Source organism: Mercenaria mercenaria, chromosome 1 (assembly GCF_021730395.1).
Source record: "Mercenaria mercenaria strain notata chromosome 1, MADL_Memer_1, whole genome shotgun sequence".
In the NCBI taxonomy this organism is placed as follows: domain Eukaryota; kingdom Metazoa; phylum Mollusca; class Bivalvia; order Venerida; family Veneridae; genus Mercenaria; species Mercenaria mercenaria.
In genome coordinates this window covers 99,996,675-100,068,763 of record NC_069361.1, presented here as the reverse complement: position 1 = coordinate 100,068,763, position 72,089 = coordinate 99,996,675, and the positions used below count along the sequence as shown (strand labels likewise).

The following is a 72,089-nucleotide window of genomic DNA, read 5'->3' as shown; positions in this document are numbered from 1 at the left end:
ATGGCCCTAATATCGCCACCAGAGTTGATTGGCCTACTTACCTAGTTTTTTACCCCACATGAGCCAGTTTCGAATTTAACCTAGAGATCATCATGACAAACATTCTGACCAAGTTTCATAAAGACTGAGTCACAACTGTAGCCTCACAGTGTCTGAGTGTTCACAAATTTTTCCTTTGAATTGACCATGTGACCTAGTTTTTGACCCTAAATGACCCAGATTAAAACTTGACCTAGAGATCATCAAGACAAACATTCTGACCAAGTTTCATAAAGATTGAGACACAAATGGCCTATAGAGTGTTCACAAGCTTTTCCTTTGTTCAGGTCTACTGACGTACTTTTTGACCCCACATGATCCAGTTTCAAAATTGACCTACAGATCATCAAGGCTAACATTCTGACAAAGTTTCATAAATATTGGGTCACAACTGTGACCTCTAGAGTGTTCACAAGCTTTTCCTTTGATCTGGCCTACTGACCTAGATTTTGACCCCATATGATCTAGTTTCGAAGTTGACCTAGAGATCATCAAGACTAACATTCTGACAAAGTTTCATAATGATTGGGTTACAAATGTGGCCTCTAGAGTGTTCACAAGCTTTTCCTTTGATCTGGCCTACTGACCTAGTTTTTGACCCCACATGACCCAGTTTTGAATTGCCTAGAGGTCATCAAGGGAAACATTCTGACCAAGTTCAAAAGATCAGGTCAGAATGTGCTCTAGAGTGTCACAAGCTTTTCCTTTGATCTGGCCTACTGACCTAGTTTTTGACCCCACATGACCCAGTTTTTAATCTGACCTGGCATACTGACCTAATTTTTGACCCCACATGATCTAGTTTCGAACTTTTCCTAGAAATCATCAAGACAAACATTCTGACCTAGTTTCATAAAGATTGGGTCACAAATGTGGCCTTTAGAGTGTTCACAAGCTTTTCCTTTGATCTGGCCTACTGACCTAGTTTTTGACTCCACATGACCCAGTTTCGAACTTGACCTAGAGATCATCAAGACAAACATTCTGGTCTCTAGAGTGTTCACAAGGCAAAAGTTGCCGGACGACACACGCCGACGGACACCGGACAACGACGGTCACAATAGCTTACCTTTAGCACTTTGTGCTCTGGTGAGCTAAAAATATAAAGTAAAATTCCAAACATCGAAAACCTGGAACTACCTTGCTTTTCTTGGCCTGATCCTTGTGATGTAATGAAGTTAGGCTGAATGTGTTAAAACAAGAGCACCGCCCTGCGGGTGCTGACGGTCATCTGATTTCTTTGTATAATAGAAGAATTGTCTTACCCATGCTTTTCAAAGTCCAAAAAGGGCCATAATTCTTGCAAAAAGCAGGAAGGAGTTATGTTTCTTGATGTACAGAGTCAGCTTATGATGGTGAACAAGTGGTTGCAAGTTTTAGAGCAATGCTTGATAGTTTAGGAGGGAAAAATTTTCCCAAACATAAAACTTAACAAAGAAATCTGATGTTTTTTTAAGTTTCCCAAAAGGGCCAAATTCTTGCAAAAAGCATGTCAGAGTTATGTTTCTTTCTGTACATGGTCAGCTTATGTGGTGAACAAGTGTTGCAAATTTTAAAGCAATAGCTTTGATAGTTAGGAGAAAAGGACCTAAACATAAAATTAACCAAGAAATCTGATTTTCTAAGTCCAAAGGGGCAATAATTCTTGAAAAAAGCAGGATGGGGTTATGTTTCTTGATGTACATGGTCAGCTTATAATGGTGAACAAGTGTTGCAAGTTTTAAAGCAATAGCTTTGATAGTTTAGGAGAAAAGCTGACCTAAACATAAAACTTAACCAAGAAATCTGATTTTCTAAGTCCAAAAGGGGCAATAATTCTTGAAAAAAGCAGGATGGGGTTATGTTTCTTGATGTACAGGGTCAGCTAATGATGGTGAACAAGTGTTGCAAGTTTCAAAGCAATAGCTTTGATAGTTTAGAAGAAAAGCTGACCTAAACATAAAACTTAACCAAGAAATCTGATATTTTTTAAGTCCAAAAGGGGCCATAATTCTTGCAAAAATCAGGATGGAGTTATGTTTCTTGCTGTACAGGGTCAGCTATTGATGGTGTACAAGTGTTGCAAGTTTTAAAGCAAAACCTTTGATAGTTTATGAGAAAAGCTGACCTAAACATAAAACTTAACCAGGCAATGCCGACGTCAATGCCGATCAAGTGATGACAATAACTAATCATTTTTTTAAAAAACATCAGATGAGCTAACAAGAGGGCCATGATGGCCCTATATCGCTCACCTGTTATCATTGCACTTGAGGACAAGAAGGTCCTCAGAAAAAATATCTAAGTCCAAAGGACAGGAACAACAAAGGGAAGAAATTTAACCAAAAAGAAAAAAAAATTCTTACAAGGTATAGATATGTCAAAATACACCTAAAAATTGGAGGTACCATCCATGTTGTACCCCAGAAAAGTGGTCTCGGTTTTTCCCTACAGCCAATAATAAAAAAGTTACTAAAAATAAGCTATTTATAGTAACGTAAAAGGGGAGTAATTAAAAAAAAAAAATATTGTAAGTGAACAAAAGAAGGATCTGCCAAATAAATCTGTTGACATAAATGAAATTTCAGATCAGTATCTTCATTAGTTATGGAGATATACCCATTTTAATTTGAAACAAGAGCTCGTCGAATACGAAATGCCCCCCTTGATGCATTCAGTAATTGCACAAGGAACAGAAATTATATGCTCACTGTAAACAAAAGTTCTACCATTCTGGTTTAATCTGACCTTGACCTTTAACCTATTAACCTAACAAAAGATTACAGAGTGATCTTGGCGCCATCCACTGAGCCATGTTCCAAATTTCAAGACTACCTCAAGTTCAAAATCAAGGTCAAATTTCATTTTGGTACAAAACAATGTGTATGTGGTCCAAATTTGAAAGCTGTGGCTTGAGAAATGTGAAAGCAGGTCACTAGATCAATTTCAAGGTCAAAGTTCATTTCGGTAGACAGAAGTATGCAAGTGCTTCAAATTTGGAGGCTGTAGCTTGAGAAATGTGGAAGTAGGTAATAGGTAAAAATCAATGTCAAATTTCAATTTAGAACACAACAAGAGGGCCAAAATGGCCCTATATCGCTCACCTGTTATCATTGCACTTAAGGACAAGAAGGTCAAAAATCATAATCAAGATTAATCAAAAGAATTATGAGAAAATATATTTGAAATTTTTTTAAAGTTACTTCAAATAAAATTATTTTCAAATCAGGCCAGTAGTTTCATGCCTGTAGGATTACATCAGAGGAGGTTAGGAGCAAAATTTTGACTGATGAAGCCCAAAGGACAGGAACAACAAAGGGAAGAAATTAAAAATAAATCTAAGTCCTCAGAAAAAAATCCGACGTCAACGCCGATCAAGTGATGACAATAACTAATCATTTTTTTAAAAAACATCAGGTGAGCTAACAAGAGGGCTATGATTGCCCTATATCGCTCACCTGTTATCATTGCACTTGAGGACAAGAAGGTCCTCAGAAAAAATATCTAAGTCCAAAGGACAGGAACAACAAAGGGAAAAATTTAACCAAAATTAAAAAAAATTCTTACAAGGTACAGATATGTCAAAATACACCTAAAAATTGGAGGTACAATCCATGTTGTACCACAGAAAAGTGGTCTCGGTTTTTCCCTACGGCCAATAATAAAAGTTTCTTAAATAAGCTATTTATAGTAACATAAAAGGGAAGTAATTAAAACAAGAGTGCCAGAATGTCACAATATACGCCCTCCACAGCAAATTTCTTTACTCTAGCTGCTGTATTGCAAATGAATTTTAATTTTGTGGTTGTTTAGTAATCATTGTAAGTCTTTTGTTTTCCTAAGTCCACAAAAAAAAGTCCTTACCAGGTAGAGAGACCTTAAAATACACCTAAAATTTCAAAGTAACATCTATGTTGTACCACAGAAAAGTGGTCTTGGTTTTTCCCTATGTCAATTATAAAAAAGTTACAATATAAGTTATTTATAGTAACAACTAAGGGAAGTTAATCTAAAGAAAGGAACTGTGCATGACACTTCCTCTCATGATGATGTATAATTGTGCCAAGTTACATCAAAATCCCTCCATGCATGAAGAAGAAATGCTTCGGACAAAGTCATTCTTGTATCTGACCTTTGACCTCTAAGTGTGACCTTGACCTTAAACCTAGGGACCTGGTTCTTGCGCATGACACTTCGTCTCGTGGTGGTGAACATTTGTGCCAAGTTATATCAAAATCCCTCTATGCATGAAGAAGAAATGCTCCGGACAAGGTTTTCATTCTTGTATCCTTTGACCTCTAAGTGTGACCTTGACCTTAGACCTAGGGACCTGGTTCTTGCGCATGACACTCCGCCTCATGGTGGTGAACATTTGTGACAAGTTATATCAAAATCCCTCTATGCATGAAGAAAGAATGCTCCGGACAAAGTTTTCATTCTTGTATCCTTTGACCTCTAAGTGTGACCTTGACCTTAGACCTAGGGACCTGGTTCTTGCGCAAGACAGTCCGTCTCATGATGGTGAACAACTGTGCCAAGTTTCATCAAAATCCCTCCATGCATGTAGAAGATATGCTCCGGACAAAGTCTGTGGACGCCAAATTCCTCCCGCCCGCCCGTCCTCCCGCCAGGGGCGTTCCCATAATACGTCCCGTCTTTTCAAACAGCCGTATAAAAAATTATAGTAAGTGAACAAAAGGATCTGCCAAATAAAAACAAGAGCACTGCAATCGACGCAAATGTAGAGCAAATTACACACAAAACAGAGTCATATGACCTTTGACCCCTAAGTGTGACCTTGACCTTGAAGTGAGCCATCCGAAAGAGGTGAACATTTGTGTCAGGTTTCTTTGAAATTCTTCAAGGGGTTCAAGAGTTACAGAGCGGAAGGGAAATTGCTAACCAACAGACATACAGACAGACGGACACCGAGGCGATAACATAATATGTCCCTTCGGGCGAATAAAAAGGAATCGAGATCTTTTAGTGATACAAGTTGTGTGCAAGTTTGGTTAAAATCAAATCATAAATGAAGCTGCTATTGTGCAGACAAGGTCAAAATAGCTAATTCTGGTCCTATAAGGGGCCATAACTCTGGAACCTATAAAGGAATCTGGCCAGTTGAAGAAAGAAACCAAGATCTTTTGGTGATACAAGTTGTGTGCAAGTTTGGTTAAAATCAAATCAAAAATGAAGCTGCTATTGTGCAGACAAGGTCAAAATAGCTAATTTTGGCCCTTTCAGGGGCCATAACTCTGGAACCCATTAAGGGATCTGGCCAGTTCAAGAAAGGAACCGAATTCTTATGGTGACACAAGTTTTGTGTAAGTTTGATTAAATTCAAATCATAAATGAAGCTGCTATTGTGCAGACAAAGTCAAAATAGCTAATTCTGGCCCTTTCAGGGGTCATAACTCTGGAACACTTAAGCGGTTCTGGCCAGTTCAAGAAAGGAACCAAGACCTTATGGTGACATAAGTTTTGTGCAAGTTTGATTATGTTCAAATCATAAATGAAGCTGCTATTGTGCAGACAAGGTCAAAATAGCTAATTCTGGTCCTATAAGGGGCCATAACTCTGGAACCTATAAAGGAATCTGGCCAGTTGAAGAAAGAAACCAAGATCTTTTGGTGATACAAGTTGTGTGCAAGTTTGGTTAAAATCAAATCATAAATGAAGCTGCTATTGTGCAGACAAGGTCAAAATAGCTAATTCTGGTCCTATAAGGGGCCATAACTCTGGAACCTATAAAGGAATCTGGCCAGTTGAAGAAAGAAACCAAGATCTTTTGGTGATACAAGTTGTGTGCAAGTTTGGTTAAAATCAAATAAAAAATGAAGCTGCTATTGTGCAGACAAGGTCAAAATAGCTAATTTTGGCCCTTTCAGGGGCCATAACTCTGGAACCCATTAAGGGATCTGGCCAGTTCAAGAAAGGAGTGACACAAGTTTTGTGTAAGTTTGATTAAATTCAAATCATAAATGAAGCTGCTATTGTGCAGACAAGGTCAAAATAGCTAATTCTGGCCCTTTCAGGGGCCATAACTCTGGAACCCATAAGCGGATCCTGCCAGTTGAAGAAAGGAACCGAGATCTTATGGTGATACAAGTTGTGTGCAAGTTTGGTTAAAACTAGAAAATGCTTTTGTAAAAAAGCGCATGTCTCCCCCAATGCAAAGTCCTATAGGCAAGAAGTCAATAGGGGTCAGGAGCGAAAGTCAAAGAGACACTGACGGTTGGCTGCAATAGGGATCATCTACTTGGCATGTCCAGTCATCCCGCTAAATTTCAACACTCTTGGCCTAGTGGTTCTCAAGTCACTGTTCAGACTCCTGTGACCTTGAACTTTGATCAAGTGACCTCAAAATAAATAGAGGTCATCTACTCTGCATGTCCAATCATCCTATTAAGTTTCAACATTGTAGGTCAAGTGGTTCTCAAGTTATTTCCAAAAAATGATTTTACATGAAGAGGCCACTGTGACCTTGACCTTTAATAGACTGACCCCAAAATCAATAGGGATCATCTAGTCTGCATGTTCAATCATCCTATGAAGTTTCAACATTCTGGGTCAAGTGGTTCTCAAGTTATTGATCGGAACTGGTTATCAATGTTCAGGCCCCTGTGACCTTGACCTTTAACGGAGTGACCCCAAATACAATAGGGGTCATTTACTCTGCATGAACAATCATCCTATGAAGTTTCAACATTCTGGGTCGAGAGGTTCTCAAGTTATTGATTGGAAATGGTTTTCCATGTTCAGGCACCTGTGGCCTTGACCTTTAACAGAGTGACCCTAAAATTGTTAGTGGTCATCTACTCTGCATGACCAATCATCCTATGAAGTTTCATCATTCTGGGTCAAGTGGTTCTCAAGTTACTGACCGGAAATGGTTTTCAATGTTCGGGCCCCTGTGACCTTGACCTTTCACAGAGTGACCCCAAAATCGTTAGGGGTCATCTACTCTGCATGACCAATCATCCTATTAAGTTTCAACATTCTGGGTCAAGTGGTTCTCAAGTTATTGACCGGAAATGGTTTTCAATGTTCAGGCCCCTGACCTTGACCTTTAATGGAGTGACCCCAAAATCGATAGGGGTCATCTACTTTGCATGTACAATCATCCTATGAAGTTTCAACATTCTGGGTCAAGTGGTTCTCTAGTTATTGATCGGAAATGGTTTTCCATGTTCAGGCCCCTGTGACCTTGACCTTTGACGGAGTGACCCCAAAATCAATAGGGGTCATCTACTCTTCATGACCAATCATCCTATGAAGTTTCAACATTCGGGGTCAAGTGGTTCTCTAGTTATTGATCGGAAATGGTTTTCAATGTTCAGGCCCCTGTGACCTTGATCTTTGACGGAGTGACCCCAAAATCAATAGGGGTCATCTACTCCAGCAGCCCTACAACCCTATGAAGTTTGAAGGTTCTAAGTCAAATGGTTCTCCAGTTATTGCTCGGAAATGAAGTGTGACATACGGACGGAGGGACGGACGGAAGGACGGATGGACAGGGCAAAAACAATATGTCTCCTGCCCCCTTGACCTTTGACGGAGTGACCCCAAAATCAAAAGGGGTCATCTACTCTTCATGAACAATCATCCTATGAAGTTTCAACATTCTGGGTCAAGTGGTTCTCTAGTTATTGATCGGAAATGGTGTTCAATGTTCAGGCCCCTGTGACCTTGACCTTTGACAGAGTGACCCCAAAATCAATAGGGGTCATCTACTCTTCATGACCAATCATCTTATGAGTTTCAACATTCTGGGTCAAGGGGTTTTCTCGTTATTGATCGGAAATGGTTTTCAATGTTCAGGCCCCTGTGCCTTTGCCCTTTTTGACGGAGTGCCCCCAAAAAAATGGGGGTCGTCTCTCCGCACCCCTCGCCCCCTATGAATTTTTAAGGTTCAAAGTCAAATGGTCTCCATTATTGCTCGGAAATAAATTGTACGTACGGCGGACGGACGGAAGGACGGGGACGGGAAAAAAAATATGTCTCCTGGAGGAGACATTAAAAAATAATAAAACCCCTCTACGTGCAGCAAAAAATTGTTGACGGGGACCCGCCAGACGAGGGACGAAGGGTGATCACAACAGCTCACCTTGTCACTATGTGAGCTAAAAATGGAAGCTTCTGACCTCATATACCTAATCTTAGGACATCTGATGCTTTTTATGATAACTCAACTGTTATAAAAACGAATATAAAAATTTATTTCTTCAAATTCGTTTTGGGGGCAAAATTGCCCAAAAAAAAATCATGGGGAATGGGGTTCCCGCCCCGGGTAGATTTTCTCGTATATATATAATTTAAATTAATGTATACGCACACTCCATTCACGGCCCCTATCCCCTTCCCGATTTTTTTTTCCCCAATCTTTCCCCCAAAAGAAACATTTCATTCAAGGGTATAATACAGCGACATCGTACTTGCGACCCCCCTCTATTTGCGATTTTTGTTTTAAACGCCAGTAAAAAATCCCCCCCGAACGTTTTCAGTAAAAAATTTAAATTCCATTAAAAACGACTTCTTTTTTAAACACTAGCGACCCATTAGTAGCCCGAGGGGTAAAATATTCGACAAAAGTACTATTAAGCGACCGGTAAAAAAATCTACCGGGCATTTCTATCTATGTAATTAGTGAGTACTTTTTTTGCCGGACGATAAAATTAACCTTTGTATCTCGAACTGACAAAAAATTAGCCATAAATTTCCCGGGTGGAAAAGTTTTTCATATATTAAAACAATTTTGAAACCTACATTTTTTTTCATAAAAAACAGTTCATAACAGTTAAAAAAATTTTCCTTTTATCTGACTGAAATTCTTTAAGACCATTTCATTAAGAGACCACTTTTTACGTCCCGGGGGTGGTTCTTAATAAAATGTCGGCTTTTCACGCGCTTTACAGGGTTTTTTGATCTTTAGAACATCCCCTTTTCCAGAAAAAAGGGCCCAAAAGAGTCAGAAAATTTTGCTTTTTTCTGATTCCATCTTTTTTGACAGTCGAGCCAGCATTTTCGTGATAACAACTGATTCTTAAATTTTTAAAAATTTGGTATTTCACAAAATCATATTTTTTTTTCTTTTGTGTGAATAGCATTTTGCTTTTTTTCAAGCACTCGTTGTTCATTATTTTAAAAAACAAAACCCCCTCCCTAAATTTTTGTATAATTGTGCGCAACACCAGAAAAGGGAAGTCGCGCACCTTTTTTATTTGTATTCCCTGGGGAAGGGATTGGGGTTTTCCACCTGTTGATTAATCCCAAAAACAAGGGGCCCTAAAGGGCCCTGTGTCGCTCCCCTGCCCTACTGCCAAAAATCATAAAGATATTTCATTAAGATATGGTCAAAAGTGGCCTCTAAATGTTACAAATTTCCCTTTTGATTTGCCCTGGGACCTAGTTTTTGATCCCCTGACCCGGTTCGAATTGACCTAAAGATCATCAGATCAACATTCTGACAAGTTCATGAAGATCAGCAAAAATGTGGCCTTAAAGTTCAACAAGTTTTCCTTTGATTTGACCCGGTGACCTGTTTCTAAACCCACCACCCCTTTTTTAAACTTGACTATAGTCATCAAGACTAACTTCTGACCAAGTTTCTTAAATATGGTCAAAATGTGCCTCAATGAAACTGTTTTCCCTTGATTTGACCGGGTGCCCTATTTTTGACCCTACAGACCCAATTCAAACGGGACTTTGAGATCAACCTGTTAAATTTTCGACCATTTTATGAAATACAGTCAAAATGTGGCCTTACGTGTTAACAAGTTTTTTTTCCTTTGTTTTGGGCCTGGTGACCTTTTTTGCCCCAGTCCCAAAATTTTTCGAGCCGTCCAAGATTTTTTTTGAGGAAATTCGACCAATTTTTCATAAATTGGGGCCCAAAAATTGTGACTCTAAGTGTTAACAAGCTTTTCCTTTGATTTGCCTGGTACCTATTTTTAAAACCCCAGATGCCCCAAATGAATTTGTCCAAGATTTTAGTGAGGGTAACATTTTTGCCAATTTTTTAAAGTTTGGGTCAAATTGTGCCCTCTGGGTTTTAAAAACTTTGCCTTTGTTTGACCGTACCATTTTTGGGCCCGAGCCCGAATACGAACTCATTCAAGTTTTTTTTATGGTAACATTCGCCAAGTTCTTTAAAGATTTGGCCAAAATTGTGACCTTGTATGTTAAAAAAGCTTTCCTTTTGATTTGCCCCTGGTGACTAGTTTTTGACCCCAATGATTAAATATCGAACTGCCCAAAGATTTTTGAGTGTAAATTTTGACCAATTTTTCAATAAGATTGGGCCCAAAAATTGCCTCTAGAGTTTTTAACATCAAATTTTTGACGAGGACGGACGACGGACACAGGGCGACACAAAAGTCCCCTTTTTTAAAAAAGATTTCAAAATAGTTTATGGGAAAAGTATTTTAAAGATTCTTAACTTTAAATTTTATGGTCTATAAAAGAAAACAAATTTTGATAAGCTGTTTTTTTCTATTTTTAGCTCTAGCAGGCAGTGGGGGTTAGTGGCCCCTTGAACAAATTTGTGAAGGACCTTATAATACCTACAGACCAATTTTTGAAAAAGATACATAAAAAAGTAATGGGCTTTTAAAGGTATATCTATTTCTAGTTCAAAAAGTGCCAAGGCCCCCTATAACTCATAAGTAAAAGTAACCATAAATGCTGGCAGCCTGTTTTTGCGAATCTTGACGATTTGAATAATTTTTGGTACGATCAACAAGGAATTTTATTTTTGAAATTATTTGAAATCAGTATTTTTGGGTACTAACATAAAGATGTTTTTTTCATTTTGTGACGGCCCGCCTTTTATTATGGGGTAACCCCCTTTGTTTTTCCTAAACCCCGTTCAAACCATAAAATCTCAGCACAAAACCCCACAAAACTGACAAGTTACCAAGGTTCATAGCACATGATATTGTGAATATCAAGGGAAAATTTTTTTAATTGTGATTTTTTTCAAACTAAAAAAAACCCTTTTCAAAAAATTTAGGAAAAAACATCCTTAAAATTTAAATTTACAAAAAGGCATAAATAAAGATTATATACGCCTATTTGTTTTTAAATTAAAAATATCTTAATCAGTTTACTACTTGCCATTTAGGGCAAAATATTGCTAATAACGGGAACCCCTTGAAACTTGTGTATATTGTTTAAGATTGGTTACTGGGGTTTAATTTTTTTTTCAATCAAAAAAAAATGGATTTAAATATTTTTAATTTAAAAAGGGGAGTCCCTGGCTTTCATATGATGAAATGTAGCAGGACAGATTCTGGCACTTTTTAATGGGTTTTAATATGGGTTTCCTTTTATCTTGGGGATCCGCAAAACATATAAAAAATTTTTGACAGGGGTTTCTGACAAAAAGATTTTCAAAGTTCCAAAAATTTGTATAGGGAAAAGGGGCCATGCCAAAATGGGAGACAATTTTTTTGACAAACGGAATAATTTAACAAAATTTCTAAAGGGGACAGGCAAATCATATTTCTTTAAATAAAGTTGAAATCCGCAAGTGGTTTCTGTGAAGAAATTCTTGGTTTTTCCCTTTTTGCTATAATAAAATTCTTTAAAAAACTTTAAAGGACGCCAGGAACTCCAAGTTTCATAAAGTTTTCCCCATCTTTCAAAGAGAAATTTTTTTTTTTCAAAAAAAGTAAAAATGGAAAAACCCCTGATCGGGAGTTTATCACAAAAGCTCATTCTAAGTCTTTATGCTTGGTGACTATAAACAAAATCATTTTCTTTTTAAAATGCAAAATCAATTTTCTTTCATTTATAAAAAAAATTATCTTTAAAACAAAAAAAATTAAAATTGCTGTTATTTAGTGAAAATCAGTCCCCACCACAATGAAACTAAAAAATCTATTCCCTTTTTATAATTTAAAATGTCCTTTCAAACAATGTGTTTGGAGTTTCCTATGTTTTTCAGAATTTCCCCGGCTAAGAAAAGTTAAAGGGAAACAGAAATTAAGCTGCTTTTTTACTCTCCACAGACCTTTATTAAAGAAACATTTAAAAGTCAAAAACACTTGCATTTGTGACGTCAGTAAATAGAGCTTCTGTAAAACGCACTTTGCTTTTCTCAGTCTCGACTCCGAATTAGAGCTTGCAATAAAAACTTTAACAAAAAATCTAAGTTAAAAAAGGGGGATATTTGTAAAAAATTTTAAAACAAGTTATGGGGTTTTTCTCCCGGTGTGTAAGTATTTTAAGTTTAGGTCAAAAGCTTTGATAGAAGAGGATATTTACTTAAAAAAGCTTTAAACCAAAAAAATTTAAAATAAAAGGGCATACCCGTCAAAATTCAAATCAGGTTATGGGGGTTGTTTCTCCCTTTTTTGACTTTGATAGTAAATATTTTAATTTTAAATCAATAGCTAAGCTGCTTTGATAGTACAAATATTTGACTTTATCAAAAACTTTTCCAACGGCACGGCAGGGGGAGTGCAATTCCCCAATTTTTTTTTCGAAAAGGGGGCAAAACCCCTTTCCCAATTAAACATTTCCCCCTTGTTCAAGTTTCCATGGTTTGGGTCGCATAATTATATTCCACCCCATACACCTGAAAGGGCAAACAACGTTTTTTTTATGGTTTCTTTTTTGCATTTGTTTTTTTTTCTCTTTTAATTCCATGAACTACTGGAGTAAAGCAAAGCACAGAGGAAAAAGTGTATGGGTTCAACAGTTTCAAAAGAACAAATTTTCATTAAAAAATTTAAAAGTCTATTGGCCAAAGCCTTTCTGCAAAGAAAATACTATATGCTTTAACACTTTTTTAGGGTTTTTTCTTACAATATTTTAAATGCTGAATTCTCTGTACATCAAACTTTCTCTTCATAAACTGAAAAACTGTATTTCACACAATTTTTAGTGTGCAAATTTACCCCCCTCTTGACAAAATTTTTTCTTTTAAAAAAACACTTCACTTAATTGCACCAAAATGAAAATCAAACTTTTCAACTGGTCATCCTTTTTATTCCTATACCAAAATAAGTTCCAGTTTTGGCTAAATTTCTTCCATCAAAATTTTTTTCCCAAACAATTTCTTTGAAAATTCCCCTGAGATTCACCATTTTGGGTCACTAATGCTGCCCATAAGTCAATGCTATCCTTTCACTTTTTTTTACACATGAAATCCTGTTGTTGCCCTTCTTTGACAACATTTCTGGAGCAAAAAAATTAAATTTTTTTAATGGGGTAACAAATTATCATTAAAAATTTCCTTGTAAAAAAAACAATCAATATTTTTTGAGTGCAAATTAAAAACATTTTCATGAAACAAAAATTTCTTTTTTTCTTACTGGTAAAATAAATTTTCTAAATTTTTAAAAAATTACACATTTCAATTATGTTTTACCTTTTTGCATTTCAAATGCAAAGTTTTATATTTTAAGCTATAAAAAAGGGCCAAGGACCTACCAAGTCTCTTTCTACCCCCACACCTTAAAAATGCAACTGACCTGTCATTGTTTGGGCGACTAGTGTATAAAAAACTTTGCAAATCTTCCATTTCCCCAACACCACTCAACCCCTTTTATGAACTGCCACCCCCTTTTTGCTAAGTTCTGTGTAATGAATGTGGATGTTGTATCCTGAAAGGGGAAAAAAAAGACAAAATTATATTAAATGAAAGTTAAAATCCATAGAATGGAAAAATTTCAAAATTTTTAAAAGATAAATTTGAAAAATTAAAGACAATGGGAGAGGACGAAATTCGTATATTAATAAAAAAGCTGCTTTTACGTAAAGCGCTGTCTTCCACACCTTATCATCTAAATATAAGTCAGTCTTTATAACGTTTTCTCACTACAAAAAACCTTTGAAGAGTAATAAGGCTGATTTTGGGTTTCAAGGGCCAAAATTCTGAAAGGCTTTGGGGCGATTGCTGTTAATGAACTTGGCCAAGGAGTTATGGTAAAAAACATTTGGTTCAAGTTTGGTGAAGATCGGATGAGAACTGTTCAATTTAGAGCGCGGACAAGAGTAACAAGAGCACCGCCTTGCGGGTGCTGACGCTCATCTGATTTTTTTTTGTGTAATAGAAATATTGTCCTACCCATGATTTTCTAAGTCTAAAAAGGGCCATCATTCTTGCAAAAAGCAGGATAGAGTTATGTTTCTTGATGTACAGTGTCCACTTATGATGGTGAAAAACTGTTGCAAGTTTTAAAGCAATAGCTTTGATAGTTTATGAGAAAAGTTGACTTAAACATAATACTCAACCAAGAAAATGATTTTCTAAGTCCAAAAGGGGCAATAATTATTGCAAAAAGCAGGATGGAGTTATGTTGCTTGCTGTACAGGGTCTGCTTATGATGGTGAACAAGTATTCCAAGTTTCAAAGCAATAGCTTTGATAGTTTAGGAGAAAAGTTGACCTAAACATAAAACTTAACCAAGAAATCTGATATTTTCTAAGTACAAAAGGGGCCATAAATCTTGCAAAAAGCAAGATGGAGTTATGTTTCTTGCTATACAGGGTCAGCTTATGATGGTGAACAAGTATTTTAAGTTTCAAAGCAATAGCTTTGATAGTCTAGGAGAAAAGCTGACCTAAACATAAAACTTAACCAGGCAACGCCGACGCCGACGCCGACAACCGCTCAAGTGATGACAATAACTCATCATTTTTTTTCAAAAAATCAGATGAGCTAAAAATGACGATTTTCGGTAATTCAAGGGCCATAATTCCGAAGTGCCTGGGCCGATTTTTATAGGTTATTAGCTTTGTATCGGGAAATATGCACAAGTTCTCAGCGGAAATATTGCGCGACTTTAGGAGCGCAATATTCTTCCGCTGAAGAACGAGTACATATTTCCCGATGCAAAGATAGTAACCTTTTTATTACATACACATCTACATGTATAAATATAATGTAAATATCATAATTTTGTTCACTAGCCTGAATAGGATTGACAATACTGAACTAAATAGAAAAAAATAGTGCAAGAACAAACACTGAATTACGTCACGCACCCGATATGAAATTCAGGCGTCAGTGTATGGAAAAATATTGACGTTTCCGGTACCAGTGTAACTTAAAGGGGAATAGAAACGTGTATGTAATAAGGCTAGTTATCAAACTTGGCCGAGGACTTCTGGTCAAACACATTTTGTTCAAGTTTGGTGAAGATCAGATGAGAAATGTTTGACTTAGAGCGCGGACAAGAGTAACAAGAGCTGTCCGTAAGACAGCGCGCTTGACTTTTCTCAGTGCTTGACTCTGAATTACAGGTTTGCCAGTTAAAACTTGTTAAAACTTTAACCAAAATTTTCAATGTTAAAAAGGGACATGACTCTGTCAAAATACACATCAGGGGATTGTTCCTGAGTAAATAATTATTTTAAGTTTCATTTTAAGTTTCAAGTCAAAAACTTTAACAAAAAAAATCTAAGTTAAAAAGGGCATGACTCTGTCAAAATTCAAATCAGAGTTATGGGGATTGTTTCCCCTGGTGTAGACTTTAATAGTAAATAACTATTTTAAGTTTCAAGTCAAAAGCTTTTAAATTAATAGTAACAGAGATATCTGACTTTATCAAAAACTTTAACCAAAAAATTACAAGTTAAAAAGGGGTCTAATTCTGTCCATATTCAAATCAGAGTTATGGGGATTGTTTCTCCTGGTGTAGACTTTGATGGTAAATAAGTATTTTAAGTTTCAAGTCAAAAGCTTTGATAGTAACAGAGATATTTGACTTTATCAAAAACTTTAACCAAAAATTCTAAATTAACAGGAGTGCCAGAATGTCACAATATACGCCCGTCACAGCAAATTTCTTTACTCTAGCACCTGTATTTGCAGATGGAATTTTAATTTTGTGGTTGTTTAGTAATCATTGTAATTCTTTTGTTTTTCTAAGTCCACAAAAAAACTCCTTACCAGGTAGAGATACCTTAAAATACACCTAAAATTAGAAAGTAACATCTATGTTGTACCACAGAAAAGTGGTCTTGGTTTTTCCCTACCGTCAATTATAAACAAGAGGACCATGATGGTCCTGAATCGCTCACCTATCTGCACATGACCCAGTGTTCAACTGAGTATGACATCGTTATTTCTATTATTTGACATAGTGACCTAGTTTTTGAGCACATGTGACCTAGATATCATCAAGATAAAAAATTCTGACCAATTTTCATGGAGATCCATTGAAAAACATGGCCTCTAGAGAGGTCACAAGGTTTTTCATTTATTTGACCTAATGACCTAGTTTTTGAAGGCACGTGACCCACTTTTAAACTTGACCTAGATATCATCAAGGTGAACATTCTCACCAATTTTCATGAAGATCTCGTGAAAAATATGGCCTCTAGAGAGGTCACAAGGTTTTTCTATTTTTCGACCTACTGACCTAGTTTTTGACCGCACATGACCCAGTTACAAACCTGACCTAGATATCATCAAGCTGAACATTCTCACCAATTTTCATGAAGATCCATTGAGAAATATGGCCTCTAGAGAGGTCACAAGGTTTTTTTCTATTTTTAGACCTACTGACCTAGTTTTTGACCCCACGTGACCCAGTTTTGAATCTGACTTAGATATCATCAAGATGAACATTCTGACCAATATACATGAAGATCTCATGAAAAATATGGCCTCTAGAGAGGTCACAAGGTTTTTCTATTTTTAGATCTACTGACCTAGTTTTTAACTCCACGTGACCCAGTTTCGAACTTGACCTAGATATCTTCAAGGTAAACATTCTGACCAATTTTCATGAAGATCCATTGAAAAATATCGCCTCTAGAGAGGTCACAAGGTTTTCCTATTTTTAGACCTACTGACCTAGTTTTTGACCGCACATGACCCAGTTTCGAACTCGACCTAGATATCATCAAGGTAAACATTCTGACCAATTTTCATGAAGATCCATTGAGAAATATGGCCTCTAGAGAGGTCACAAGGTTTTTCTATTTTTAGATCTACTGACCTAGTTTTTGACCCAACATGACCCAGTTTCGAACTTGACCTAGATATCATCAAGGTGAACATTCTGACCAATATTCATGAAGATCTCATGAAAAATATGGCCTCTAGAGAGGTCACAAGGTTTTTCTATTTTTAGATCTACTGACCTAGTTTTTAACCCCACGTGACCCAGTTTCAAACTTGACCTAGATATCATCAAGATGAACATTCTGACCAATTTTCATGAAGATGCATTGAGAAATATGGCCTCTAGAGAGGTCACAAGGTTTTTCTATTTTTAGACCTAATGACCTAGTTTTTGACCCTACGTGACCCAGTTTCGAACTCGACCTAGATATCATCAAGATAAACATTCTGACCAATATTCATGAAGATCTCATGAAAAATATGGCCTCTAGAGAGGTCACAAGGTTTTTCTATTTTTAGACCTACTGACCTAGTTTTTGACCCCTTGAGACCCAGTTTCGAACTTGACCTAGAAATCATCAAGGTGAACATTCTGACCAATTTTCATGAAGATCTTGTGAAATATATGGCCTCTAGAGAGGTCACAAGGTTTTTCTATTTTTAGACCTACTGACCTAGTTTTTGATGGCACGTGACCCAGTTTCGAACTTGACCTAGATATCATCAAGATGAACATTCTGACCAACTTTCATAAAGATCCCATGAAAAATGTGACCTCTAGAGTGGTCACAAGCAAAAGTTTACGGACGCACGACGGACGACGGACACCGCGCGATCACAAAAGCTCACCTTGTCACTTTGTGACAGGTGAGCTAAAAAGTTACAATATAAGTTATTTATAGTAACAACTAAGGGAAGTTAATCTTTTAAAAAAAAAAAAAAAAAAATCCCCCAAAAAATTGTAAGTCCACACAAAAATCCTAACCAGGTACAGATTGGTCAAAATACACCTCTAAATTGGATGTAACATGCATGTTGTACTACAGAAAAGTGGTCTCCATTTTTCCCTACGTCTAGTAATGAAAAAGTTACAATATAAGCTATTTATAGTAACAACAAAGGGAAGTAATTCTAAAGATGGGAACTGTGCACAACACTTCGTCTCATGATGGTGTATAATTGTACCAAGTTACATCAAAATCCCTCTATGCATTAAGAAGAAATGCTTCGGACAGTCATTCTTGTATCTGACCTTTGGCCGCTAAGTGTGACCTTGACCTTAGACCTAGGGACCTGGATCTTGCGCATGACACTCCGTCTTGTGGTGGTGAACATTTGTGCCAAGTTATATCAAAATCCCTCTATGCATGAAGAAGAAATGCTCCGGACAAAGTTTTCATTCTTGTATCCTTTGACCTCTAAGTGTGACCTTGACCTTAGACATAGGGACCTGGTTCTTGCGCATGACACTCCGTCTTGTGGTGGTGAACATTTGTGCCAAGTTATATCAAAATCCCTCTATGCATGAAGAAGAAATGCTCCGGACAAAGTTTTCATTCTTGTATCCTTTGACCTCTAAGTGTGACCTTGACCTTAGACCTAGGGACCTGGTTCTTGCGCATGACACTCCGTCTCATGATGATGAACAATTGTGCTAACTTTCATCAAGATCCCTCCATGCATGAAGAAGATATGCTCCGGACAAAGTCATTCTTGAATTTGACCTTTGACCTCTAAGTGTGACCTTGACCTTAGACCTAGGGACCTGGTTCTTGCGCATGACACTCCGTCTCATGATGGTGAACATCTGTGCCAAGTTTCATCAAAATCCCTCTATGCATGTAGAAGATATGCTCCGGACAAGGTCTGTGGACGCCGCCCCCCCGCCCGCCCATCCACCCATCCGCCCGCCAGGGGCGTTCCCATAATACGTCCCGTTTTTCAAACGGGCGTATAAAAAGGGGCATAATTCTGTCAAAATTCAAATCAGAGTTATGGGGATGGTTTCTCCTGGTGTAGACTTTGATAGTAAATAACTATTTTAAGTTTCAAGTCAAAAGCTTTGATAGTAACAGAGATATTTGACTTTATCAAAAACTTTAACCAAAAATTCTAAGTTAAAAAGGGATATAATTCTGTCAAAATTCAAATCAGAGTTATGGGGATTGTTTCTCCTGGTGTAGACTTTGATGGTAAATAAGTATTTTAAGTTTCAAGTCAAAAGCTTTGATAGTAACAGGGATATTTGACTTTATCAAAAACTTTAACCAAAAATTCTAAGTTAAAAAGGGGCATAATTCTGTCAAAATTCAAATCAGAGTTATGGGGATTGTTTCTCCTGGTGTAGACTTTGATAGTAAATAACTATTTTAAGTTTCAAGTCAAAAGCTTTGATAGTAACAGAGATATTTGACTTTATCAAAAACTTTAACCAAAAATTCTAAGTTAAAAAGGGGCATAATTCTGTCAAACTTCAAACCAGAGTTATGGGGATTGTTTCTCCTGGTGTAGACTTTGGTAGTAAATAACTATTTTAAGTTTCAAGCCAAAAGCTTTGATAGTAACAGAGATATTTGACTTTATCAAAAACTTTAACCATGCAATAGCTCTACTTTTTCTTCGAAAAGGCAAGTTGAAAAGGCAAGTTAAAAAGGCCGATTTTCGGTAATTCAAGGGCCATAATTCCGAAGTGCCTGGGCCGATTTGGCTAGTTATCGAACTTGGCCGAGGACTTATGGGCAAACACATTTTCTTCAAGTTTGGTGAAGATCGGATGAGAAATGTTCAAATGTGCAGACAAGATTTGTGACAGACAGACACACACACACATAGACAGGAGTAAATCAATATGTCTCCCACACCAGTGTGGTGGGAGACATAATTATCCAAATGTGGTGTTGTAATATAAAGTTCATCAGGGTTTGACAAGTTTTATATGGATTCTTTAATCTGTTTGGCAATTATATGAAGGCTGTTGGACCCTGGTCAGGAGTAACTATCTCACTTATTTATATTTATATTCGCCCTATAAATTCTTTTCCATTGAAAATTATGACGTTCATTTCCTATGAACAGCAAACGGAAAGGCACCGAAGTTATGTCGATGCTGCTTAGTGATAACAGGTCAATGTTTTGACGACGTCCGCCTATAGTCTGGGAGAACATTCCTTAGATGACGTCATAGTTGTTCCGTTTGGTGAACAAAATGGCCGGGAAGTTGATTTTAATGTTAAATGCAACAAAATGTGTGCAATTCATGGTTTAATCAGGTTTACAAATAGAAAGGAAATGTAATGTAAATATAAGAAATGAAAACTTTTTTTTTTTGGTGTTCATGCGAAATAAACGACAGCTAGCCTGATTCATGGATTTGCTGATCCTATTCTGTTCTTCATTTTACATGAACACCGAAATAAAATATTTCATTTCTTAATTACAACACCTAGGCTGCCTTTATAACCCACTTCTAAGAGATGAAATTACCAACCTGCCACCTGATGAGATCCTCTACCTCCTTCTCCTGGAAGGTTAGAGACAATGTCCTTCTATCCTTGGTTACTACCTTGATACTGTCTGTACCTATCTCCAGGTCAAATGATTGCCATGTTAACCTGTTACAATAAATGATAACTGTAGATAGAAATAAGGAAACATAATTATATCTCCAAAGTACTGCAACTAGAAAAAGTTTTATTCTACCTTTTAACATATACCTCCACTGTGCTTTGACAGGAAAAATGTGTTGTACCTTTCTTGAAAATTTTTAGGGGATAAATATTTTCTTCAAGACTTCTCCTTATCAATGATATAATCAAAATGCAGTAAGAATTTTAAAAGCAGTTCCTATAATTCACATTTAGAAGAAAGCTATCTTTATTAATAGGGGATGAAAGCCCCGAGACAGTAACGTCCGTATATAGTTATTCGTCTTTGTTGTCTGCATATACTGAGGCAATTTTTTCGATGTTTTCCGGTTCCGGCAGACTGGTTGTCTGCATGAACATTTGAGCACCCCAAATAAGTCACAGAAATTCATAAACCGCGCCAACATGATTCTTTCACTTCTTTTCGTAATAAAAACTGTACATGCAACTGAAAATACACTTTTAAAACATTAAGGATGTGTGGAGGCCATCAAGTGTCTGCATGGAGTGCAAACATACAAAAAAATTCAAAGCCAGTGCGAGAATGTGGTGAATGACTTCACCGTCACGGCTTCTCATAAATTTTGCAAAGTATGATATTCGCTGTAAGAGGTATGATGACACTAAATGTAAACTTCACTGTTTGGAGCGAAGTTTCACTTTCTTTTGAGTGTTGAATATTTCTTTGTAAGTGGATATATAAAAGATGAATCCCCATGCTAGGCAGTGCCTTAATTATTATGTATACTCAGTGAAACACCGCTTGTTCGAGGTCGCAAGGGGAATAGCAAAATGCTCAAGTTATCCATGGTTTCGAGCGACCCAAACATTGATCAACATATGAAGAAAATTGAAGATTGTTTCACCAGTTGTCATCGGGACCATTTGCAGAGGAAACGGTGATGTGTAATAATAACACACTTGTGATATTTTCAAAAAACGTATTACAAACGTTATCTATGATAGACGTTGGCACATGTGAAGAAACAACTAAGACTTCATTATTTACCAACAAGAGCATATAGAAATTAGATTTTCATTCATTCATCAACAATTAATCTCATTATCAGATCAAATACACCGACAAACAAACATTTAAGAGTTTAGAGTTTTAGAGTTTATTTTATTTATTCCATAAGACTATTAGCCCATCATGGCATAACAAGCATATATATATAGATATGACCAACAGTGAAAACATATATATTTAATTACGTACACTTCTATGTGGAGGTGTGACAAATGATTTTTACAACCTTTTCATTGAACATAAATGATTTAAATTATGTTACAATGTTTCTGTTAATTACATGAAATTACATTTGTATAGAATATAGTGATATTGTAGACACATTCTTATGAAGAGAAAAGAATGTCAAAAGATCTAAGGAATTATACATCTATAAATTCTGCATTTCTTGTTGAAAATTGTGACTGAAAGTTATGCAGTTGCGTTACATTTACATTGTCAAACAGTAAACACATTAATATAAATGTAGGTGGGCCGGTGGTCTAGTGGTAACACGCTTGACTGTCAATCCAGAGGTCCGGGGTTCAAATCCCAGCCAAGACACTGGAAATTTCTGAGATGCTCTTGAGTGTCTCCCACGTAACTAGAGGCCTGTACTGGTTCTTCCCAGGAAAGACGGCTTCGCGTTTATCAGTGCTATACAGCGGGCACGTTAAAGAACCAGACTGTCTATTCGAAAAGAGCTAGGCTAAGTTAGCCGGACACGTCTGTATCTGAAAAGTTCTCTCTGTCTGTTCTGGGGGCTTTATCTCACTCTGTCCCTCTGGTCAGATCACTCTGTGTCTGTACTAGTAGAGGATGATTTCGCGCCCTGTGTGGCTGCAGTTGCTATATGTAAAGCGCCTTTGAACGTGTTTATCATGAAAAGGGCGCTATATAAATCTGGTATAATAATAATAATAATATAATAAATAGACAAATAAAAACAACACTGACTGTGGCTAAGCAACCGATCTTACCGAAATGAAATGTTAAGAAAGGCTAAGAATGTCCACAGATTTATCAATCTTAAGATAGTCGGGGAATAGAGCAATTCTCACAGCGTGCGAATATTTTTAAACTAACCGATACATTCTGACCGCCGAAGAGTGAACAATTTTGACACCTCTGCTCGAGTTTGCCAGAAGAAACAAAGAGTAAATTAATACACAGGGACCAGGCGTCATGCTCGAGCGATCGAGTTATCGATGCTCGACCTAGCCATGGTAATTTCTCATAGAAAATCGGCCGGGACCACATGAATTGCTCAAGCGAGCCCGGGTGCTCCAGTCATCGATGCTCGAGCAAGCGGTGTTTCACTGTATAAACAAACCTTACTTCAATTAAATTTAAGACTTAACAAACGTTTGTTTGTTTGTTTGTTTTAAGTTTAACACTGTTCTTCAACAGTATATCAGTTATGTGATGGCAAGCAGTTAACCTAAGCAGTGTTCCTGGATTCTGTACCAGTAAAAACTTGTTCTCCGCAAGTAACATCCAAATTTCCCCACATGAATCAGAGGTGGAGGATGAATGACTTCAGGCACAATGTCTTTTATCAAATAGTCACAGAGAACATACGCCTCACCCTGGGACTGAACTCATGACGACAGGATCCATAGATCTGTGCTCTCCCTATTGAGCTGAGCATGCAGGTGACTTAACAAATGGTATGCAATCATAACTAGAAATTGCTTTTGTAAAAAAGCACATGTCTCCCCCAATGCAAAGTCCTATAGGCAAGAAGTCAATAGGGGTCAGGAGCGAAAGTCAAAGAGACACTGACGGTTGGCTGCAATAGGGATCATCTACTTGGCATGTCCAGTCATCCCGCTAAATTTCAACACTATTGGCCTAGTGGTTCTCAAGTCACTGTTCAGGCTCCTGTGACCTTGACCTTTGATCAAGTGACCCCAAAATAAATAGGGGTCATCTACTCTGCATGTCCAATCATCCTATTAAGTTTCAACATTCTAGGTCAAGTGGTTCTCAATTTATTTTCCAGAAATGATTTTACATGACCAGGCCCCTGTGACCTTGACCTTTAATAGACTGACCCCAAAATCAATAGGGGTCATCTACTCTGCATATTCAATCATCCTATGAAGTTTCAACATTCTGGGTCAAGTGGTTCTCAAGTTATTGATCGGAAATTGTTTTCCATGTTCAGGCTCCTGTGACCTTGACCTTTAACAGAGTGACCCCCAAATCGATAGGTGTCATCTACTCTGCATGTTCAATCATCCTATGAAGTTTCAACATTCTGGATCAAGAGGTTCTGAAGTTATTGATCGGAAATGGTTATCAATGTTCAGGCCCCTGTAACCTTGACCTTTAACGGAGTGACCCCAAAACAATAGGGGTCATTTATTCTGCATGAACAATCATCCTATGAAGTTTCAACATTCTGGGTCGAGTGGTTCTGAAGTTACTGACCGGAAATGGTTTTCAATGTTCAGGCCCCTGTGACCTTGACCTTTAACGGAGTGACTCCAAAATCAATAGGGGTCATCTACTTTGCATGTACAATCATCCTATGAAGTTTCAACATTCTGGGTCAAGTGTTCTCAAGTTATTGATCGGAAATGGTTTTCAATGTTCAGGCCCCTGTGACCTTGACCTTTGACAGAGTGACCCCAAAAACAATAGGGGTCATCTACTCTACATGACCAATCATCCTATGAAGTTTCAACATTCTGGGTCAAGTGGTTCTCTAGTTATTGATCGGAAATGGTTTTCAATGTTCAGGCCCCTGTGACCTTGACCTTTGACGGAGTGACCCCAAAAACAATAGGGGTCATCTACTCTTCATGAACAATCATCCTATGAAGTTTCAACATTCTGGGTCAAGTGGTTCTCTAGTTATTGATCGGAAATGGTTTTCAATATTCAGGCCCCTGTGACCTTGACCTTTGACGGAGTGACCCCAAAAACAATAGGGGTCATCTACTCTTCATGACCAATTATCCTATGAATTTTCAACATTCTGGGTCAAGTGGTTCTCTAGTTATTGATCAGAAATGGTTTTCAATGTTCAGGCCCCTGTGACCTTGACCTTTGACGGAGTGACCCCAAAATCAATAGGGGTCATCTACTCTTCATGACCAATCATCCTATGAAGTTTCAACATTCTGGGTCAAGTGGTTCTCTAGTTATTGATCGGAAATGGTTTTCAATGTTCAGACCCCTGTGACCTTGACCTTTGATGGAGTGACCCCAAAATCAATAGGGGTCATCTACTCTTCAAGACCAGTCATCCAATTAAGTTTCAACATTCTGGGTCAAGTGGTTCTCTAGTTATTGATTGGAAATGGTTTTCAATGTTCAGGCCCCTGTGACCTTGACCTTTGACAGAGTGACCCCAAAAACAATAGGGGAAGTCTACTCCAGCAGCCCTACAACCTATGAAGTTTGAAGGTTCTAGGTCGAATGGTTCTCCAGTTATTGCTCGGAAATGAAGTGTGACGAACAGACGGACGGACGGAATGGGCAAAAACAATATGTCTCCCCCAGAGGTGGGGAGACATAATTAATCTACAGTAATAGTTGCGCCTTACCTAAGACCTTCATACCCATTTGATGTGATGATAATTTTCACATTTGACTGCAGTGGACTGTTAAGACAACTCCAGTGGGCCATTATCTGTGGATCTGCTATATTTGTTGCCAGTCTGTCTATAGTGGTCATTGTTCTATAATCATAATCATTTACTGTGTATATTTCAACATAAATAAATGTAAAGAGGAAAAAAGACAAGTATTATTTTCAAGTGTTCTTGATTGATTGATTGATTGATTTGATTGATTCATTTCGGCAAAGGAAAACATATAATGGTTTACAAACATTCTTATAATGTTAAAATTCTAACATATTGAAATATTAAATAAATAAATAAATAAAAATGGATAAATAAATAAATATTAAATAATACAAAATTAAACCATGATATGCATCCAATACCAAGGATAACACAAAAAAGCGCCAGCGCTTGTTTCCATTGTGGTCCTTTGGCACTGGTGGCATGACATAGAGAGGCACTATTTAAATTTAACACATATTACAAACATTATTAATATATCACAGAATAATTCTAAATAGAAATATCACAGGTGACTGACATCATTCTTAACTTTACAATACTTCTCATTAAATGACAACTGCAGTTTAGATTAAATTTACTATTTTCTTACACATATCTCTCGGTTCCCTACAGTTGAAATATAAAGCTTAGCAACATCTTGCAATTAAAGGCACTCGCTACAGTTTTTCCGGACTGGTCGATATTTACCCCAACACCGTGCCAATTTGTAATCGATGTAGCTCACTGCAGATTTGGTGCGGTCTTCTGCGCATGCCCGGAAATGATTATCTTATGTCGCGTACGGCAAAAATTCGCAAATTATTGTATGATCGCATGCATTTAATGTACAAAATGTATAACATACTGACTAAAGGTTAGGGTAAGTATCACCATGGTTACAAAATATATACATTTAAAGTACTTTTAGTTCAAATTGCTTCAATCCGACATATACTGGAGTCTGTTATGTATACCAGCGCTCAAACTCTGCATTGAGTCACAGCTGTTTCTAATCCCATACCTTAGTAAATTATAGGTTTTGTTAAAAAAAAGGGCGGAAACTTTCATCCTTCTATGCCATCAAAATGCTTCAGAAACACCTTAAAATCCACTTGTTAAGAAATCTGCCGTTTGATAATTTTATATATATATTTCTAAGTCATTTGCCCAAACACTGAAAGAGTATTCCGTACCAACCTGCATTGTATAAATGCCCGCCACACCCCACCTCGTTGTAATTTGATTTAAGCGAAATCTAATATGGTGACCTATCAATTTTCTTTTTGTTTTAGATTAAGTAGACATAACCAAAGGTATGTGCAGAGTTTGATTAAATTCTATTATGTGAAACTCGATAAAATAGCAGAAGTACCAACTTAAAACTGACAAAAATATGCAAAAATAGCCCTAGGGTCTGTTGAACAAGTATTCCTTTCTTTACAAAATCATGTTCTTTTGATTTCTCTGAGCATGTTTCAAATAGATATATTGTTTCCCGTTATAATAAATTTATGCTGATTATTGTACTTTACTGAAATATATTTTAGGATTACAGAAATTTTGAAAAATGTTTAAAATAGCACCATATCTAGGGGCAAATTAAATTGAAACAAAGCTGGTGACCTAGTATTTTTATTTCATTTTTCAATACATCATAACATGGTCTTTTAATACAAAACATTTCATCAAAATCTATTATTGAGAAAAAAAATACGAAACTGTAGCAAGCGTCTTTAAAACGGTTTGTCTAGCTGGGTGGGAATGTTTGTAAAAGTACTGTACCTTGCTCTTAAAACTTCATGTCTTGCCTGTTTTATTATTTGTTCTAGAAGTGTTTCACTGAAAGACAAAGAACAGTAAAATCAGACAACAGTCACCTCCGATCAGCGGTCACCTCCGTTCAGCAGTCATTTTATGACTCCCCTGACAGATTTTCCCCTATTTCATCACTTTATTCAGTGGTCACCTCCCATAGATGGTCAGCGGCCACTGGAATTGCCTCCAGACCACCATACTTGACCCCTTTCAGCGGCCTTGATTCTACTAAAATCAATTTTTTAGGTGAAAATCGCCTAAGATATCCGATTTTTGAGAAACATGTGATTGCTAAGTTTCGCGTGACTTCACCACAATTTTTGACCAATGAAAAGTTTGTTGACGCCTACAAAAACATGCACACTTCACGGTCGTTTAAGAAGTCACGTTGAAGAAGTTAATTACTAACTGATGTTGAATGATCAATTAATTACGTATGTTCTGGTGTGATAATCGGCTTCATTGATTAAACATGTTTAATGATTTTTAATGAAGGCCGTACATCGTTATGTTTTTTTCAAACAAAAGATCAAAACTACCTCGTGCTTCACACATAGTATTATAAAGTATGCAAACTGAAACTTTTGTTATTATTATTGAGTTAATTAAAGGCTTGTATAAAATATCAATTTTCATTGTTTATTATCAACTGGGTCGAAAAAGACAAAATGGACATGAGCTTCTCCATTCAAACTGATAACCAAAGGAGTGATCATCTTTTTGTTATGATCAAATGGCCAGTAATTATCGGCAATTAGCGTGTCAAGTTGTGTCAATTTTGTTGTTCACAGTTTGATAAAAGTTATTAAACAAGCCCTTTAATCATCTGGATGTTTTCATCAGGTATACTTCAAACTCTGCTTTATATCCAAATTCAAAACAATGATTTATGACATTTCTTACTTTTCTGCCATTTCTTTGAGATCTGATCGAGACATTCCAGATGGACCAGCCAGTCGACGTCTCTTGCTCATACCAAAGGTTGCTGTAACAGGATGTGGAGAATCAAGATGCAATGTTTTGTGATGTACCTCTCGTAACAGCTGATGTAAGGAATGCTCTAATACATGATTATGCTCCACTTTATTAGGCTGGGCAGGTGACTGAAAAAAAAACAAAACCTTAATTAATTAAGATAATAAAGCTGCATGCATGCTTGTTTGAATCTTTATATTTGAGCTTAATTACAAGTCTAGAAGGTAGATTTTTTTAAAAAGATTTTTTTTAAAAATACCAACAAACATTTCAATAGAAAATTTACAACTCACCTTTTTGTCACCTTTCCCTGTCGAATGGCACAAAACTATAGACAACTGAACACTGGGGAATATCTGAAATAAAGACCTATAGTTCGTTCATACTGAACTTACATGAGTAAATCTCATTTCACATACCAAATAAAATTTATTACGAAATTACTGAAATTACGCACAGTTACAAACTATAAAGGAAGATATATTTGTACTTACATTTGTAATGATCTGGTTACCAACTACTACATGGGGCACACTACTCTTCAACTGAACAGCCTCTCTTGCAAGCTAGAAAATAAATACATACATTCAAAATTAAACTAGATGCCAATGGGCAACATGTCAAGCCCACCATCTGACCCCTTTGACCTTGACCTTTGAGATAGGAACCTCGGGTTTGCACTTGACACTCCATCTCATTGAGTTTAACATTCAAGCCAAATATAAACAAGATTCCTCAATGCATGTCGAAGTTATGGGCCGGATAAGATCTTACATGACCTTTGACCTCCAGACTGTGACCTTGACCTTTGAGATAGAAACCTGAGGTTTGCGCAAGACACTCTGTCTCACTGATGTTAACATTCATGCCAAATATAAATAAGATTGCTCCATGCATGTCAAAGTTAGGGTCCGGACAAGCTCATTTGGACGGAAGGACGCACGCACAGACACCAAACAGCCATTTTGACAAATGTGTCTTCACTTCCGCAAGCGGGCTCAACAACAATACCTGATACAGAATTTTGTATGAATTAACTGTATTGCTGCATTACTTGCTTTTTTCAACAGTCTATATTTCAGTGTTCAACCACATACTGATTTTGAACTAGATGTGTGTCCATAGAGCACTGGTATCCCCCACTTCCTGTCCCTGCATGGTTATATGTTACTTCCTGAAAATGCACACCTATGTAAACTTTCGTAAAAACGTGTGTGAAGAATGAATCATCAGGGTGGGGTATGGAAACTACAAATCATAGAAAAACATTATAAAAGAAACTGAAAGACTATTTGTTTCATATTTATTTTTGTTTGTTTCTTTTTATTAATAGTGTTGATTGTCAAGGGCAATAACATAACTTGGGACTTACTTTTCGAAATCCCAAACAAAACCCCAAGTGCACAACTTCATATACTGAATAACTATTCTTTAACATTTGATGGCTCAAGATCACATACTTTTTGAGATATGAAAAACATAAAATGGGTCAGGCAGATGAACATACCAACAAGAGAATACCTAAGTGCACATAAATTTGCACATCTCCCCAACTGCTTCTTTTAAATACTGCATTTTGAAATGGAAGCTATGACACCAAGGCGATAACATAATACGTCCCTTTGGGCGTATAAAAAGGAATTGAGATCTTGCGGTGATACAAGTTGTGTGCAAGTTTGGTTAAAATAAAATCATAAATGAAGATGCTATTGTGCAGACAAGGTCAAAATAGCTAATTCTGGCCCTTTCTGGGGCCATAACTCTGGAACCAGGGGCCATAACTCTGGAACCCATAATGGAATCTGGCCAGTTCAAGACAGGAACCAAGATCTTATGGAGATACAAGTTATGAGCAAGTTTGGTTAAAATAAAATCATAAAATAAGTTGCTATTGTGCAGACAAGGTCAAAATAGCTAATTTTGGCCCTTTCTGGGGCCATAATAGACTGGCTCCCGTCCCTATGTTTGTTCTTATTTACATATATAGGCCTATATAAGTTTATTCATTAAGAGGGAAGTAACTCCTGTAGGTTGTTTCTACATTGACATTTTTTTTTGCCCCTGGCTCCGAACATAGGGACTGGTGAAAGTTGGCTTACAGTGTCTCACAAATTTGTGAGACAAATTCCCATTAATTTCTTTTAGTGATAGTCAGCTGCTATCACTGTGACATGTTATCTAAGGGTTTCATGTGCTAACCATCATTTAATGAGCCACAGCTAATTTACCGATTTATGGCCTGCCCTCAGTTTGTAATGGCTTATCAGACAACAGGAATGTGCTTTCATACAAAAGAGATACATATTTATCGGAGGATTTTTTTTATCTATTTTCAAGAATCTATTTTCAAGAATAGATCATTATAAACTACACTTGTAATGGAGAAATGGGTTTAAATTATGAACAAATAAGACCAAACCAAGAGCCTGTTGTAAAAGGATATTTAAAAGGAAATGATGTTTTATTTTGGCAGTGGCAAAAGCTTAACTATTTGCATTTGATCTGTTTCCGTAATGACAGCACACAATGTACCATTATTGTTGTGTCACCTCCTGTGGCTCTTATGGAAAGCCAAGAAGTGACTTAAAAAACAGTGTATTTACTGGATATACAGAAGGAAAAGTGAAATACAATATAACAGTTACATGAAGGCAAAGCCGATATAATTTTTATTAGTCCACAGTCATTGCTTGGTGAACACAGATCTTTGCTAATTAATATGTCAAAGAACAGGGCCCTGAAAGCAATCAGCACACTTCATAAAGAAGTAGTAAGTACAAGACTTGAATGAAATTATTTATATCATTTAGTCATGATTTTTTCAAGGCAAAGTTTAGCTAAATTGAATAAATACTAGGAAAAGGATAGTCAGAAAGAAACATCAAGGAACATTTTAATTGTACTCTCTAGTAACTAGTACAATATGAAATGACAGCAGTAAATTAAAACAATTTAATGATTTAAGCAAATGGGTCTTACTTGTAAACAGAGTATAATCATAATAGTTATCTTGTTAAATACTTTTACAACAAGAGCTGTCCGTAAGACAGCCAGTGCTCCACTAGACTATTCGAATCGTTGTCACAGAAGCAGGAATATTAATCTTATGTTGAAATAACAATAAAGTTTCAACCAAAACTTTAACCAGAAGTTTTCTAAGACCAAAAGTGGGCATAATTTGTCCAAAATACAAGTCAGAGTTATGGGACTCGATGCAATCAACTAGTTTTATAACCCCGAAGACACATGTGAAAGTTTCAATTTAATATCTGCATTTGTTTTGCAGATGCAAAACTTTAACCAGTATTTTTCTAAGTCCAAAAGGGGGCATAATTTGCCAAAAACACATGTCAAAGTTATGGGACTTAACCCAGTGAGGTTGGTAATTGATCTAGAAAAAGAAAAAAGAAATTTCAAATCTATATGCCTTTAAGTAATATAGCTATATATTTCCACATGTATGTACTTGCATGCAAAACTTTAACCAGGATTTTCTAAGTCCAAAAGGGGGCATAATTTGGCCAAAATTCAAGTCAGAGTTATTAGACTTGATTTTATCAACTAGTTTTATAACCGCGAAGACATATGTGAAGTTTCATTTCAGTATAACTCTGCATTAGTTTTGGTGATAGTAACTTGCTTGCAAACCTTTAACCAGAATTTACTTTAACCAGAATTTTCTAAGGTCAAAAAAGGGCATAAGTTGCCAGAAATACATGTCAGAGTTATGGGACTTGACCTAGTGAGGTTGGTAATTGACCAAGAAAAAGAAAAAATAAGTTTCAAAGTTATGTGTTTTTAAATGATAGCCATATGTACTTGCACGCAAAAACTTTAACCAGGATTTTCTAAGTCCAAAAGGGAGCATAATTTGGCCAAATTTGCATGTCAGAATTATGGGACTTGATGTTATCACCTAGTTTCATAACCCCAAAGACAATCTTCGCTTTCTGGATATAACTTTAGTACAGTGGAGTCCGCTTATTTGCATACCCAATTTGTCAAAGCAAAATATGCGAATAACCGGGCTATTCGTTTATCCGAATATACGTATATGGCATCTGTTTCGGTATGCTTCGGTTGCTCTAGGAGCAATGGTTATTACTTTGAATCAATACGGCAACATTAATTAGAAAATGTGTCACTAATGGAGTGATTAATCATACCTGTGTATGTTTTAAACAATTAAAGCTGTAAACGACAATATTTTTTATTTACCACTGACTGGAATTTACCCGCGAATCGTACAGATATCAAAACGCCATGCCGGTAATTTTCCATTCCACGAGCACGTGCGACCTATCATAATGCCTAACTTACAACGCTGTTACTTTTGTTCATCGACACGTATACAAAAAACGCGCGTCACGCATTCATTTTTTTATTTTATCGCTTCAGATTTTCAACACCGATTGAGAAGTAATATAGTTTGAATTCTATAATGATTTAAAAAAGGTTTTAACAGAAATGTTGGCAAAATTCTATAAAAACGGTCGAATTTTCATAAAATTACTTGCAAAATTTCAAACAGCGCGATCCTAAATACTTATTACTTTCTAAAAGTAAATAGATGATACAAACTATGGGCATAAAATTCAGACTTTTGACCAGAAAGTACAAAAAACAGAATAGAAAAATCTTAAATAATGAAAAGGCAGCAGCAATTTAAAAATATGAAGTAAAACGATTTTTGCATAGATTTCTGTTACGCGACCTCGTGAACGTACATAGAAAATGCGGTTAAAAAACAAAAACAATAATGTTGTTGCGTATTTTTAATAAGTTTGGAATGAATCTTTGTACATGTACATGTATTTTTTGACACGACACTTTATAATAAGATATTCTTTTCAAACCATTCTGTAATTTCCTTGAGGGCAAATAGGTCACTGGGGTAAGAAATCCGCTATTATAATGCAATAAAAGATTTTGTATTGTATTGTATTGTATTATAGTTTGACACGTTTACCTGTCAGTTTATACGGGATATTGCACATTCGCTTTAACAAATTAAAAAGAAGCTTTTTTATTGATTGTTACAACACTAGATCTACTTCTCAGCACTTAAGAACTGAGGCGGTACGATCAAACAGTGATGTGCAACATGGCGCGAAAACATGACGTAATGCCACGAAAATCTCGGGGAAACTATACAGCTTTGATCTCCACTTGTAATGTCATGATACCAACAAACTTCTTTTAGCTCTTCGAAGGGGTGTTAATTGATGATGAAAACAAGGCCAATTACATTGTTTATCAACAGAATAATTACCGATAATCGTCAAGTTTTTTTTTTCGCTTTCAACGCGGGTGGGTGGGGGATGTTACCCGACATTCATTCCGCAAAAACGTACAACAAAATGTCTTAAATTCTCGTGCAGATCGATAAAAGTGTAACAATACGTCACCTGTACATACTTACCGTATTTAAATTACCAATTTACCCGAGTGATTCACACGTTGACGAATATGTCACGCACCGATTGTTACCTAGGCGACGTGAAACAGCTGATCGGCTAGAGTAATTCACAGTAAATTTTCGACATCTTTTGATAATTTTTATTGCTGTTTGCGACCAAATTAGTGGACCTTTAGCCAAATGTTTTATGCAATTAAGCGGGACGGATTAAAAATTCAATGCAATTATGCGAAAAACTTTAAAGGTAATTATATAGGGATCGATCGGTGCTTCAAGTTCATATGCGAATACCAGGGATATGCGATTAACCGATATGCAATTAAGTGGAACGTACTGTACAATATAAGATAAAGACTTGAAACTTCATGGTTCATACAAAATTCTCTTACCAAAATTCAAGGACTTTTCAAGGAATTTACAAGGTTAAATTTGTATTTTCAAGGATTTTTTTTAAATCCGTACCCAGTTCAAATTATACAATTATGACAATGTATTTCATGAACACGATAACTATGTATTAGTTTCTAACTTTAATACTTTTCATTATTGACTAGAAAACTCAGCACTGACTAGAAAACACAGTTCATTTCTTAACAACAATGGCCTCCACATACAATTACACACACTAAATGAATTATTGTCACCACTGATAAAAAAATTAATGTCAGTTTATGTCAATCCTTAACCAATCCCCAAATACAGACATTTTAGATTTAGATTTTAGAGTATTTAACTGTTACCACTAATAAAATGGCAGGCCATGTCAACCCCTAAGTAATCCTGACTTCTCAATATACTGACTAATCCTTGTTGGCCCTTGGGGTCTATTAACAGTTTCTGAAGTGGGTGGGGTGGGATAGTCATACAGTGACAGTTCCATCAGTTTCAAGAGTGGATGGGGGAGGTAGAGTTGGATTATTGTTGATATCCCGGCTACTGCCAGCACTAGTTTCGCTCTTTACATTGAAAGTTCCTTAAGCTTCCTGTCGAATGAATGCCACCCCACACGATGCCAACGACGATCTCACTTCTTCGTTTTTCCTATGCTTTGCACTCTTAGCATGCGACGTTATTGCACTTACACCATGTGCGTCAAGTCAATATCTTCATGCATAGCGTGCATCGGGCTTTGTGTGGGTTATAAAAACCCACTGATAGCGAGCTCGAGAATCGAGCTTTACGGTAACGCAAGTATACTTCCACACTTGGTGATGGATTTGAAAAGTTTCGTCGGAAGTTCTTAAAAAGCGCACCCTAACGGATAGGTGCTCACAGGAAGTACTTCTTTCCGGAGTGAATACAGAACTTCATTCAATTGCTAAAAAATATTCATCACTTAACAATAATGAAAGAATGCTTTCCAGTTGTTTGAAAAAAATATTATTTTCATTTAAAAGATCAAGCATCGGCCAGAAAATGGTAAAAATGTTATTAATAAGCAGAAAGAAACGGGAACGCGGTAATGACGTCACCGTGACACCAGCTTCCCATAATTTTTGCAACGTATGATATTCACTGTTACAGGTATGGTGACACTAAATGTAGACTTTTTCAAGTGAATGGGTTCTCCTGAATTCTTGTGAGTAGGGAATAGTTTCTGTGTGACAAATAAATGATGCATAATATTTTTAGCTAAATCCGATTTCTTTGAGCTCGCTTTGAGGCTTTGCCTTATTTCATATTACTTTCCTACCCACTTGTGCTGGAACGAACACTTCTTCCCGATTTTCCCCATTTCTACAAACCATGGAGGCTGCCATTTTCACAATTTCTAGTGACGTCATACACAAACGTTTAGTATAAAACCCGTACCGTACCTGATACACGCTCTCGTAGCGGCGACTTTTCGTACTCCTACACAAACGTATTTTAAATTTGCCGGAAAAAAGTTTTTTATTCATTTTTACACCAATAACATACGATTTTGACAACAGACAGAAACTGTTAATGGATTTTCAGGGCTGTCTGCCTAAATTCAAGGACTTTCAGTCAAATTCAAGTACCTTTTTGCCATTTTTTCAAGGCAACACTAAATTCAAGTACTTTTCAAGGTTGCAACCAAATTCAAGGACTTTTCAAGGCCTGTGCGAACCCTGAACTTAAATTGTATCTTTATCATCATCATCTGCATGTGTGGTAACTATAACTCTGATTTGTATTTTTGACCAAATTATGCCCCTTTCATACTTAAATTTTTTGACAAACTTCGTTTTCTGGACACAACTTTGGTACTATATAAAATAATGACTTGAAACTCAAAATATATCTTTACCATCATCATCTGCATGTGTGGTAACAATCCCAATAACTCAAATTTGTGTTCTTGACAGAATTATGCCCCTTGGTGTATCTTCCTTTTAGAGTAGAGGTTAGTCTGTTACACTGATCTGTCTTAGCGAATACATATATAGTATTAACGCGTGGAAGAGTCTAGAGTAGAGGTCTCTTAATGAGACATATTTTACTGTCAAATCGCCGAAAAGTGGAGCATGCTGTCAAATACGGACAACTCTTGTTATTTCCATTATTTGTTTAGTTAAATATTTTCTCAATTTTCCAATGCATGCCCCATATAAATGTACAATTTTTTAAAAAAATTATATGCACATAGTCGAGTCATATGTAGCGATTTATCTGTGGTGTAAAGCTTTTTAGCACAATTTCTACAGCAAATTTCGCTGTGGTCATCTTCCGAAATATTAATACCCAAACTTGCTCAATTATGTACCACAAATCTGTTTTTTCTTGACCATGAAACAAGCGCTGTCTTTCTTTTCTGTTTTCTTTCATTTCCGCACACAGAATACATTTGAACTTTTTTGATGCAAGGGTTAATTTTACCATAACACTTTCTTTAGGTGGAGTTTCCATAATTAACAATTAATAAAACCTAAAATTCATATAAAAGATGTTGAGTTTATGTTAATTCTAATTAATTATCCATACACAATATTTACTATTAAACTGTTGAATCATGAATGGGCTCAATATCATACTTTTCCAGAAAATAACAACATCTTGGATGTTTTCTCAAATGACCCTTATCAAATTGGTAAGGAGAACTTGTCATCAGGTAGGATAGTTAATTGCCTTGCAATTGACAGGGTTCTCAGTAGTTAACAGTTTACAGGGGTAATCTAGGGTTACATTGGTCAACTTTCACCAGGCTGTATGGTTCAGCCATCAGATAAAATGTGCTATTTTAGAGACTTAAGATTTTCTTATTTTGCCTGCAGTATTTATATAAAAAAATAACCATGCAGCCAGGGAGCCAGGCTAGGGCCATAACTCTGGAACCCATTATGGGATCTGACTGATTCTAGAAAGAAACAAAGATCTTATGGTGACACAAGTTTTGTACAAGTTTGATTAAATTCAAATCATACATGGAGCTGCTATTGTGCAGACAAGGTCAAAATGGCTAGGGAACATCACTCTGGAACCCATGACGGAATCTGACCAGTTCAAGAAAGGAACCAAGATCTTATGGTCATACAAGTTGTGTGCAAGTTTGGTTAAAATAAAATCATAAATGAACCCACTATCGTGCACATTGTCTCATGTTTTCAATGGTGCAATTTAATTTATTAAAAACAACCTAAACAACACTGCCAGTTGACCAATAATCGAACTTCACCCAGACTTCAAGGCAATTAACCAATTAAATTTCATGAATAGGAATATCCAGTGAAAAATGCAGCCCCTATTGCATACACCAAGACTTTATTTGATTTGACGGAGTGACCTAGTTTTTGACCCAAGATGACCTGTATTCAAAACTGACCTAGATTTGATCAAGACAAACAATCTGATCAAAGTCCACAAATATCCAGTGATAAATGCAGCCCCTATTGCATACACAAGGTTCTTCTTTCATTTGACCAGGTGACCTAGTTTTTCACCCCAGATGACCCATATTCAAACTTAAACAGATTTCATCAAGACAAACATTCCGATTAAATTTCATGAAGATCCAGTGATAAATGCAGCCCCTATTGCATACACAAAGTTTTTCTTTGATTTGACTGGGTGACCTAATTTTTGACTCCAGATGACTCATATTCGAACTTGTTCTAGATTTTATCAAGACAAACATTCTAATAAAATTTCATGAAGATCCAGTGAAAAATGCAGCCCCTATTGCATACACAAAGTTTTTCTCTGGTTTGACCCTATCTCTGTGTGTTACTTGGGCAATCTGACTGAAACTTGACGGGCCGCATAAGCCCATAGTGGTTTATGTATATGAAATTTTATTTAAATATTCCCAACCACTTCCTAGATATGGCTACAGCGAGGGATAACAAGGCAAATGTTGACTGACGATGCATGCTGGACAATGACTGGTCACAATAGCTAATATTGAGCACTTTATGCTCAGGGGAGCTAAAAATAGAAACTATTCCTGAATATCTGCAGGGTTTCCTTTGCAAAAGCTAGGCAAATCTTATTGCAAAATGTGTTTTTGATAATGGATGTCCTTCAGTCTGACTGATAGACTATTTTAGACTATTTCAGGCTACAAAGTCAATAATAAATATATGATAAACAAGAGATGTTACTATTAGTGACTTATGCCCCTGAAGCGTGCCAAAGAATGCAACACTTGTCTGCGCATGATAAATTAACTCATTATGGGGAACATTTGTGCCAAGTAATTTAAAAATCCCTTGATAAACGGCAGAGTTATGGATGAGACAAGAAACAGACTATGTGAACCTTTGACTTCTTAGTGTGACCTTGACCTTGGAGCTAGGGGTCTGGGTCTTGCACACATCATCTCGTTATAGGGAACATTTATGCCAAGTAATTTCAAAACCCCTTGATGAATGGCAGTGTTATGGACCGGACAAGAAACAGACCATGTTAACCTTTAACCTCTAAGTGTGACCTTGACCTTAGAGCTAGGGATCTGGATCTTGTGCATGACACATCATCTCATTATAGGGAACATTTATGCTTCAAAATCTTTAATGAATGGCAGAGTTATGAACCGAACAAGAAACAAATCCTGTTAACCTTTGACTTCTTAGTGTGACCTTGACCTTGGAGCTAGTAGTCTGGGTCTTGCGCATGACACATCATCTCATTATGGTAAAAATCTGTGCCAAGTTATTTCAAAATCCCTTCATGAATGGCAGAGTTATGAACAGTACACGAAACAGACCCTGTTAAACTTTAACCTCAGTGTTACCTTGACCTTAGAGCTAGGGGTCTAATTCTTGCGCATGACATGTCGTCTCATTATGGGGGACATTAATGCCATGTTATTTCAAAATTCCTTCATGGATGGCAAAGTTACAGCCTGGACAAGAATTTACACTGACGATCGCACACACGGACATTTGCGATTTTAATATGCCCGCCTTCGGAGGCATAATTAAAGGTTCTTTTCTTTTGTTTTCCATTTATTGCCATTAATTGTTAGACATGTACATACCTGGGAGAAGAGTTCTTTACAAAAGAGGACATTTTGAGCGGCCTCCAATTTTGTTTGCCAGTGAGCATCAGAGGGATATCTTCCAAAGCCATCCGGTACTCTCAATGTAGCTGTGATCAGATCCATCGACTCTGTAAAATTAGGTACATCAATTAAACTATTCTTGCAACCAATCAGCAACAGTTTTGGTGTCAATGTCTTTTTGCTAAATAAATATTTCTTCTTATCAATCTGTTTGTTGTGAAAACTCTAGATGATCCAGTACCAAAATTGTCTCAAGGGTTTATTAAGACAAACTGACCATGTTTCGTTTAGACTGGACCAAACCTTGACATCTAGACTGTTAACAGTATAACTGTGGACAATAGATCACCCAACTTTACTAACAGATCCAACTAAGAAAGAGAATCTTACCAGGCACACACTTTACTTCAACCTGTACGTATGAGGAACCCTCTAGTTCACTGGGTATAATAACTTCAAGGGCACTATGACTGGCCACACCTCCATCAGGCTGTTCTGATGGCAAAGTTGTATTCTTTGTCACTTCAAATGTTCCTCCTTGCCAAAACCTCGAACCAGCTGAAAAAAAGAAAGGAAGTGTTACATTCAGTGTTGCAAAAATTCTATTTCCTAAATGTAATTACATACATTACTATGTGAGAAGAAAATATCGTGCATTGGCTGAATAAATACTTTTAACATTTTTGATGCAAGGTAACTTTCTTACGTGATCATCACATGGTCTTACATGATATGTTTGCAGCATAAACATATGCTGCCACATACAAAACATGCTTTCACACAAAATGTCATAATTTATTTATATACATACAAGTAGTCTGAAGATCAAATATATAAATACTTTGACTTTCACATATACATGTACTTTGAAGGTCACATATACCAGGGCTTAAGCTAGGCTAAGATTTTAGGGAGAAGTCACTTCTCCCTCAGGTAAGATTAGGGAGAAGTGGAGAGATTTTAGGGAGAAGTGGCGTGATTTTAGGGAAAACGTGGAAAGATTTTAGCACCATGACATGCAAGCTGAAAAAGGAACTAAATATGCTTTATATAACATTACTATTTTTATTATTCCCTGTCTTTGTTTACAAAGTCTATTAATTTAAAGTAAATATCAAATCCACTGAAAATGTCAGTGATTCTGTTTTCTTATCATTTTTAACCTTGTGAATCTAATGTGATTAAACTGCAAATTCAAGTTTTTTTTTCACTCCTGCAATGATTGTCCAAACCAAGAAAACCCTTTAAATATGAATACAATTAAAAAAAGTTAATTCCATATCAGCAAAAAAATAAAACAAGAGCGCCGCCATGCGGGGCAATATACGCCCGAAGGCTTACATCATAGGATTTGAGCAAAATTTTAAGAACTTGACTGTTGTAGCCCCAAAGGACTGGAACAACAAAAGGAAAACTTCAAAAAACAAATCTAAGTCCACAAAAAAAAAATCAAAGTCTACAAAAAAATCCTTATCAGGTATAGGTATGTAAAAATACACCTTAAAATTGGAGGTACCATCCATGTTGTACCACAGAAAAGTGGTCTCGGTTTTTCCCTACGGCCAATAATAAAAAAGTTTCAAAATAAGCTATTTATAGTAACATAAAAGGGAAGTAATTCCAAAAAAAAAAATTATTGTAAGTACAAAAAAGAGATCTGCCAAATAAAAACAAGACCACTGCAATGCAGAGCAATATACACAAAGCAAAGTCATATATGACCTTTGACCCTTAAGTGTGACCTTGACCTTGAAGCGAGTCACCCGGAACATGCGCTCTGCACATCGTTACAATGTGGTGAACATTTCTGCCAAGTTTCTTTGAAATCCTTCCAGCAGTTCAAGAGTTACAGAGCGGACACGAAACAAACTGATATGACTTTTGACCCCTAAGTGTGACCTTGACCTTGAAGCAAGTCATCCGGAACATGCGCTCTGCACGTCATCTTGGTGTGGTGAACATTTGTGTCAATGAACATTTCTGCCAAGTTTCTTTGAAATCCTTCCAGCAGTTCAAGAGTTACAGAGCGGACACGAAACAAACTGATATGACTTTTGACCCCTAAGTGTGACCTTGACCTTGAAGCAAGTCATCCGGAACATGCGCTCTGCACGTCATCTTGGTGTGGTGAACATTTGTGTCAAGTTTCTTTGAAATCCTTCAAGGGGTTCAAGAGTTACAGAGCGGACACAAAACAAACTGATATGACCTTTGACTCCTAAGTGTGACCTTGACCTTGAAGTGAGACATCCAAAACATGCGGTCTGCACATCGTCTCGGTGTGGTGAACATTTGTGTAAAGTTTCCTTGAAATCCTTCAAGGGGTTCAAGAGTTACAGAGCGGACACGAAATTGCTAACGGACAGACGGACAGACGGACGGACGGACAGACAGACGGACGGACAGACGGACAGACGGACACCAGCGTCATAACATAATACGTCCCTTCGGGCGTATAATAAATCAAGCTCCCAGTGCTAATGCACTCAAAGTCAGTCACTTTAAATAACAAGTATGTGAATTAAATACATGTCAATAGCAGTGACATCACTATGACATAACACGGAATACACATTTTCTTTGATCTGCTGGTGTCTCTTTGATACGCTGGTGTCGGCACACATTAAAAGAAACAGTCATCAAAAAGGTTTAACCCAGTTTCTGATGGCAGGTGTCAAAATTTGCGTAAATTTCAGTTACGTTATTTTAGTCACAGAATGTGTCAGTGATAATATTATGTTTCTAAAGTTTGGGTTTTGAAAAATACGAGTAAAATTAAGTGGATTTCAGGAAATTACTGGAGCCAAACACGGTAAGATACTTTCTAATGGTCAAAAAAGAATGTGTAAGCTTATGTAATATAAATCCCTACTGCTTTGTTTATCAACACTGTCAGTTTACAAAACAAGTGTCACCTTCGCACTTCTCCGTAATCTGAAGTAGGCGGAGCTTAAATTATGCTATCGTGTATTCCAGTCAAGTGTCAACAGGCCGATGGCGGATAACTGGACGAGCGTGGATAAAAAAATCGGGCGACTTGAATTTCGCTTTGATGTTAGATTAGAGCGAAGTGGGGAGCCACAAAGCGACTATTTCGCTCAAGTCGCTCCCTAGCTCAAGCCCTGTATACATGTACTTTGACTACCACATTTTCTTGAAACCTGCATAAAATACTCGCAAGGGTGTCATGCAGTATTTATAGATAGATAGGCTATAATTTTTATTATTATACCTCACATAAATATCCAATGCAAATTTCCCATTAGTTTAACTTGAACAATATATCATATTCCCCAGTAATTTTATATCTTCTGCGCATGTGATATGATCAATAATTTCATATCACCTGCGCAAAAGCCCTATTTTGTTTGTCTGCGCATGTGTTTTTTTTTCATATCTCCCGTTGAGAGACTGATACTTTTGCACTGAGTAAAAGACTGTGACGTTAACTTTTCAGAAGATGTGCTTTTATAATTTAGAATTAAATTCCTTTCATCTGTGAACCAGGCCGATTTTTCTTTTATTAATGATTTGTTCTACGTGCCAAAAAAAATTCGAAAAACAAATTTTTATCAAATATTGAATCGAAACTATTTCCATGAGATTGGAAATGATCTAACTAAGAAAATAAGCACTCACACATATATGTTTCATTTAGAAATAGTAAAGTTATCACTGTTTTTCAAATGTTACTGCAAGCGATTTCAGTAGTGTAACAATGTTGAAATAATTATGTGCATAAACATAGGAATCCGCGATATGCAAAAGTCTCGATTGAATCTATCAAAAATGTCTTATTACACAGAAGAGTTGCCACCCGAGTGCTAACAAGTAAGCACTCCTTAATTCCGACTTCATTATTTGGTAATTACTTTTTAACGTTGGATCAAATCATTAGGCTATGTTGATTTCCCAGTAAATGTTTTGACTTTTATGTCATTTCGGTATAATAAAATAAATATTGCATTCCTGAGAGGGTGATATGAAAAATGCTCACCTCTCGAAATATGAATATAGACCTCGGCTGGCGCCTCAGTCGATATTCATATATCTCGTGGTGAACATTTTTCATATCACCCTCTCAGGAATGCAATATTTATATACTATAACAGTCTTGGCAATAATGTATTTAACATAGCTGAGATAGTCATTTTAACCAGACTATATTGTTACTATAAAAGCCTTGTCATAGTATCTAACATTGCTGGAAAAATAATTTTGAAGCTGACTATAGGTCTGAATGACTTACCAGATCTGTAACTAAGGTCACCGATAATGGCATTGCCAACTTTCTTTAACCTCCAGTTTTGCCGTAACTTTAGAAGTTCATAATGGAATTCATTTTGTTGCCTGTTACCAATCTCTTGTTGGGAACGCTTCAATCTGTCTGCTCCACTCATCAACAGATTGGCAGCTGTTGTCAGGCCCTGTTCAATGTAATACAAACATTTAAGCCATTTTATCAAACTCGTTACATATAAACATTACAACTATTTGCCAACAATTTTGCTGATCAAGACTTGAATGTTCCAGATTTTAAACAAGCTTTCTGAAAAATTGTCATTTAAAGTCATTTTAATATTCTATTTTCAAGCACTATTTTTTTTCCAGAATTTTCTTGCTATAAATAGTTCTCTAACAACTGTCTTATACAGGTAAACCATTTATAATTAAAAAGATAAACACAGTCTCAATCTTATAATGCTACAATGCTATACATGTTTTACATTTAACCATTAATCAGTGCATAAGACATTGAATTTTTTCTACCATGGACAAAAGTTAAATATAATCATATCCAATATTTTCAATTTTACCTAACACCTTTCTATTCTATTCCCCACATTTTAAACTACCATCCACCACACAAACAGGAACTGTTGAAATGTCAGCAATTTCAACTATTCAAAATGTTAAAAGAAGATAACTGAAAATGACAGATACTAGTAACAGAAAAATTTACAGATTTTTTCAGTCTCCAGTGTGTGTTGGGGGGTTTGTCCAAGGGTAAGGTAGGGGTCTACTAAGAACGATATGGGAAAACATGGACAATTGCAAAAGAAAGGTGAGTGAGTTTGGAGGTTTGAAAGGGTGGTTGGGTCTCCAACTTCTTACACATTCCACCCACATTCCCAACCTCTCCCCAAGAAAAATTTACTTTCCTCACCCCTTCCCCTCCCACATCCCCGAAAATATACATGACAGAGGACAAGCTCTCTGGCTGAGTGGTTACGGTCTCTAGCAACCTCAGTTCAGTTTGTTTTCAAGCTGGAATTTACTAAATATTCTGTATAATATAAATCTGCTTAAGCTGGTGCTAGATTTGGTGGTGGGTGGGGAAGGTGGGGGGGGGGTGGGCATGAGAGGTATTGCACATTTCATTAACTCTCGTGAACAGACTCTGTTTGATTTCTGCTAAAAGTTTCCTTGGTTACATTCTTTGCCTCTAACAATCTACTTACAGACTTTTTCTTTGGTCTAATTCTTTTAGGTCAGGATACAGTCAAGATGACCTTTAATGCCTGGAAGGGCACCTAGGAATCTTTCTCCACCACTGAGAGTAGCTTAGGATCTTAGTTGCATTAAATGCAACAACATACAACTTAATATCTGAGATGAAAATGTACTGTGTTTCAAAAACCTAATATGTCAGTTTTAGTGCAAAAAAAACTTTTATTCCAATATTCCGTTGTCCGTAGTTCGGTTTTATTATATATTCAACAAACTGCAGTCATTTATCATCTGGAAAGTTGCTTTATTATCACAGTAAAATATAAGAGAATTTTCATTTTTGTTTATTTGTTTTGAATTACATAAAGAAGGTATCTGAATTACATAAAGAAGGTATCTATAACTAAGTTTTTTGCCGCTACTGAAATGTGACCAAATCTGAGATACAAGATTTTTAAAATTTGTTTAACACTTCTACTTAATTCATTTCATGTTTCTTTGTTAAAAATGTAATCAATTTAATTTTCCCAGTCAACTTTTGCATGTTTTGGAAAATTTCTTTTAAGGCAAAAAATTTAGTACGTTTTGATGAAATTTATAAAATTTATACCAAGAACAAGCAATCTAACATTACACAATTCTCACATCCTGTTGTTTACTGTCTGGCATATAATATTGAAACAACAGTTATTTCACTAAAGTAAATATCAAACATTCTAAAGAATTTTTTACATTAAAATACACACTCCTTTTAAATGTATCTTAATAACTCAATCACAAAACAATCAGTCTGAAATGAAAGTCAAGTTTTTTGCCATATTTTGATGAATGTTTGTCAATGTTCTTAGGCCTAGACGTTTTTACATTTTTATTTCTACCAATAAAATGAAACTGCACTGTGATTATTCTGCTATCAAAGACCAGTAATTGTAACCTTGCTGGATGATCAATATAACCAAGTGGAATATACAATATAATAGATATACTTCAATTTCAAACAATTAAATTGTTAAAGCACTCTCACTGACGTATGCAGGCATAGATCCGAGCTGTAAGGTTGAAGTTTCAAAATTTCAGTTCTGCTAAATAAAAGAGCACAATTTCTCTGAATGACAGCAAAATTGAGACATGCTCTTAAAAACATGGTTGTTACACTAAATAATACATCACAATTAACAGAATAAGAGGGTCATTGACCCTTAAGTGCTCACCTATGTACAAGGCTTCAAGTGTGTTTGTATAACATAATTGTACAAGTACAGGGTTAGGTTTCTTCTATGTTCGCCTATATCAAAGTTCTAGAGAAAAAAGATTTTTAAAGTCTGATAGCTGAAAACCTATTTTTAACAAAAAAGACCCATATGTTAAATGAACTGGAACCATTTGAACAACATTGAAAGAGGGCCCCCCAGAGATCATTTGTGAAAATGTTCCATCAAAATCCATTCAGTGGTTTTGGAAGAGATGCTGTTTAAAGAAATTGCTGATGAAAAGTAACCACGCCCTCTGGCAGCCACATTTTTTGACGAATCAGAAAAATTTGAACAATATTTGTAGAAGGTCACAAAAGGACAATTTGTGTGAAATTATTTTAAAACTGGACTAACAGTTTTATACAAATAGATCTTCTAAGTTTCTTCTATATACATATAGGAAAAAGTGACCACGCCCCCTCGCAGCCATGTTTTTTGAAGAATCGAAATAATTTGAACAATCTTGGTAGAGGGTCACACAAAAACCATCATGTAAAATTATTTTAAAATCGGGCCAACAGTTTCACACAAAATTATTTTTAAATTTTCCATGATATACATATAAGGAAAAGTGACCACACCCTCTGGCGGCCAAAGTTTTTGACAAATCGGAATAATTTGAACACTATTGGTAGAGGATAATGCAAGAACCATTTCTGTAAAATTATTTTCAAATCAGGCTAGCAGTTTCAAAAAATTGTCACTATATACATAGAGGGAAAAGTGACCACGCCCTCTGGCAGCCATGTTCTTTGACGAAACAAAATAATTTGAACAATCTTGGTAGAGGGTCACATAAGGACCATTTGTGTACAATTATTTTAAATCGGACTAAGATTTTTCAAATTTCCTGTATGTACATATAGGGAAAAGAGACCATACCCCCTGGCACCATGTTTTGTGACAAATCCGTATAATTTGAATTATCTTTGTAGAGGGTGACATAAGGACCATTTGTGTGAAATTATTTCAAAATCGGACCATCGGTTAAGGAGATGCCTTTTGATGATTTTTCTAATTTTAGCTCTGATGGCCCCAATGTGCAACCCAGCGGAACCGTTTGAATAAATTTGGTAGAAGACCATCCAAGGAACATCCACATCAAGTTTCATCAAAATCCATTCAGTGGTTTTTGGGGAGATGTCATTTAAACACAACTGTTGATGACTGACGATTGAAGGGATAAACACACGACGGACACAGCGTGATCACAATAGCTCACCATGAGCACTTTGTGCTCAGGTGAGCTTACCAAGCGGGCCATGATGGCCCTATATTGCTCACCTGAGTTAAGTTGCTTGCTTGAACAAATTTCTTTGCTAAATCTTAAAAAAAACAAGAAAATAGGTCAGTAGGTCATATTCATGGTCACTGAATGTCAGTTTTAAGATTGGTGTGCAAAACTGTACATGTCATCCAAATTTCAAGGCTGTATCTTAAAAAACAAGAAAGTAGGTCAGTAGGTCAAGGTCACAGTCGGGTGACCCTTTATCACTTGGGGTCATCCGGTAAATATAATTAAAGACTAGGAAATATGATCTGATAATTTCTGAAGTATTTTTCCTTTATAACTCATACATCAAGTGACCCCTGAGGCGCTGCCACTTTTCACCCCAGGGGCATAATTCGAACAATCTTGTTAGAGATCAACTAGGCAATGATACATACAAAATATCAAAGGCATAGGCCTTGAACTTTCAGACAAGAAGATTTTTTAAAGTTTTTCCTATATAAGTCTATGTAAAACTTGGGACCCCCAGGGCAGGGCCTCTTTCACCCGAGGGGCATAATTTGAACAATTTTGGTAGTAGACCACTAGGCAATGCAACATACCAAATATCAAAGGCATAGGCCCTGAACTTTCAGACAAGAAGATTTTTAAAGTTTTTCCTATATAAGTCTATGTAAAACTTGGGACCCCCAGGACAGGGCCTCTTTCACCCCAGGGGCATAATTTGAAAAATTTTGGTAGAGGACCACTAGGCAATGCTAACATACCAAATATCAAAAGCCTAGCCTTGCAGTTTCAGACAAGAAGATTTTTAAAGTTTTTTCCTATAATGTCTATTAAACTAGGACCCCCGTGGCAGGGCCTCTCTCACCCCAGGGGCATAATTTGAACAGTCTTGGTAGAGAACTACAAGGCAATGCTACATACCAAATATCAAAAACCTAGATCTTGTGGTTTCAGACAAGAAGATTTTTAAAGTTTTTTCCTATACAAGTCTATATAAAGCATGTGACACCCCTGGGCGGGGCAATATTTCACCCTAGGGGGATCTTTGAACAATCTTAGTAGAGGCTCACTATATGATGCTACATACCAAATATCAAAGCCCTAGGCCCTTTTGTTTTTGACATGAAGATTTTCAAAGTTTTTCCCTATATAAGTCTACAGAAAAATTGTGACCCCCAGGGCGGGGCCATATTATATCCTAGGGGGATAATTTGAATAACCTTGGTAGTGGCCCACTAGATGATGCTACATACTAAATATCAAAGCCCTAGGCCTTATGGTTTTGGACAAGAAGATTTTCAAAGTTTTTCCCTATATAAATCTATATAAACCATGTGACCATGTGACCCCCGGGGTGGGGCCATATTTGATCCTAGGGGGCTAATTTGAACAATCTTTGTAGAGGCCCACAAGATGATGGTACATAACAAATATCAAAGCCCTAGGCCTTGTGGTTTTGGACAAGAAGATTTTTGAAGTTTTTCCTTTCGGTTGCCATGGCAACAAGAGTTCTGTATGGAATTCAATTCTTTGAATAATGTATAAAGAAGACCATCTAAGGATCATCCCTGTGAAGTTTCATCAAAATTGGCTTAATGGTTTAGGAGGAGATGTTGTTTAAAGGAAAGTGTGGATGGCCGGACGCCGGACGGACAGATGCTGGACGGTGAGCAATCACAATAGCTCACCCTGGGCCTTTGACTCAGGGGAGCTAAAAAGCAGTACCAGAAAATCATCCAGAATTCCAGGAAAACCCAGAGAACTTGCATCTCTGATGTACATAAAAATTAGGATAAGCGTTAGCTAAAAGCTTGCATGCAAAGTTAGTAAACTGGCATTACCAAATCCTAGCAATCTGAGGATTATGGCCACAAACTATATATATGACACTTTCATTCTTTTGGTGACATGTCCCTCAATTTTAGATATGTAAATTATGAAACGAGGAATATGATTAACAAAGCAAAAAGGACAATATTCTAATTGACATATTTTTTAGTTTTAATAAAATAGGTGGAATAATACTATTGATGAAGTAGGTGGAACAATATTATTGATAAAATAAGTGAAAATTAACACGCATTCCGTGGCAATGAAACATACACAAGCCCATTTAATATACTTACTGTACAAATTGATTGCAGGCCTACTGCCTTAAAAAGAGCACAGCAAACACACATGTACATAGTCAATTAACACTACAATTATTAAACAAGTAACTCTACACATACTGTGCCAATTAAGTCACTTATTTTTCTTTTCTGTAATCAGTTAATTGCAACACAGTTCAAGTAAAGGTTGTCAAAGGGTAGGTTTAGTAAATGACAGAAATGATTTGTCTTATAAAATATACATACTGAACATAATATGTATTTGCCCATGGGTGGTCATTTTAAGAAAGTGGAAATCAGAACTTAATTGGCACACATAAGAGCAGAGGTAAGGTAACTGAAATCAAAACACTGCCATAACATGTCCCTAGTATCTAATATTCAGTTAATCTGAAATAAACATAATTAAATAGAGTACATAAAAGTATTACAAAATTAACTTCAAAATAATCTGTTGAAAGAAACAACAATGGCTTGAAAGATTAAAAGAAATATACAATATCAAAAGCAAGTGCAATATAGAAATAGAAAATTGTAATTGAGTCTTCAGAAAGTTATGTTGTTTGTTTTGGGTATAACGCCATTTTTCAACAGTATTTGGGCAGTTCAGTTAACATAACCAGTGTTCCTGGATTCTGTACCAGTACAAACCTGTTCTCTGCAAGTAACTGTCAATTTCCCCACATGAATCAGAGGTGGAGGACAATGATTTCAGACACAATGTCTTTTATCAAATCGTCATGGAGAACATACATCCCACCTAGGGATAAGTCTATTGAGTATCAGAAAGTAAAAATAAATATAAGGATATCAATCTTTTCAACATCTAAATAGTGTTATTGATACTAAATATTGATAACAAATCCTTTTCAGATAAACTGCTTTAAACACTGTCAACTAGAAAAGTAAGGTTTGAAACTGTCTTTATAAACATTTTATTTTTAAATATGAACATTTTAGAAAAGAATGCAGCACAGGAGATCATTCTATCCTGTCATGAATTTGATTTAAAGTTTTACTACATACCATATACTGGTTATATATTTGGAATTGTGCGAAAACTACTTTAACAAAATAGCTCCTAGATGATGCAAATACAGAAGTGACCAAGTTTGGACAAATCATGGAAAATTAACATATACAGTGGGCATTCTCTGCAGTATCCCCAGTTACTATGAATCAAACAATAAACAAGGGTATCATAGACCAAATGAGGTTACAATAATATTGAAAGCAGATCAGGACGGCGATTCCTTAGACCAAATTCTATGTAATACTGGATTACATCTGTGAAAGTAGGCATACTTTTAATACACTGTAAAATCTGCAACAAAGTATGGAAAAGAAATGATTGCATTGCTGCTGTAGAAAAAGCTTTGTACTTCATAAAAAGCTGTAGGTGGCCTATTCTAGCTCTAGTAGAATCACAACAACAAAATATTACAGTTAAGTGTTTAAAGAGGAAATACCACACAATATTTATTCATTCAACTATCATCACACATAAAATATGCAATGAGCAAATACCTTTTTCTTTGCGAGCAGCTGTATGGCTGACTTGTGTTCTGTTGTGTCTTGTTGAACATGTGCTAGAACCATGTATTTCTTCTCCTTAGCAATATTGAGAACATCTAAAAGTACACCCATCTCTGTATATGCTGTCCTGTAATAGATTTTCTGTAGCAGTGTATTCCAGATTACATTCATGCCTGCGTTAAGCAGCCAGCTGGGACAGCAATTCTGGCAACGTCACCCTTACCCTTCTAAATTTCTATAATGAACTTGTCCATCTTTCAATTTGGACAGTACCATTTACAGTTAAAAGGGGTGAATACCAAAAAAGATACTGACTGAATGGTGAACAGTGCAGATCATGATCAGACTGCATGGATGTGCAGGCTGATCATGATCTACACTGATCGCAAAGGCAGACTCAATCGTGTCAGCATGATAAGGGTGAAGACAGTATAAGAAAAGTTGAAATTAGAACAAATGTCAATTTGGGAAGTAAGCTGACTGGATGCTTGAGGAAAGTGTCTACTTAACAGAGATGATTGCTTAAGGAAGATTTAACTGTACACTTGATTTAAGGAAAATATTTTTTATCATGTTACAGAGGACAATTGCTAATGCTGGAATGGTGGAATACAGCAAACAATCATATCTAATAATACCTCAAGCTACATTATTTTCTATGTATAAAGTTTAAAGTACATAAAACTATTTTCTTTCAGTACTCATATACGGTATCTTGTCCTAATAGATCTGTAACACAAGTATCACAATGAGGGCACAGGTCACTGTGACAGATGCTAGACACAAAATCAAATATTTTTCTTAATAGGCCTATGTCTCTTATATACATATATAGGACTATTAAGGTAGTTCTGCACATTAGGATTGAATTTTTTTCTACAATGAAGAATTTCATTAAACTCTGATTTTTTAAAACTTCAGAATATACCTAGAAAATTGAGCAAATAAAAAAGATAGGGTCGTGCGCTTAATTTTTTGCTAGACTGATTTGAAAAATTTTGACCTCACGCAATATTTACTAATGGGAGTCTATGAGAAAAGCATTACTTTCATAACATTTTCGCGAATATAAATATTTCTACAATGTAGATTTTGATGAAACTTCTCACAGTTGTTAATAAGCACATGGCCTATAAGTTTATGGAATAAAATTTATAGGTCCGTGTGCTTATTTTTGAGACAGTTGACCATGATTAATGTGAACCGGACATTTCACGCTAATTTTAAGATATTATTTTGATTATTTTAATGTGTCATATGTTTTAATGTCATATTTTGACTTTTGAAATATAGCAATAGTGCCACTGTAATAAATTTACTCACAGGTTTCAATTAATTCATAAAATGATTTTTATTTCCGTAAACCGAATCCAGGCTTTATTCTACGTTTTCCGGATAAATGACGTTACGCCATCACTTCTGGTTTATCAAACGGGCAGACCTACCTTAAGAAAAATATTTGATTATGTGTCTAGCACCTGTGAATGAGGGGATGGAAAGTTGAATCATTAGCATGGATGGGACTGCACATACTTGAGTTTATTGCGGACATTATCCCATGGCCAAAGCGAGGGCTGGAAAGTTGAAGATTCTTTCTCTTTATCTTCAGTATCTTCCTCTGAGGTTGTCTTTCCTTTGTCCTCACCATCTTCCTCGGAGAAATCAATCTTTTGGGCACTCTTTGCCAGACATTCTGACATGGACAGTGGACTGCAAATATAATAATTGTCTTCTTAAGATAAGTGTAACCAAGATCTAACCCTAAATTCTGTAAAAACGTGTCATTGGTCAATTTCAATTATGAGCCCAGGATCAACCAATCCAATTTTGGCATTGTCAGACTGGTCTCTTTAAACTAAGCTCTTTAAATAGACATTCCATAATGGTGACCGTGTAAGGCTGATAGAAAATAGTTTTCAGAAACAGTGTACATCAGCTTTCAAGTCTTCTCTCTTGAATTTTTAAAGGAATCAATTCAGAGCAAGCCTCAAACGTACAAACAAATTTAACCAATCCATTATACAAATAACCTTACATCTTCATCACGCAGTATGAAGCCCAAAGTTTGTCATGATTTTATGGGTGCATGTCAGCACACCAATGAAATGATTTTGACCTACACTTCTCAGACTAGGGTCAATGACCTTAAAATACAACAAATTAAATGACCGTTACTTTGTGGAATGTTCACTTAAATTACATTCTAATATGCTTGTTTCTGTTAATACACGCTCACCTTAAAATGACGTCACATTAACGTGCAATGACGTCAATAGTTTTGTTGCAACCAAGAAAGAGCACTACTACATTTTATCTACTGTTTTATATTAAAAGCATATTAGAATCGAAATAATGTATAGCAAAATTGTGTTTTACTTAAATTAATACACTCAAATCGGTTTTATGTCCCCAGAATAATTCACTTGGGCTACGCCCCCGTGCAATAATCCTGCAAACGTTTACCCTTTTTTCTTGCATTAATAACGTTAAAACACGTTTTTCTGTACATTATTTCCTAAATAACATAATTAAATAAGTGTAATAGATTGAATTATAACACCGCAAATATAATTATTTACACTCAATTAAAATATCAAATGGGATAACAACCAGGCATTGGCCTCTTACATAAACACTGTAACACAAATGGATGGGAAGCTGACTTTAATGTTAAATGCAACTAAATTTTTGCAATTTATAATATAACTGTGTATACAAATAGAAAGGAATATAATGTAAATATAAGAAATGAATTCCTTTTTTTCAGAGTTCATGCAAAATGAACGCCAGAATAGGATCGGCAAATTAAACACGAGTTGTGCCTAACTGTAAGATGTTAAATCCATTTTCATTGGATAATTGCAACGAAATACTAACGCCTGATTGACGGACCAATTGTCGGCATACTTCTGTTTTTGTTGAACAGGCTGAAATAGAAAAGTAGCCGAGCAGCTAGGGGGGTCCTGGAAAATTTTTAAATTCAGCGCTTCATTTCCTGCATTCTGGGACATTTTGGGAGCATTTAAGAACACCTTTTCCACTGCAATCTTATGTACAATATGCCCCTTATTTTCACATTTTTATGAGCTAACCTGTTAAATTTAGGGAAAAAAATTATAAAATTAAGTTTTCTTAGGTAAAATTCTTTGTTTCTTTGAGATAATTAACATAAACTAAACAGCCAATATCAGTCAACATCAGAGGGGCTGCAGTATCGGAAAGAATCACAGTCTGAATTGTGTGGGAAGTGTGTGGTAGTGTCATAAAAGCAGCTAAAAAATGGTAGTGATATGTACAGTACAAGGGATACATTACATGAATGGTAATCACTGAGTAGTCTCTCTTTGATAATAAAAATGCAATGAAGAAAAATGTAGGTAATGACAATATTGTCCCAAACGAAGGTACGGTAGGTCTTTCTCTAACTGAGCAAAATGATTTGGAAATTGTGGTCGCAAAAATATGTGACAAACGATAATAAGGCAATCAAGGCTAGCATCATTTATAAAATGTCAATTTATAACTTATTTTCTCTGACCAGAGTTAATTTTTACCAATGATTTCTGCTTGTTTATGGCAGTTTTTCATTGGCATTTGCCAAAATCAATCTACGGCCATGATTTCAAAATTCTTGGAAATTATCGTGGATGTCACGTCAATCTTTCATTCCTTAGTTTTTGCTACAAAATATAACTTAAAATGGCTACTCTGACACTACTTTCGTGATTCCGCTCGTAAAAAACATGTGTAAATCAGGTTTATACATGCGAAAAACATTGCCGCGAAATCGATAACTGATGTATATTTTTCATGTAATACCTGGCATTGCATGCCTTTTAATTCAGTCCGTGAAACATGATTTTCATTTCTTTGACGATAACGGTAAATATCTCGCCTGGATTTGTTTTAATTTACTTCAGTCAACGATGACATAAGTCATCAGTTGTAAAGGCGGAGCATAGATAATTTTGCCGATAAAATACATCACGCGTTCTACATCCAAAGTTGTCATTGGTTTATCGTATGTTTTAACTCCAGTCAAAGATCGAGAGGCATGTGCCAGTAATTAAGTGATGTCAAATTGAACATTCGCCCGCTTATCCCTTGGTTGATGACACGCTGTGTATTGTGTATTACATACACGGCTACGAGTAATATGGATTTTTAGGCTGGATAGAGAGTTCTTTAGACAAATTAATACACCTTATATTTTCGTAAAAGAATCGTGAAAAAAAAACTGCTATGATCGCCCGGTTTAACTAAGTAGGGTCGGGTTACCCGAAACAAACAATTTTCTTTTCAGGCCTGATCAAAACATTATTTTTTTTTGAGAATTTGAACTGTCCATTTTGGCCGGCGACCTGTTCTTATTGACAACCCTGTATCCCTTTTTCTCTATTCAGTATTATGTATCATTCGATGATCGACTCCCAGAATGTTAAGAACTCTTCTATAAGATTCATCATGATCTGGTTGCTAGCCCAATCGTTGATTACCTGACCCCAATGACCAACTATGTTCGCTATGGCCATTCCCTAAGGTATAGGTTAATTACGGCAACCATTGACTAAATTACAAGTTTTCTTATTTTCCGAGAACAGTGTACCATTGGAACCAATTTTCCCCCAGTGTCACCCACCTCCCTACCCTAGAGCAGTTCAGTGCTGCAGTTTGCAGCCTAGAACATGTCTCGCCCTAGTTATCCTGCAAACTCAAGTTTTTATCTTTTTATATCACCAAATCTATTTTTAGTTCTTCACTCTAAATTTTTTATCACTATATTCTTTCTCTTCTTGATTTTGATGCGCAAAACATCTACGTTCCTGCAAGGGGTTTTCCTCTTTGATTGTGTCTGACAAAACAGGTGGAGGACTCTATGATAAGTAGTTCTTAAATCCCACAAGGACTGAGCTATTTTGATTTCCGTCTTCTGGCCTATTTTTTCGGGCCCTTAAGGGTGTTTCCCTTGTTACTCTGTCTTCTGCAAAGGCATCGAGTATAAGCGTTTTAGGTTCTTAAGGATTGTATTTATAGGGGATGAAATTCCCCGAGACGGTAACGTCCAAGCACCCCGAATCAGTCACAGAAATTCGTAAACCGCGATAACATGCTTCTTTTACTTCTTTTTTTGTAATGAAAACTGTACCTGCAACTGAAAAACACTTTTAAAACAGCCAGAATGTGTAAAGGCCGTCCAGTTTCTGCGAGGAGTGCAAACAAAAATAAAAATCCTAAAAGCCAGTGCGTGAAAGACGTCTTCGTGACGGCTCTCCGTAAATTTTGCAAAGTATGATTTTTGCTGTAAGAGGTATGACGACACTAAACGTAAACTTTAGAGCGAGGTATCACTTTCTTTTGAGTGTTAAATATTTTTTTGTATGTTGGTATATAAAAGATAAATCCCCATGCTAGGCGGTGCCTTAATTCATATTATATATATACAAGAGCATATTTGTGTTTTACATTACATGCCTTCTGTTGCCTTTGCGTATGTTAGGGTTTCACCTGGCGGGGATAACTTTTATTTACACTGTCCTGTGACTTTGGAACATGGTGGGGGTAAGAGTGAGGTTAGGTGCACCATAAACCGGTTTAAGCTCCCTAGTGGTGCTTTTGCCACTGACCGTTTCAAGGCGGTGCCCCACTGTGTTCCTTTGTTTGTTTTGTCCTAAGTGTGTTTGCTTTGTGTGTGTGGTGTGCGTGTGTTGATCGTGTGCGCGTGTTGATCGTATGCGTGTTTGGGGAGGCTGCATTTTTAGAACACGGCTTTCCCTGTTGGATATTCTTCCTTGTTTTGACGTCAACGGCAGATAGATAGAACAAAGAGCTATAAAAATAAACAGATCGGCAACTTGAAAGGCATATATAGAGCAAATCTCGCCAAAAAACGTGACAACTGAATGAGATCTCATTTACCGGAAGAGACGCGTTCTCCACGTGCCATTTTGTATGCGAAAGCAATTATTCATCGGTAAATTAATTATCACCGTATGACCACACCTCTTTTGATGGTAAGAAACATGTACTTTGTGTCTTACGACTATTTCACATTAAACTAATGTTGTTTTAGAAGCTAACATGTATTTTAAATGTAGTTTTAAAGGTACAAATTGTAACTCCATGCTCGCGGATGTTTGCTTTTACTAAGATAACGCCGATTCACACTCTGACACAAGATTACGCAAGATTACAGCCAGCTGCCATTCTGTGTATTTTATACTTCTTTGGATAGAACTGTCTTATCAAAAGCGCCTCTTTGATCATGATGGGAATACAGAAACAATAGTTTATTTCATATTTAATACAGGTTTTCTTTGTATTTTCATCTCTTAGGCAGGTGTGAAATTAACAATTCAATTCCCTTACGGCACTAAAATTTCTTGACCGTCTAAGGATACTTCCTGAATCTGGTTTTCATGGACAGCTTCAATCGCCACAGAGACACCGGCGACAGCCATTTTGATTTTGAGACAAAGCCGCGAAAACGACAGAAATTAAACGAACTAAATAAAGTCATGTTCTGTTTTCATTCTTTTACGAGATACTATTGAAATTAAATATTCACATACCATACTACCTATCACCTTTGAAATCATTTGCAAAACTGCTGGGAATTAATTGCGAATATATGAGAAATTTAGCTTTACACCGATCATGGCACTATTTGTGTCACGTGATCAAGCATACATACCAGTGTCAAGGAAAACAACTTTGTCAGTTTTGAGTAGATCTGTAGAAGATAAAGATTATCTGATCCATTTTTAAAATTCCCCGTCACAATCAAGAAATTAGACTAATCAACAGGTAAACGAAAACAGCAAAGTGACAGTTTGCAGGCAGTGCAGTGGCAAGGCCCACAGACACTTTGGTTGTCCAAATATTTTGACGTCAAAAGTGATTTTAAGGTGAGGTTATTAATAAAACCCGGCCCGGCCCGACCCAAACCACGGAAATAGCCGATTCCGATTGTACGGAAACCACCGAAAACTTACGGACGGAAGGCTAATATAACTACGAATGATATCGTGTCGATATCAACTTACATATTTAGAATTTAGTAAAAAAAAACAAAAAAAACACTGAACTTTATGATGCCCGCGAGGAACTTCTTTGATGAATGGGTTAAAACTGCGTGTTCTTTCTGGTTGCAAAAACGTCTTAATATAATTTGTAAACTTGTACACAGGAAGTCGTTATACATAGCGTTGTTTTGACGAGCCTTCTAATTAGTTCCCGATATTTTGTATCGTTATCATTATATACTATTTTATAATCACGTGTCCAAAAAAAGTTGTTATATTTCGAAGAAAGGAATTCCTCTCGGGCCTCAAAGAGTTTTTGTTTCACCTGTGCATTCCCAAAGCCTAAATAATTCTTTGTGTCCGGTAACATGCCTAAAAAGATAGGTAGTAAAAAGGCAGGATTTTTTATACTTTTTTGTTCAATGATACTTTACGGAAATTATTTTTATGTCAAAAAAAATGAATACGAATAATTTCTAATATCACTGACATTTTTTAAAGAATAGAATGAGCAGTTTTTTAAAACTTTTTATTAAAAAGTTTTTAAAAAATCTCAAAGACCATAAAACATTTAGGGTCCTGTAAAAAAAAAATAGGATAGGTCGGGATACCGATTACGCATGAAGAATGCAGCGTTGAATATTGAAAAGTTTTACACACGGTACCCCATATTTTTAAAATATTCCTGTATAAATATATAGAAACAAATACTGAGATAGGTTTGTTCACGCAGTATTCTGAGTATCTCTTAGTCGACTGAATTGACGTACGATGAAAGTCACAAATTGAATATATTGTGGTACATTGCAGTTTGTGGCATAGCCTTTGCACTTTCGATAATCGATTTCATATTTGGCAGGTTGCAAATCGCGTCGAGAAATCACATTTTAGCTCAACCCTAAATATATATAGTTGTGACGTTTCTGTTTTACGGGGAATCATTAATTCATTTTTTGGGTTTCCATTATATCCAAAAAGTAATTATGTTTCATTTGGTATAACAGGCCCATTGAAACCTATATGTTTTCAAATGGAATGACTAAGTAGTGTGTTCTTTTTTCACAAATAGTTTAAACATATTTTATTGCTTATAATACATGTATTTATATCATTACAAATACAATTATGATAAAAAAAAATTTGAATTGTAATATGAGCGAAAAATAAACAGGGATCTCCTTCTTCGTTTTCGCGGTATTGTTTTAATTTTCTCCTACCCTATTTTCACGCGCAGCTATTGCACACTCAATTTTTACATACAAATGCTTGTATCTAAGGGAAAAATAAGTTAATCACCACAAAAAAGTTTACAACAGCATAAATTTCATTTAATTATATTCTTATTTTGTTAGCCATTTTCGATTTCTTTCCGATCTTTATTGTTACGCGTGTATCCCTGAATACATATTACACACAAAAGCGGTGTAATGAAAAACATAATATAATACTTCTTATTAAACATTTTACTGATCGTTCGCCACTTAGTATGTATCTTTTATTTTCTGAAAATGTTCCTGGAATGTTTTTGTGGCCTTTTAGGATTTTAAGCCCATTTTCGTCAACATTCTATTATACATTTACATTTTAAATACTAAATTCTTTTTCTAAAGTAACTTACAATTGTCGCATTGAAAAATATTAGTCACGGATAGAGTTATTTTGAGGGATCACTCTCTCAGGAATACATTATTTATTTTATTATACCGAAAAAATAATGAAATGATTTATTTAACATTAAAAAAGTTATTACTTACCAAATAATGAAGACAGCATTAAGGAGGCTTTACTAGTAAGCACTTAGAAATTGTCGCGACTTTGCTGTATAAAAATCATTACTTTTTGATAGGTATCTATAGTCTTGGGGTTACATAACGCTGTATTTATGGGCATACTTCAACAAAATCAGCAGCAGTAACATTCGAAAAGCAGCGATAACTACGGAACATATAATGAGAGCACTCATTTTCTTAGTAGTTAGTAGTTAGTTAATTTCCAATCTGATGGCGATAGTTGCAAATTTTTTAACAACCTTAATATAAGAGTATTTATATTCATATGTTCCCTAAGACAAGATATTTTCATTAAATTAATACTTAATATGCTAAAACGCTATCTTGGTCGGGCAACCAAATTTTATAAATACTTCCAGTGCACGTTATAGACCCCGTCGCCTTACTACACAACCTAGTGTCACATCGTTAGGTGTGAAATAACGACGTACATTTAACTAGCCTGTCCAGTTCTGTTGAAAGTATCCTGCAAACTGCTATCTCGTGTCTGTCCGGTACACAAAATGACACATCGACTGCCGAACGTATTACTTCTTTGATTGAGTGTGATTCAAATATCTTGTTATTTTAGGTCTTTGCTTATGTCAAGTGCAATACTTCATCAAACATACGTATCATCAATATTAAATACTTTGCTTCTACTTTTGTAATAATGAAATAAAATACACATATTTGCCTTGATAAAGATGACGGTATCACCATTCGTAATTATATTAGCCTTCCGTCCTAAGTTTCCGGTGGTTTCCGTACAATCGGAATCGGCTATTTCCGTGGTTTGGGCCGGGCCGGGCCGGGCCAGGCCAGGTTTTATTAATAACCTAAGGTGATGTCACTTTTTGAATTTCCGGTGAATAACAAAAAACCAAAGAATATGCAGTTCTTTCCAAAAACTGTTATATTATGATTCAACCAAATAGTTTCCATTGTCTACCAGAAAGGAACAATTCTTATATCTTAATACTGAGATTTGATACCTTTATAACAGACAGTAAACTAAAACAATAGACATTCATATGTGACGTCAGTGAGCTCAACAAAGCAATTTCAAGCACAAATATTAATGTGGAATGTAAAGTAAGTTACACACTACAATATCCATCCAAGATACTTTCAAAAACAATGCATTTGCAGAATAGAGAGATAAAAGTAATTTTGACAGCTCGTGAAAACTAATGACAAATTTGACAGGTACATGATGACTCATGACCTAATTAATTTGTTTCTGTTATTTCTAACTTCTAGTTTGATTTTCATAAAATGGGTATTCTTTATTGTAGCTTACAACTCGTACATTAAAACAATAAAAGAATATATTGTTACCTCACTGTCGTTTTGTCTATCCATCTCTCGTACGAATTCCTATTGTTTCAGTCATTTGTCAGTAATTAGAGCAACTCACAGCGTTGCAATCATACAAAACACATCCCTTATTTTCACATATATATTGAGGATTTATCTTATGAGCACATGTACTGGAAACACAATTTCAATACCGACTGTGTATTGTAATAATGCTAAACTATCTCAGCCGTGACATCTCCTTAAGAAATAGTATATCTCATCCAGGGATTTGTCGTTGAATATATCATTGTTTGGAGTTCCGATGCGAAGGAATTATATCATGAGGGCGCAGCCCTTGTGATATAATAATACGCATGTGAACGACAAACAATGATTTATTCAAGAGCAAATCACTGGATGAGATATATTATTTCGACTCTAACACGTTAAAAAGGATTTTTAAGTACATCCTTGATGACATTCATTAAATATTTGCCCGTTTTCAATCGGTTTCTTTTCTAGCGCGCCGCAATGCCGTTTGACGCCATGACGTAATAACTGTGACGTCAGAACAGTGATTTGTTGTATTATAATTCACTGTTTTCTGCCTTTTTTGTTTAATAAAAAAATGAATCGGATCGTGTTAGAATCTGAGATATTTTCGTGATAAGTCATAATCCCTCTCTTTACGTCAAAACCAATAATGACCTTTTCTGTGGTGAAATTAGATTTAGGTAAAACACGATCAGGCAATGAAATCGTAAAACAAAATAAAACTGAATCATGTTATGGTTTAAAGATATACCACTTGCTGCTATTTTCGCGTTACATCTGGTCTCGCAGTATTTGATTTTTGCGAGAACAACAATGTGCAGTGCTCTCTACAGTAAACAAATTTGACCTACTTTGAAAGCTGATTACGTTTCACACCCTATTTTTGTAAACGTAGGTCAATTATTTTTAAATGCCCTCGTCGATCATTTGACAAAGTAAAATCGGTAATGAATTGTGTGTTATCCATATATTTGACGGAATTACCCTTCCACTGTGTTATTTTTACATTGCAATAATTTTTAATGTCTTACTCATGAAATTTATTTTGAAAATTTAGGGGTCCTATACATTTTACACTTTCACAGGAAGCGCTTTATCAAGTCGATGATTAACTCCCTTGGCGAAAGTGAAAGTCACATGCACCGGAAACATGATGGGTTTAAAAGTAAACAAGGACTAGAAAAAGGATTTTCTGCTTGAAATAACAGTGGAGAAGAAAAGGTTTACGAAGTTAATAGGAAATAATAGCAACATAATATTGTTTTTCTTTCCTTTATTCATTTATTCCCTTAGTACCGCGAAAATAGGTGCAAACAGGCTAACAGTAAAACACGTTAATAAAGCGTAAACACTATATGTTTCAGTTTGGCTACCTTGCTGTATTTACACGTCCGCCATTACACTCAGTACATGCTGACAGTGCGGTTAGTCGTTATCGATCAGGTGACATGAATCGGAGCCATGTAAAATTTGTGTAAACTTTAGGGTGTGTTGTTTAAAACAGTGACAAACTCGTGCTTGGCCATTAGGGTATTCACATAAACATCAATTGAATGGATGGAAAAAATTCTTTCCAGGTATCTTAAAATTTCACTAATATTTTTGTTTTTTAATAGTTAGAATGCGATTTAAAAATCGCCGCCTCTCCGCCCAGAAATCGTCGCGGAAGGCTCAACACAGAAAAGGTACTTTCTATGTTGTACGTGGAGGAAAGATATTGACCTATGCAAAAATTATCACAATACCGTGGCTCACGTACAGTTAGTTGGACTAACACTTGGGGGTCAGCACCCTTGCCCCCCCTCTTCCAACCCTGCCAACCGTCAGCCAATATATTTAAAACAAACTGAGCACATGCCCCGATCTAGTCCAAATAATAGGACGTTTCAGCACAGCGTGATAACTTTTGACTGTTACTGTCCCGTCATGTCCAAACTTATTCTGCATATTTCTGTTAGGAAATCCCCAATAGAAATCCATTGGGAACATTTTTGGTACATGTACAAAATATTTGTAATGATTACATCTCTGTTAATGAATTTATGTTGACATTAAAGCATAAACTTATCTTCTACATCTACTGTGTACTGCCCAACAATCAGTTCTGATTATAACTGGGAGGCACTTTGTCTGGGACAGACTGTTAAAAGATGAGCAAGCTCATTAGGTGCAAAGTTAAAAAGAACTACAGTTACAAAGATAAAACTTCGAAGGACTAAAATAATGAAAGATAAATCACAGTACACAGTCATGTAGTCCAACTAATTGTATGCGAGTTGCGATATTGTGATAATTTTTGCACAGGTCAATATTTCTCCACCACGTACAACATAGGAAGGACCTTTTCTGTGGTGAACCTTTCGTGACGATTTTAAATCGCATTTTAACTATTAAAAAGCAAAAGTATTAGTGAAATTTTAAGATACCTGGAAAGAATATCCATTTTTAGCTCATCTGATTTTTTGAAAAAAATGATGAGTTATTGTCATCACTTGATCGGCGTCGGCGTTGCCTGTTTAAGTTTTATGTTTAGGTCAGCTTTTCTCCTAAACTTCCAAAGGTATTGCTTTGAAACTTGCAACACTTGTTCGCCATCAATAGCTGACCCTGTACAGCAAAAAACATAACTCCATACTGCTTTTTGCAAGAATTATGGCCCCTTTTGGACTTAGAAAATATCAGATTTCTTGGTTAAGTTTTATGTTTAGGTCAGGGTTTTTTCCTAAACTATCAAAGATATTGCTTTGAAACTTGCAACTGTTGTTCACCATCATAAGCTGACCCTGTGCAGCAAAGAACATAACTCCATTCTGCTTTTTGCAAGAATTATGGCCCCTTTTGGACTTAGAAAATCTGATTTCTTGGTTAAGTTTTATGTTTAGGTCAGCTTTTCTCCTAAACTATCAAAGATATTGCTTTGAAACTTGCAACACTTGTTCACCATCAATAGCTGACCCTGTACAGCAAGAAACATAACTCCATCCTGCTTTTTGCAAGAAATATGGCCCCTTTTGGACTTGGAAAATATCAGATTTCTTGGTTAAGTTTTATGTTTAGGTCAACTTTTCTCCTAAACTATCAAAGCTATTGCTTTGAAACTTGCAACAGTTGTCCACCATCATAAGCTGACCCTGTACATTAAGAAACATAACTCTGTCCTGCTTTTTGCAAGAAGTTTTGCCCCTTTTGGACTTAGAAAATCAGATTTCTTGGTTAAGTTTTATATTTAGGTCAGCTTTTCTCATTAACTATCAAAGCTATTGCTTTAAAACTTGCAACACTTGTTCACCATCATAAGCTGACCCTGTACAGCAAGAAACATAACTCTGTCCTGCTTTTTGCAAGGATTATGGCCCCTTTTGGACTTAGAAAATATCAGATTTATTGGTTAAGTTTTATGTTTAGGTCAGCTTTTCTCCTAAACTATCAAAACTATTGCTTTGAAACTTGCAACTGTTGTTCACCATCATAAGGTGACTCTGTACGTCAAGAAACATAACTCCATCCTGCTTTTTGCAAGAATTATGGCCCTTTTTGGACTTAGAAAATCATGGGTAGGACAATTTGTCTATTATACAAAAAAAATCAGATGAGCGTCAGTACCCGCAAGACGGTGCTCTTGTTTCGTCCATTCAGTTGATGGTTATGTGAATAAACACCAAAACATGAGTTTGTCACTGTTTTAAACAATGCACCCTAAAGTTTACACACATTTTACATGGCCCCGCTTTGTGTCATGTGATGGATAACCAACCAACTGCTCTCTCAGCTGTACCGAGTGTAATGGCGGAGCCGGACATGTAAATACAGCGAGGTAATCAAATGAAAAGTATAGTGTTTACGCTTTATTAAACGTGTTTTAATGTCCATAAAATGATTCAGTTTTATTTTGTTTTACGAGTTCATAGTTTAAGTATATTGCCTGTTTTTACCTAAATCTACTTTAACCATAGAAAAGGTCTTTACTGGTTTTGACGTAAAGAGAGGGATTCTGCCCTGTCACGAAAATATCTCGGAATCAGTTCTGACTTCAAATTATTTGGACTAATAGTCATGTAAAGTTATTGGTTTTATCGGTTGCGCATAATTTTTGTATGTAGACGCTGTAAACATTGATCGTGTACAGTACATATAAAGATTTAAATCACCAGAAAATTCATAATTTTGGAAAAATTATTTCTGGTAATTTAAACCTGTGTACGATTGGGTTATGAAGTAAATGACCCCTACTGTTTTCTGGGTCAGTAGGCCAAAGTTCAAGGTCAAATGGACCTGAACATTGAAAACATTTTCCCTTATTAAAATGAAAACCACTAGACATATAACCTTCAAACTTGATAGCATGACTGGGCTTATGGAGTAGAAGACCCCTATTATTTTCAGAATAATTGCCTTGATGAATTCTAGGTCAGGTTTGAATATGGGTCATCTGGGGTCAAGAAATAGGTCACTAGGTCAAATCAAAGAAAAACCTTGTGTATGCGATAGAGGCTGTATTTTTCAATTGATCTTCATAAACTTTGGTCAGAATAATTGCCTTGATCAAATCTAGGACAAATTCGAATATGGGTTATCTGAAATCAAAAACTAGGTCACTAGGTCAAATCAAAGAAAAACCTTGTGTATGCGATAGAGGCTGTATTTTTCAATTGATCTTTGTGAAATTTGGTCAGAATGATTGGCTTGATAAAATCTAGGTCGAGTTCAAATGTGGGTCATCTGGGATGAAAAACTAGGTCACTAGGTCAAATCAAAGAAAAACATTGTGTATGTAAAAGAGGCTGTATTTTTCAATTGATCTTCATGAAATCAAGTCAGGATGATTGCCTTGGTGAAATCTAGTTCAATTTTGAATATGGGTTATCTTGGGTCAAAAAGTAGGTCACTAGGTCAAATCAAAGGAAAACCTTGTGTATGCGATAGAGGCTGTATTTTTCAATTGATCTTCATGAAATTTAATTAGAATGATTGCCTTGATAAAATCAAGTTCGACTTCGAATATGGGTCATATGGGGGTCAAAAAGTAGGTCACTAGGTCAAATCAAAGAAAAACCTTGTGTATGCGATAGAAGCTGTATTTTTCAATTGATCTTCATGAAATATGGTCAGAATGATTGCCTTGATGAAATCTAGGTCGAGTTCGAATATGGGTCATCTGGGCTTAAAAAGTAGGTCACTAGGTCATATCAAAGAGTATACTTGTTTAAACTCGAGATCACATTTTTGGTCCAATCCTAAAGAAAATTGGCCAGAATATTTTTGTCCATGAAATCACTAGGTCAAACATGTTTACACTGCTATGTTGTGTTTGTCAGGTGAGCGACCTAGGGCCATCTTGGCCCTCTTGTTTTATATTTCTTTCATCAAAATGATATTAAATTTATATGAAATTAAAATTGTTTAAAAAGAAAACAAAAAAAACAAGCAAACCACTTGATCTTTTACGGAACGTAACGGCAATTTTAGATTTCAGCGTAGACAGTAGTTTCCCTTTACCGAAATGGCAAAAATCGTAAATAAACTTATTTTGAAGTTCATCATCTATACCCGTGTATACTACACAATCACGATTCCGGTGGGTGGTCGCGGGGGTCAAAAATCTGCGCATTTTACACGAGTATCAATGGTATGTTCAGTAATATGATGAATGTATAATGACATTTATTGAAAATGTATTTGCACTAGAAGAAACTTGCAATGAATTTGAATGAAAAATAAAAACAGAACATTATTCCTGTTGGTTTATTTAACATGCTTATTATTAATAAATACATACTGTTTGTTAGCTCACCTGAGCCAAAGGCTCAGGGTGAGCTATTCTGATCACTCACTGTCCGGCGTCCATAAACTTTTACTTTAAACGACATCTCCTCATAAACCGCTAGGCCAATTTCATCCAAACTTCACAGGAATGTTCCTTGGGTGAAGCTCTACAAATTGTTTTCAAAGAATTGAATTCCATGCAGAACTCTGGTTGCCATGGCAACCGAAAGGAAAAACTTAAAAAATCTTCTTCTCAAAAACCAGAAGCCCTAGAGCTTAGATATTTGGTGTGAAGCATTGCCTAGTGGACCTCTACTAATTTTGTTCAAATCATGACCCCGGGGTCACTTGATTTTACATAGGAAAATGTTAAAAAATCTTCTTCTCAAAAACCAGAAGCCCTAGAGCTTAGATATTTGACATGTAGCATTGCCTAGTGGACCTGTACTAAAATTGTTCAAATCATGACCCCGGGGTCAAAATTGACACTGCCCCAGGGGTCACTTGATTTTACATAGATTTCTATAGGAAAATCTTCAAATTTTTAAAAAAAAATAAACCAGAAGGCCTAGAGCTTAGATATTTGACATGTAGCATTGCCTAGTGGACCTCTACAAAATTTGTTCAAATCATGACCCCCGGGGTCAAAATTGACCCTGCCCCAGGGGTCACTTGATTTTACATAGGAAAATCTTCAAAAATTTTCTAAAAATAAACCAGAAGGCCTAGAGCTTAGATAGTTCACATGTTGCATTGCCTAGTGGACCTCTACAAAATTTGTTCAAATCATGACCCCCGGGGGTCAAAATTGACCCCTCTCCAGGTTTGTGTAGGTCCACCTTTTCTAAAACATTATAGGAGCTACAGCTTTGAAACTTTACACACTTGTTTATGATCATTAGGGGACTATGTAGGCCAAGACCCATAGCTCTGATTTGCATTTTGTCAGGATTACCAGGGTATGGCCGTTTTTGTACTTAGAAAATTTGAGTTTCTTGGTTAAATTTTTTGTTTAGCTTCACTTTTTCTCAAAAATTGTAAGAGCTACAGCTTTGAAACTTTGCACACTTGTTTGTCGTCATAAGAGGACTATGTAGGCCAAGACCCATAACTCTGATATGCATTTTGTTAGAATTATGGCCTTTTTTGTACTTAGAAAATCTGAGTTTATTGGTTAAATTTTTTTTGTTTAGGTCACTTTTACTCAAAAACTATAAGAGCATTTTGTAAGAGTTATGGCCCTTTTTGTACTTAGAAAATCTGAACTATAACTCTTTTCTTACATATTGTCCAGCACTTGCAGACGAGCGATGGCATCCATTAGGCAGTGCTCTTGTTTGTTTTTGAAGCTTTAGCAAAGAAATATGAGGCACATGTATAATTTTTCATACAGATTTCAATACTTATCTCGAATTATCAATAATCTGGTTAGAATTACACCAAACTTGGTCAGAAGTAATCTGGCATGGATCTTTATCAAGTGTGTCCATTTATTTAGTAGAGACTTTTAACTGTTCAAGCAAGCACCTAAACTCAGGTGAGCGATGTATGGCCATCTGACAATGCCCTCTTGTTTTACTGGTAATATATAAATTTTGTGTTCTGTCAAAAAAAAATTCAACTATAAAAACATTAAGAAAACCAATGAAAATCATGTCCTTTTCCAATTCAGTGACATACAGTAGTTTGTTATTTGTATTTACCTCAGTGATTTTAAATAAGCAAATCATATGCCAAAATTTTCATATGAGCATTTTGCTTTTAATGTGAATAATACTATTTTCTTTTTACTCATTTTCAACTGTAACAGGGTTGACATAACATGCATACAAATTTCGAAGCAGAAATATGCTTGCAAGTATAAATTTTCCAAAGGCTCGGATCAATGAGAAGGCTCGGAATTATGAGAGAGGCAAAATACAAAAATAGAATTGAGAGGAAAATTTTCTCTGGAGAGAACATTTCAACAAGATTGCAAGATGATCAAGACAGCTCATTTAATAATAAATAGAAACAAGATTGCCAAATTTTCTTAGAAAACTTCTAACAATCATATATGATAATACAGCATGCCAATTTTGGCTAACGCCTTGACATGTTTAAATGATTGTTATGAAGGGAGATTTTTTTCTGTCAGTTTGAAGTTGCTGTCTTACCCCTGATATCAATGAAAAAGTATAGATCAATGACATTTATATGATTGATTGCAACATTTCCTTTTCATGTTTGTCTTGAGCTGTTTTGATTATTACATGATAACATTCCAGTGGTAGAAACAAGTAAGACTTGAAGTAAGATTTGTCAGATTTATTAATTTTATAGTAGCTATTTTGTTCTGGTATTTGATTTTACAGTAAAACAGTGACAGTTTTAAGGAGGTAGGTTACCTTGTTACCAGAGTAAATTCAAATTAGTTGAACCGCAGCATTTTTTTTGTATTTCATGTAATTTAATGTTTTGACTGCTACATTTTCAATTTCGTTTATCTCTGTCCCTTCAAGTAAAATTTTTATAAAGGTTTGAAGTACATGACCCTCCAAAAGTATTTTATATTGAAAGAAGAAGGAAATCAAAATACGGATATTTAACACTTTTCAGTGTATTTTGGTTTCATTGTTATCAGTAGAAGTCTGCATAATTGATAATTTTACTAGTATGCACGTTAGCTTTCTAATATAAGCTTAAAATGTAATATATATGTCGCGGGGCTCGTGTTTCCATGGTAATGCATTTTCTCTCATTTTTAAACAGCTATGTATGAAAACAGGTTTTTTGACGGCTTCAGTGACATTCTGTTAATGACCAACAGGGAATATTTGGGTAACATTATTAGCAAAATACCAAACCCTTTACATGGTACCTGATTTTTCTTGAGGCTTAACCATGGCAACAGAGATGTTTAAAATAACTTGTATATCTTGATTTTTACTGTAATTTCTTATAAAAAATATTAAATAAAAGTATCTTTCTTGTTTGTGTAGCTTTAAAATATTTTATTTCTAAGGTAAGTAATGTTTCCGTGTTATTTGCATTTATTTAAACAAATTTCACAGATTTAAATACTTGTAAACAGCAGTACCCCTCATTTGACATTTTTTATGGAAAAATCGTTTTGCATGCTGCAATGATTTTCATGGATATTGTTGAAATGCAAATAAAAAGCCGAAACTGTGTTCGTTAAATAAACCCGTGTCAACGCTTTTGAATTTACATTTAGATATGTAAGTCACGGGATTCGTTTCCATGGTAACATCAATTTAATTTAAGAAACCACAATTTTCTACTGAAATTTGAGCAATTTTAGATATATAGTATATAAGTAACAAATTATCGACGGAAACTGAAAAATAGGTATTACAAATCAATCATCCCAATTTTTATTTGAAAATGGCCGTAATAGGTAACCTTTCACCCACCTATATTCCCAATAACATCAGTTACCATCATCCATTTTCTTACATTCAGCATAACATTTCAATATAACTACATAAAAGAAGCAAAATATTGATCATTTTTTAGAGCGAAAGACTCATAACAAATATTTCAGCAATTAATGGCAGTTTGAAAATAGTTCAAATAAAGAAAATGCACAGAATTACGTACTTTCAAAATAAAAGATATTTATTTTGCGCGGTAACTGACACATAACGCCATGACGTCAGTGACGTCATTTTAAGGCAACAATGTTTTGAAGCATTTCTGCGGCAATTTATTCATTATTTCTGCATTAATAAACCATTAAGCATCAGATCGGATACAGGTACATAATTTATTTTCAGAAGAATGGCTATACAAACACATTTAGTTTGTCGTAAACGTCATCGTAAATCGTCACGTTAGCTTCCGGTTGGGCATGCGCTCATACAAATATTAAGGTAACCTGCCTCCTTAAGTAGCAGATTGCAAATGTTATCCAGGGTTTTTAGCAATATAAACATAGACATTATAGGGAAAACATCCGGGACTGCAGGAGTTGCCCTGGTGCTGAAGCAATTAATGCTTGAGCAAATAGTGTTTTACTGTATTGATTGTGCAGTTCTTCTTTTCCATCTTAGCTCGACGACTTTGGAAAATGTAATTGGTTTTAGCTTGACTGTTTGTGGAACAGGTAGAGCTATCATCTATATTTGTACTGGCATTTGCGTTTTTGTACATGTGTCCAGGTTTGGTTAAAGACTTCACACTTGTTTGTTACTAGCAGTGTACAGGCTCCATAATAGCTGGGCTCCCTGGCTGCAAATATTTTTTAAGTAAATTTTAAGCCTCTTAAATAGTACATTTTATCTGATGGCTGAACCATATGTTCGGAGTCAGATGCAGTAAAAGTGTTAATATAGAAACAACCTGCTGGAGTTAGGTCCACTGTTAATGAAGAAAACTAACATTAGACATATGAAAAAAACAAACATAGGGACGGGAGCCAATCTAGCTCCATAACTGTACTTTTCATTTTTCTCAAAGTTATTCCCCATTCTCCACTTAGAACTTGTTGCTTTAGTTTTTGTATTTCAGCTGGTATCTCAGTAAACACTTTATGGAATGGATTTGAAACTTCACACGCTTTGTTCACTTTGTTGATCTGACATGCTTTGCACAAGTTCCATATCTCAGTTTTGCATTTTTACAAAGTTATGCCCCTTTTTGACTTTTTAAATTTAGGTTCTGTTTTTGTGTATGTATTTCAATAGCCACTTGTGAGAATTAATTCAAACTTCGCTCACTTGTTCACTGTGATGGTATGACATGCAAATCACAGGTCCCATAACTCTCTTCTCCTTTGTCACATAATTATGCCAGTTCTAGAAAAGTAAGGAAAGATTATGATTGTTTTGATTTAAACATTGGAAATATTGTTATGTGAAGAAGGAAATTGTCACTGTTTAATTTTTGAAGGTCATTACCAAACCAGTTCTGATCTATGCAAGAAGTGAATCTTTAAAATTTAGAGCAGTTTTAAACAAAATGACAGAGCTGAAGAAATTAAGAAATACCAGCAGAAAAATACCACTCAAAAACAGCAGTATAAACCATTCACACCTGTAATGCATTTCTTTTGCAAAATCAATTATCGAAGCATGTAGGGTTGATAAGTGGATGAAAGGTTATGGAAAATAATTATTTTACAGAGAGGAGAAATTGATTTTCAGGATCGTTTTTTTTTCCTGCTTCCCTATTTGTTATAATTAAGATAATTGGACTTGCTCCTATGAGATAACACTAGGCCATTACTTCATACAATTGTAGCATTCCCATAAATAATTGGGGAGCTCCAGTATGTGTTTGTGATTTTAGTTTTCTGGCTGTTGAAATAATGGTTTGCTTGAAATGTAATGGATTATCCAAGACTTCCTGCATAAAGCTGTAACATTCTTGTAAGAGTGGCTATAAAGAGTGGCTATTGATTTATTGAAAATTGCCGCTAGCCTTACCATTTAAATTGTGATGCAACAGTGTTAGTTGTGGCAGGAATGGTTTTATGTTCAGCAGATCATGGCTTAATTGTTAATTGGAATTGCAAAATTTATTTTTTCTTTTGCCGGTGGTTACAGGGGAAAGTTCTGGTGTAATCTGCAAGTCAAATTTACACAGTTGATTAAAATTGATTTTCCAGTGAATATTTGCACTTTCTTGAAGAACCAAGTTGCAAGCAGATACATGAAGTATTTATTGTAGGACTTAAATGAGATTCTTCCAGTTTTGTTGTTGTTTAAGAACAGATATCTTTTAATCTATAATCACCACTGTCTGATGGAATGATTGTTAGTGCTACAATGGTCCTATACTGTAATGGATATGAATATTTGA

The 72,089-nt window shown here is 35.9% G+C and overlaps 1 protein-coding gene across 4 annotated transcripts; it reads right to left on the bottom strand.

Moving 5' to 3' along the window:
* Nucleotides 1-20,330: 20,330 nt before the first annotated feature.
* LOC123528932 (mediator of RNA polymerase II transcription subunit 17-like) lies at nucleotides 20,331-56,835 on the bottom strand. 4 transcript variants are annotated; one of them, XM_053518537.1, is made up of 13 exons: nucleotides 56,741-56,835; nucleotides 51,908-52,084; nucleotides 50,366-50,501; nucleotides 48,854-48,880; nucleotides 43,036-43,213; nucleotides 39,177-39,344; nucleotides 38,763-38,893; nucleotides 28,398-28,469; nucleotides 28,197-28,259; nucleotides 27,832-28,031; nucleotides 26,896-26,952; nucleotides 25,090-25,224; nucleotides 20,331-20,490 (listed from the first exon to the last, which is right to left on the bottom strand). In XM_053518537.1, the coding sequence occupies exons 1-13, from the start codon at nucleotides 56,830-56,832 to the stop codon at nucleotides 20,346-20,348; spliced, it is 1,581 nt and encodes a 526-aa protein (XP_053374512.1). In that variant the 5' UTR covers nucleotides 56,833-56,835; the 3' UTR covers nucleotides 20,331-20,345. The 4 variants fall into 4 exon arrangements, with proteins under 4 accessions (XP_053374512.1, XP_053374499.1, XP_053374515.1 ...); XM_053518524.1 differs by lacking the exon at nucleotides 56,741-56,835 and adding an exon at nucleotides 53,252-53,400; XM_053518540.1 differs by lacking the exon at nucleotides 48,854-48,880.
* Nucleotides 56,836-72,089: the final 15,254 nt, after the last annotated feature.

What these genes read in the sequence shown, in the direction of transcription:
- LOC123528932 (XM_053518524.1), bottom strand. Translation starts at nt 53,385, where the DNA reads ATGTCCCAGAATGCAGGAAATGAAGCGCTGAATTTAAAAATTTTCCAG. An exon ending in TGAAGTAAAGTGTGTGCCTG is followed by an intron (nt 38,894 to 39,176) that starts GTAAGATTCTCT and finishes CTAATTTTACAG; the next exon opens with AGTCGATGGATCTGATCACA. An exon ending in CATGAAGTTTTAAGAGCAAG is followed by an intron (nt 25,225 to 26,895) that starts GTACAGTACTTT and finishes TTATGATTATAG; the next exon opens with AACAATGACCACTATAGACA.